This window comes from Mixophyes fleayi, chromosome 1 (genome assembly GCF_038048845.1).
Source record: "Mixophyes fleayi isolate aMixFle1 chromosome 1, aMixFle1.hap1, whole genome shotgun sequence".
NCBI classification, from domain to species: Eukaryota; Metazoa; Chordata; class Amphibia; order Anura; family Limnodynastidae; genus Mixophyes; species Mixophyes fleayi.
Window position 1 is genome coordinate 230,314,281 of NC_134402.1, and position 72,089 is coordinate 230,386,369.

Here is a 72,089-nt window from a genome sequence, read left to right on the forward strand (position 1 = left end):
GTTTCACAACACCTGGAGTGCCACAGGTTAGCCAAGCCTGGTCTAGTGGGACAATCCCGATTTATGGTGACTGTTCTGCCCAATCTAAGGGGCAGGTCAGACTGTGTACTCTTTATACACACACTGCATTCTTTATATACTACACTATGGTGCTAGCTGTACTTCGTGGGCTGACCCCTCCCCCTCTAGCGTCTAGTCTCGCCTCTATAATGACTGGCCACACCCCCTCTGGTGGGCCCCTAGCGTTGCAGTTCCCCGGTGGGCCCTTCATGCCCCAGTCCGACACTGCATGTCAGACAGTCCATATTGTTACTGGCAGGAAAAAAAGGCAGTTTGGAAGCCCCTGTACAAACTGGCTCTATTTTACCTGAGTTGTCCCCCCTCCAGTGTGTACTCGGAAAGAGTTTTTAGTGCAGCGGGGAACCTGGTCAGTGAGCGGCGAAGGAGGTTGCTTCCTCATAACGTTGAAAAAATGATGTTTATAAAAATGAATAATCAATTCCTCAATGAAGTACAGCACTGCCCTCCAGATACTACAGAGGGACCTGTGGTTGTGGAGTCCAGCAGGGACGAATTGATAATGTGTGATGAGGAGGAAGTACACACTGTAGGGGGAGAGGAATCAGAGGTTGAGGATGAGGACGACATCTTGCCTCAGTAGAGCCTGTTTAGTCTGTACAGGGAGAGATGGATAGCTTTTTTGGTGTGGGGGTCCAAACAAACCAATCATTTCAGCCAAAGTTGTTTGGTAGGCCCTGTCGCTGAAATGATTGGTTTGTTAAAGTGTGCATGTCCTATTTCAACAACATAAGGGTGGGTGTGAGGGCCCAAGGACAATTCCATCTTGGAACTTTTTTTTTTGCATTATATGACCAATCAACAGTCGTTTGCCATGTTCAAAAAGTAAAACCAAATTTAAACAAATTCAAGAAATTAAACCAAAAGTAAAATGCCCTGTCATAATTTAAAACAAGAGGTATTGACGTGCTCTAAAACTACTGTATTGTTGTTTATATTTTATAAACACTACACTTGAAAGCTTGAGTCTTTCAATAAAAAAGTAACTGTCCATTGCACGAATATTTGCAACAGGGACAATTTTAGGGTTAAGAAAGTCAACTAATAACACTTCGACGCTGTCTGTCTTTATAAACACTACACTTGGAAGTTGGAGGAGGTATTTACTACCGGGGCCACTCCACTGTGCAGTCCATATTTAGGTGTATCAGATATTAAAACAACGGTGACAGTTGATGCCCAATTTTTTAATTATATTGTGGCCTCGGTACCAAATTGTGTATCGGGGCCACCACACTACGCAGTCCATACCCTTTTTTGGTGGAATTCTGACCCGTGGAGGGTTTTTTAATTATATTGTGGCCTCGGTACCAAATTGTGTACCGGGGCCACCACACTACGCAGTCAAGATAGATAGATGCGTATCATAGATAAAGTACATTCAGTGGTGTGGGGCAAATTGAAAAATATTCAAAATGCACTGACATTATCAAAAACAAGAGGTTGTCACACGCTAAAACTCCAACATGTATATGGTTTTTTATATATTTTATTGTGGTGCCCAGTGCCCACTCCTCTACGCAGTCCAGATACATTTATTGGTGCGAATCATAAAAGTTCAGGGTTTTTAATATATATTGTGGTGACCCACTCCTCTACGCAGTCCAGGTACATTTATTGGTGCGAATCATACAAGTTGATGGTTTTCTTATTATATATATTGTGGTGACCCACTCCTCTACGCAGTCCAGATACATTTATTGGTGCGAATCATAAAAGTTCAGGGTTTTTAATATATATTGTGGTGACCCACTCCTCTACGCAGTCCAGGTACATTTATTGGTGCGAATCATACAAGTTGATGGTTTTCTTATTATATATATTGTGGTGACCCACTCCTCTATGCAGTCCAGATACATTTATTGGTGCGAATCATAAAAGTTCAGGGTTTTTAATATATATTGTGGTGACCCACTCCTCTACGCAGTCCAGGTACATTTATTGGTGCGAATCATACAAGTTCAGGGTTTTTAATATATATTGTGGTGACCCACTCCTCTACGCAGTCCAGGTACATTTATTGGTGCGAATCATACAAGTTGATGGTTTTCTTATTATATATATTGTGGTGACCCACTCCTCTACGCAGTCCAGATACATTTATTGGTGCGAATCATAAAAGTTCAGGGTTTTTAATATATATTGTGGTGACCCACTCCTCTACGCAGTCCAGGTACATTTATTGGTGCGAATCATACAAGTTGATGGTTTTCTTATTATATATATTGTGGTGACCCACTCCTCTACGCAGTCCAGAAAGATACCTCATTGCAACGTTTTGGACTAATAACTATATTGTGAGGTGTTCAGAATACACTGTAAATTAGTGGAAATGCTTGTTATTGAATGTTATTGAGGTTACTAATAGCATAGGAGTGAAAATAAGCCCAAAAACTTGATTTTTAAACTTTTTATGTTTTTTCCAAAAAAAATCCGAATCCAAAACCTTAAATCCGAACCGAGACCTTTCGTCAAGTGTTTTGCGAGACAAATCCGAACCCCAAAAATAATGAAAATCCGGATCCAAAACACAAAACACGAGACTTCAAAAGTCGCCGGTGCACATCCCTAATATTAAACAGATCCTAAAATAGGCTGGGTATTAATCACTTAAACTCCTATCCCCCCAAGTTACATTGGTCATTTTAATACATCAATTGACAGTTGTTTTAGTTGGCTTTCTGCTAAATAAGAAATAATCTTTAACAATGAACTTTTGTATCCTCTCTTCAGAGCACAGAGTAAGCGTCATATTTCCATTAGAATAGTGTTGAACCCGCTTCCTCTTTCTCAATTGCACAATGAAGCTGGTGGCTAAATGTTTTTTAAAACAGGTAGATAACTAAAACAATACATACTATTGGACTACAAAAGATGAATTCATGCTGAGAGCTGTAATTTAATATTGCGTTGTTCTGGTATTTAGTATTTGTGCTTTAATAACTTGAAAGTTTGGTTGCTAAAACTGAAATAAATACAACACTGTCCCACACATGGATCTACGTTAGGAAGGAGAAAATGTAAATGATCTCTCTGAACATCGGAATACGTTTGTATTTTTCCATATTATGTGGAATCAAGTTTTAATGAAATCTCTGTTACCCATAAATCTAACTTTCATTTTTAAGGACCTAGAGAAAGGACTATTTATTTGAAAAGAGTGGGTCTGATTCATTAAGGAATGTAAATCATACTTGCCAACATTTTTTTTTTTTTTTCCGGGAGATGCCGGCTGGGACGTGGGCGTGCAGGGGGCGGGGCTGCGAAATCGCGTCATTTTGGCCCCGCCCCCGTGACGGAATGACGCAAATCGCGTCATTTTACAGTGGGGGGCGGGGCTAAACGCCGCGATTCCGGGTGAATCGCGGCGTTTAAACTAATTTTTTCCCCCTTCGTATCAGGGAGATTGCCACACTCGTCCGGGAGACTCTCGCAAAATGCGGGAGTCTCCCGGACAATCCGGGAGAGTTGGCAAGTATGATGTAAATGCTGATATGTGTCGTATTTTGTGTTTTCATTCTGTGCTTATGTGGAATCGATACATATGCCAAAAAAGAACTCAATTTATGTTCACACGTAAATTACACTTCTGATGATTTTGTCAGCAGACCAGGGAGAGGTGTGGTGGCCAATGTACAGTAAGGGTGTGCCATGCATACAGCAGCGTCCATTTCAAGCTTTGGGCAGCTCTGAAGTAGGTGTTTTTCAGTCGTATCACTTGCACCAGCTACAGGTCGGGTGTAAGTGCCGAGTGATAGTGATTACGGATGTGTATGCATGCTAGGACATGTGTTTGGAATCAGGAGCAACTGTAAACATTCATTTTATATAGAGTAGACATTAGTAACATCCTGATAAATATATTTTATGGAAAATACTATTTTTTTCTCTGTTTTCTGATGGGAATTTATTTTGAACATATGTCTGTACATATCCAGCATATCCAGCATATCCAGTTGTGTCTGTCTCAATACGGCAAGTGCTGTATATGCAGAGCATACTTAGACCCATATTCAACAAGAGACGTTTCTTCAGAACCGTTTGCAGTTGAATACTGATGTGGGTATGCCCAATTTACGTTCGTTTTTTGAAAAAACGCATAATATATTCATTTTGTGCTCCCTGATGAATCAGGCCCATTATGTACACTAATATAAAATGATCTATTAAAATGTGATAAGTGCTCCTTAAAAATCATTTAATTTTAATTTTACTAGAATAAAAAAATAATTCAAATAATCATCATCAGTGCCCCTAACATATCAGGAATGCATTGTGTGATTACATAATACTAGTAAAGCCAATCATGTTTTCATTGATATCCTTATATGCCAATAAATGTGTAACCCTCTAAATAATATTTCATACATCATATTATTCTTCAGAGACTGCTAAGGGTCCTGTTTGCTTCTATAACGATGTTTCCCCTGTATCCCTTTGTACTTTTTTCTTCTGCAGACTTTGAATATTTTCCATGAGTTTATGTAGCTGTTGATGTTGACGCTGTGATATTAGCATAGTCTGATACTCCAGTCTCTGCTGCTGCTCTTGGTACTTCCTACAGGCATTCTGGTATGTAAGAAAGAGATTCCTGCAACAACATAAAAACATACTTTACTGAACAGAGACAAGTGTCTTAAACAGTCTCCTAATAGTTTGTCATCACAATTGGTATCTCCTAGTATCTTCTGCTAATAGACTGTCACTAGGGGACACACATGTCACCTCCTCCTAATGCACAGACAACAGAACATATACCTCTTTATTCATCTTAATACAGAGTTGCAAATCACCTGCTCCAATAAAATAGTCATCAAGAAACATGTCCTTTATCTCCTCCTAATACACAATCATCACACCACTCCTCACCCCCTTATAAACATACATCATGACGTGTACATCTCCCCTTCTCCTTACACACTAGGATAAATATCTATCAGCACTTCATAATAGACAGACCATCAGAACAGTGGCAGAACTTCCATTGGGGCAGCAGGTGCACCGGAGCCCACAGCTAGTTAGTTCTGCCTCTGCATCAGCATACATACCTCTCATCTCATCCTAATACACAGACATGAGGATACATAACTCACACTACCTCCTAATACACAGTCACCATCAGGACATCTATCTTTCATCTCCTCCTAGCACACAGTCACCATTAGAACACATATCATTCATCTCCAATAAATACACAGTCATCATCATGACACGTATCTTTCATCTTTCCTAATACACAGATATCAGGACACATATTACTCATAGTTGCCAACATTTGTAAATAGTTTTCAGGGACACTTTGGTGCTGAGCCAGGACATCTAATCTTGTTGCATGTAATACTGTCCTAGTGGACCTAGCTGTACTACAATAACCATCATGTAATATTGATTGGATTTCACTATAACATGTAACTTTGCATTTTTAATTGCTCCTCTTCAATAAATATTAACTTAAAAAAATCTGGCAAATAAAATTAGATAACAAGAATAACAGCTAACATGCAGAAAAAAAAAAGATTTGTATTGTGTAGTTGGTCAGTGTTGAAAAGTAGGGACATTTCCAGGAACAAATCTTTAAAACATGGGACTGTTCTTGGAATTGCAGACAATTAGCAACCATGGTCACCTGTCACCTGTTCAGATTTCTGTTTATATAAACAAACAATGTCATTGCCATGCATTAGTGTACCTGTGGGCTTTGAAGAAATCTTTGATCATTTGTGCAGATTGGGAATTCTGAGCATGGACTTTACAGGTTAATTTATCCAGTTCTGATGTTAGACCTTCAATTCGTACTTTCATTTCACTGCTCCTGGAATTATAAAATGATTAAAGTACAACTGCATGTAAACTATAATTTGCTTTTAACCCCTCACCCATTAGTCTGTTAAGCTGTTACTTTCTCCCACTGCAGCCCAATTTGGGACATTCTAAAAATGAGGTGCCTGCGTTCATTGTAATGTAACTACTGGATGAGCCAGTAAGCAATGTCTGGATAACCAAAGATCCGCTCTAATTTAATTAAAGACCATCTGTGACCGGCAAGATATGTGGATGTGCCATACATTTCTGTTTGAGCTAATGCATTGACTCTTTACCTTGTGCATAACCAGGAGCACGCTCATATTCCAGTTTTTGGATCTGCTGTAGTAAGAAACTTTGCACAACCTATTGCGGATCTGGCTAGAAATGTGCATAGTGCAAAAAGGTAAAACATTGTTTCAAAGTACTGACTTTATCTTTTTTGCTAGAATACTGGTTAGTTTAGCTTCATTTGTATTTTAATTTACTCATAAGAAGTAGGAGACACCATGATTGGTTTTATTACATGTGTTTATTTTGTGAGTTTGAAAGTTTTTATAACATTAGTACATTTTATGTAGAATCATGCTTTCCCATATAAAATGCACTTAGAATGTACAAAATGCGTCCAATTGAAAATATAAACTGATACATTAGAACTATAAATCTAATTAATGTTACATATTCAATCAAAGGAACACTAACATATTGGTCTACAACACTCACACAGGCGCTCCTATTAGTCAACGTTAGGCAGCTGCCTAGGGCGCCGGGCTCTGGTGGGCACCACAGAGGTTAAATGCATTAAATAATACTGTGCGGCGACCGCTGAGTATACCTTCCACAGCCGCCGCACAGCTGCAGATAGATCCACAGGGAGGGGCTATTGATCGCCACCGCCGCCCTCCCCTCCAACAGCCGATGGGGCGCACCGTCTCTCAGTCTCCTCCCCTCCCTTCCACTCCCCCTCCCCTCTGTTGGGCATGACATCATCATCACGTCCCGACAGTGTCAGTGAGGAGCTCAACAGAGAGGTGCATCTTCATGGAGACAAGTTTTAGGTAAGGAAAGAGAGGGGAGGTAGGGGGTATGCTACAGGGGGGGACATTGGTATGCTACAGGGGGAGGGGGGGACATTGAGATCCAGGGAGGGGTGACTGAGATCCAGGAGGGGGGGTCATTGAGATCTGGGGGGGGGCAGTGTGCTGATGGGGGGACATTGTGATGATTTGGGGGGGGGGTCGGTGTGCTGTAGGGGGGACATTGAGATGGGTGGCAGTGTGCTGGTCAGGAGACAATGTGATTCAGTGGGGTTGGTGTAATGCAGTGGGGGACATTTAGATCTGAGGGGGGCAGTGTGCTTGAGAGGGGACATTGTGATTCAGGGGGGCAGTGGTGTTATACAAGGGGAGCAGTGGTGTGATGCGGAGGGGGAGCGGTGGTGTGATGCAGAGGTGGGGCAGTGGTGTGATGCAGAGGGGGGGGCAGTGGTGTGATGCAGAGGGGGGGCAGTGGAATGATGCAGAGGGGGCGGCAGTGGTGTAATGAAGGGCTATCTACTCAGATTACTTGTCATTTCCATGTGGACCAATAAAGGAAAGAAGATGCCCATTGCCTTTAACAAGTGCATAACTTATAGGCTAATTGTATCAAGCTGTTTGTTCCGAAATCTAACACCTGGATACCTCCCCTCTAGAAATACTGTGTCTGCAGTGGAGTCTGGACAGCGTTCTGCATCAAACATCACTGCATCTGGACCACTGGAGGAGGTAAGGCTCACCTTTTCTTTTTTTTTTTTTTTTAAACACAAAAGCACAAAGTCAAGCATGTGAGGGCCTATAAACTGGGTATTTGGTGTGTTTGTATGGGGGGAGGGGGTGCTTTATTTTCACATTTTGCCTAGGGCGCCGAGAACCCTAACACCGGCCTTGTACCCACAACTTACTGTATATTATGGTGTAGATTCAATTGCCCGCGATGCTTGTTACCATTTTACCATTTATACGGTAATAATTATAAGTAACGCGTACTTTTGCTTGCACCTCTATGGGGCGTGAGCAAAAGTGAGCGGTACTTTCACTAAAAAAAAAAATCGCCGTATATCATCTCATGGCTGTTCTGGACACTAGGCAGCTCTTTATTTAATCTGTACAATTGAATCTAATATATATATATATATATATATATATATATCACGGTAAAACAGTAAAACCAGCTGACTAATATTGTGTAGGTCCATCTCGTGCTGCCAAAATAGAACTGACTCGTTGGGGCATGGAATCCACAAGACCTCTAAAGGTGTCCTGTGGTATCTAGCACCAAGATGTTTGCAGCAGATCCTTTAATTCCTGTAAGTTGCGAGGTGGGTCCAGCACATCCCACAGATGCTCGGTCAGATTGAGATCTGGGGAATTTGGCCAAGTCAACACCTCAAACTCTTTGTTATGCTCCTCAAACAATATCTGAACAATTTTTGCAGAGTGGCAGGGCGCATTATCCTGCTGAGTCCACTGCCACCAGGGAAGACAGTTGCCATAAAAGGCCAGCAACAAGGTCTAGGTAGGCGGTACATGTCGAAGAAACATCCACATGAACGCCTGGACCCAAGGTCTCCCAGCAGAACATTGCAAAAAACATCACACTGCCTCCGTTGTCTTGCCTTCTTCCCATAGTGCATCCTGTGCCCTCTTCACCAGGTAAATGACGTATACCCAGCCATTCACATGATATTAAAAATAAATCAATTCATCAGACCAGGCCACATTCTTCCATTGCCTTATGGTCCAGTTCTGGCACCCATGTGCCCATTGTAGACGCATTCGGTGGTGGACAGGGGCAGCATAGGCACTCTAACCTGTCTGTGCAGCCCCATACACAGCAAGCTGTGATGCAATGTGTATTCTGACACCTTTCTATCACAGCCTTCATTAACTTTTTTTAGAAATTTGTGCTACAGTAACTTTTCTGTGGGATTGGACCAAATGGACTAGCCTTCGGTCCCCACGTGCATCATTGAGCCTTGGGCACCCATGACGTTGTCGCCAGTTCACTGCTTGGCTTCCTTGGACCACTTTTGGTAGGTACTAACCACTGCATACCAGGAGCACCCCACAAGACCTGCCATTTTGGAGATACTCTGACCTAGTCATCTAACCTCCACAATTTGGCCCTTGTCAAAGGCACTCAGATCCTTACGCTTGCCCATTTTTCCTGCTTCTAATACATCAACTTCAAGAACTGACTTCACTTGCTGCCTAATATATCCCATCCCTTGACAGGTGCCATTGTAACATGATAAGTAATGATATTCACTTCACTTGTCAGTGCTTTTAATGTTGTTGCTGATCGGTGTATATAAAAGAATGCAAAATATTATATGTTATCAACAATTGTGGCCTTTAAATAGCTCCTTGCAGTGTTCTCCCATTAACATTGTGGCAGGAAGTCAGATGAGTCAGCGAGAAATAACTGATCTCCTCCAGATTGATGTGAAACAACATTGCTAAGATTCCACCACAGGTCAATGGTGGTATTAGTCCACCGCCACAATATATTTTAAACTGGTAAACTAATCATCATCATCATTTATTTATTTCTGTATGGATTTTGTATGTTCTCCCCGTGTTTGCGAGGGTTTCCTCTGGGTGCTCTGGTTTCCTCCCACACTCCAAAAACATACTGGTAGGTTAATTGGCTGCTATCAAAATTGACCCTAGTCTCTTTCTCTGTCTGTGTGTGTCTGTCTGCGTGTGTATGTTAGGGAATTTAGACTGTAAGCCCCAATGGAGCAGGGACTGATGTGAGTGAGTTCTCTGTACAGCGCTGCAGAATTAGTGGCGCTATATAAATAAATGGTAATAATAATAATAATATTTATATAGCACCACCAATTCCACAGTGCGGGTACAGCTCAAGGGTCAGGACTCACCCATAAGATTGGCTGCATAAATCTTCCTCATTAGTAGTTTACGAATGTAATGACTGTGCTTGGAAAGTTATATACTGCAATTATCTTGAAGCAATTGGCAAAGAAACACTTCTTCTAAAGACAGAAAACTCTTTCCTAGGGCTTCCCACCTCATTATGGTAAAATTTACATGATGGATAAATGTCTGTTATATTACAGCAGTTTAGTATGTCAGACTCAAGCAGCTGTAACAGAGCAAAAAAAACCTACACAGTGAGAGAGATGAAGAGTATACATACTGTTTCAATGAGTCTAGCAATCGCTGCATAATCGGTGCTGAAGCCAGTTTCTTGCTTTGACCACGAGACACTATTTCATGACCTGTGCAATTCTATTTTGGAGTAAAAATGTTTAAATTTGTATTAACTGGTGGAGCCATAAACATGGAATCAGCTTGATCAATGGACATATTTAAAGCTAGATCATCCACTCTTCATTCAGACCTTGCCAATAATAACATAAAAATAGTAATTGGGCATAGAACTTCTATAAGGTTATCTGGAAGATAAACAATTTGAAATGGTTCAAAGTTTCTCATATATTTGAGCAATACAATACAAAGTTTAACATAATCATAAGTCCCCCTTTGTTAAAATCAACTTATCTAAAGTTCGCATTTATACAGGTCATTTCAGAAAGTGCGAGTCCACAGCACAAACATCTAGTTTTGCATTTTAAGGGAAAGGTACTGGATTTGTGGAGCGAGTGGTGGCATCTACAGGCCAACATTTTCTGATAGGAGGAGTTCAGCCAATAGGAGGAGTTCAGCCAACTGGGGAGTTCCATGCGGTACTTCAGTGTGGACTAGATGCACAAAGTCTCCTAGTTATGCTCCTACGTGTAAATATGAGAATTTATGTTGGATGTAATTGTTTGGATGATATTAAAAGGGTGGAAAAAGGGTGTTGTTTTCTGTTTGGAAAGAGCATTCCAGAGCATTTATCTCCCAGTAAAAGAACGTGACTTTTAAATGTCTTTGGAGGTGGTGGAAATCAAACCCACGGCCTTTTGCTTTATCTAGGCATATTTATTTGGGAAAGACCATTTTTAAGTGCACTTCGGCTAATGTAATAAAAACATTTTAGCATACGAAGTGACACATTCAGTGGCACAGAAAGTCCTGATGAACTCTCACTTTTAAAAAGTGTTCTATTTGAAATGATTTATGGGCATTCCTGGCCTACAAACCCAAAAAACAAGGGAAGTTCCAAAACACAGAATGAATGCATGCTTGGGGCATGCAAACAGAAATATATTGCATGTCTGCATCTTTAACATTTCACAAAATTACCTTTAAACAGTGATTTCCAGTATGAATGTATGTATGTGACATGCCTGAGTGATAAATAATTAAGTGTCCCACAGTCTGGAGCGTGACTAAGTGTAGTGGCAGGACCAAAGTATTTAAATACCAACTCCATTGTCCAGGGAAAGAAACAACCTTCTTTTGGTGAGAAAATTCCCTCTCATTGGGTTCCACTTCCAGGCCTTCTGAGTCAGGGAAGCTTAATTTCTAGATGCATGTTACTATTCCCCTTTGACTGTAGTAGGGTTGAGTGACATGGGCTATAGGCAAATGACAGAGTGAAACTGATTTCCATAATCGAGCCTCTAGAAGCCAGCAATACCAAGAGTTGGATGTCGAGAGCCATGCGAGTCTGAGCTCCAAGATGAAGGCTCGAAAACCCTGTGATGGGCAGAGGAGTTAGGGTACCAGACCAGTCAACTCTAGGTGCTGACAGTCCGACTTGTCTGGTATTTCACTGTTAGGAGGGAGGATGTCCACTCTGAGAAGCATCTGGGCAGGTGTGCATGTAAAGACTGTTCATCAAAGAGAACCAAGTGTGCTAGGATAAAAGAGCTAACAAGAAGAGATACCCTCTTCCATTTTTTCAGATTTGAGAGCAGGACAAGTGGAGTGACCCTGGTAGTACAAAGGCAGAATAGTGAAAGACAGAGTGACAGTCCCAATCAAGTAAGTGTCAGATCTGGAGATTATGTTATACTTCTACTCTAAACCTCCTGAGGTAGCTTTCTGGGAGTATGCACCTACAACATACAGATAGGGGCTACATTTAAGTTAAGAAAAGTCTTAGCCGTGTGCTTTAATTTCAAAGATACACTCTTATATTGGTGATTGTATAAAAATGAGAAAAAAGAAAATGTAATAAAGGTGTAAAGATTCTTTGGGCTAAATTTCACTATATCCTATAAAAATTGTGTAAGAGGGGCAATTATTTAAATTAGTTTTTTCCATTATTGCTGCTGGATACAATATCTGTCAGAGACTACAAATTACAAAAAAATAACATTAAGATGACCTCTGGCCAAATAGTGAAAAGTTACTTCAATGTCCAACCTACGTCCACCCTAGGACTATCCCCTTTATTAATTTCAACTTTTCAGTTTTCTCCTAAAATATTGAGAGAGCGGCAGACTATAGGATTGTCTTTATCCCATGTCACTTTTGGGAGTTTGAATGTTTGTATTTATATCTAGAAATGTGTTTTTTGCAGCGTTTATCTGGAAGAAGCAAAGTGCGTCCCCTATTGGGAGGAGAGGTTACAAGGAATTTCAGGCCTTTCGCTGTTAGGAAAAGGCTGTACGACTTTCTGCAAAGTAGGAAACGCTGGTGTACCTCTTTATTTCATTTAAAAAAATCTCATCCCACAAATTAAATCTCTTTTCTGCATTTCAGTGCAAATGTTGACCCACTCACTCATCTGCACATGGAAAGGAACGCCCTTATTCACCCAACTGCTCCCAATGAAGCAAAAAAGTGTGCAAACTTTTTCAGCTCAATGGACGCTGTAACCTTGGCTTGTAGATCCATGCGTTTCCCCTCACAACTCAGCGCACTTGTTGAAAAGTAGGCGCATGAAGCCAAAAATGATAGATTGCACTATGTTATTGCATTCTTGTAGAATTCTAAGTTTCTTATTGCATTTATACCCATTTCTAAGGAAAAGTACTAACTCCAAGACAACTCTCCTTCTATTCTACACTATTGTAATTATCCAACCAAAGGAAACCAGAAACCAAAGGGAACTAGCAAAATCTACCCATTTGAAGCATTGTTACTAGAATAACAGCTGGGAATATTCTTAATATGAAATGTTTTTACTGATTTTCTAATGAATTATTACTGAGTATATTAATGTTTTTTTGCATATTTATGCTATTAAAAAAATAGCTCTAAACAGATTTTCTATTTTTACAATAAACTTAAGTAAAGCGAAACCTATTTTATACCCTGACCATATCGATATGCAGCTAAATATAAAACCCAAGCTATTCACAATTGCTTAATATTATCCGTATCCACATATAACTGTAAGTGGCAAACAGAGCCCAGCATCAACATTTCTCTATCAAAGTACGCACACAACTCATACATGTAGTCATATTGTGCCTGGGTGAAACACCACAATTGGCCTGATGTGCATACCTGCCCATCCTTGTTATTCCCAGAATCTTCTTCTCGCTTTGTCCAGCTATTGTGCTCCAACTGCAGGTGGTCTCTGATGAGCATGTAAGCTTTCTCTTGCTCTTGCTGAGTTAAACACTGCAGCTCCAAAGCTCGTTTATCGGTCTGCAGTAACTGAAGACTGGCCTTGAGTTCAGATAACCTCTTCTGTGGAAGACATACCCAAATAAATTGTCTTTTTATTTCACCGTTCAACAACATGATCAGCAGTGGGGACGTAGTAAACTGATAGCAATATATCGGTGAGATGGGCAGCTTGAACCGTTTCATTTTCTGAACCCTGCAGGATGTGTAGGACTGGAATTGCCAGGTATAAAGTAAATGATAGAAGGGAAATTACTCATTTTCGGAACTTGTTAGATTGCGTTAGGGAGCAGTCCCCATACTATTTTATGGGTACTGCTCAGAAAACAAAATAGAATGCAAAGCAGCAGATATCCAGGATATCTGCTGCAATTATAAATGTGAAGGATCCTTCAAATTGCAGCTAAATCACGGTAAGAATTGTTTGGGAACATTACACTGCTTGATAAATAGGTCATTTTATCCCTTCCATTCAAAAATCGTAACGGAGGAAAAATGAACACGATTAATGCCCATGAGCGCACAGTCTTACTCCATGATCACAAATCTCATTTGTAAGACCCCTACTTAATCAAATCTAACTTTTTCATCAAACTGGAAAGTACACCCTAATTGAATTCCAAAGTTTAATAGAACATTAAGGTGTCAGTCTATACAAAAGAAGTCTACAACATTTGTGAATTATAAATTAGTATTTTTTAAAATAGAAATACAAAGACAAATGTAACACTATTTTAGTACACACACATGTGCCATAATGATCCAAACAAAGATCATTCTCTGGCATTAATCTTGATTTGGGGCCACATACTTGTTGATAAGAAGACAACTTAAAATACTGTCGCCAATATCACCACATGTGTAACCAGGATTACATTGTAAATGCTGGTCCCTTTAAGATATGTGATCTTAAAATGAAAGACAAAATCTTAATCCAATGAGGACTCTACTCTAAAGGACTGCATTATACACCCTAAAACACACACAAAAATATTAGCCAAATCAAATATCTATACAACATTTGTAATACTTATATAAGTCATGCCGAGTTCAAAACACAAAACATCCTGAACATCACTGTGGTTGTTAAACAATGCAGCACATTAAGGAAATGTCACTATTAGTTGGCGTATTGGATATATTCCACTTAATTTGTATTTAAACAAATTACACTATGTCTATGTTTTGCATTTTTGTTTTTTATAATGTGGCTGGCCAATATCATATGATGAAGAACTACAAGATCTATTTTGAGCTCAGCATGACTAATATAAGTATTACAAATGTTGTATAGATATTTGATTAGGCTAACATTTTTATGTGTCCTTTTCATATATTGGGTTGCACAATAGCGCTAGAGATCTTCCTCACTTTTCACTCATATTTATATTTCATATTAGAGTTGTGTAAACTAATTTAGAAGATATTTTAAACTGTGGAGTGCTGATAGTGATTACTCTATTATTTTTCACATCCTAATATACAGTGACATTAGAATGTATAATGTACATACTCAGTGGCACACGCAGGGGGGGTTTCTGAGTCTCTAGAAACCCCCCCCCTGCGCTAACTAAGTGGCCACTGTCCTATACAGCAGCCGCGGCGCTGTCAAAGAAGCGTCCGCGGCGGTGCTGTATTGTATACAGCACCGCCGCAGACGCTTCTTAGACAGCGCCGCGGCTGCTGTATAGGACAGCGCCGGCGAAACGGGCAGCTCTCCTTCGTGTTTTGTTGTTTTTTTTCGGTCGGCGGGGAGAAACCCCCCCCGACAATCCTCCGTGCGCCCCTGATACTACTGTCAATTTTAAAGAATTCAGGTATTGCATGCGTTCTGTGGTTGACACGATAAGGGGAGAGATTATTTTTTTTATGGCATGAGCTTTCAATGCGACTGCAGATATCCTTATCTTCTACAAAATACTGTTATGCACTTATATTTAGTGCAACATACGTTTGTTTTAACAATTCAACAAGGAGCAGATTTGAAGATGCGTACGCTGATGAATTTGAATGTAGGGCTGCTCAGCTATACAGTACTATACAAGACACTGCAGGATACGTCCAATACATATGCGGAATATAAATTTGCAAAAGAACGCAGAAGGAAAAAAAAAAATTGTCACCTGGTAATAATATAGGTAATAATGATAAAACAGTTAAAAAAAAGTTTTTTATATATTTTTTCCATGAAATAAATTTACTAAAATGTTCTTAATGTCTACTGAACACAAAATCAGTTTTTACAGTTGCTCCTGATTCCAAACACATGTTCTAGCATGCATACGAATGTCATCACCAGTACTCAGAACTGTAGATGGAGCAAGAGATACGGCAGAAAGACAAGTGCCTTTGAGATGTCCAAAGCTTGAATTGGACATGGCTATGAGCGCTCAAGTGTACATTGACTACAAATGAATTTCCTCGCCATATTCCCTCCAAGAAATCGTAAGCTGTAGTAAAGGGTGGGGTACTAATTTTCGTTGACGAGAAATCCAACAGGAGGGAGGTAAACAGGAGAATTCAGATGCCTTTGATAGCAACATATAATAAATTTAGACTGACAGGGAAGATTTGTGACACCAGTGAATCCCGGGACTATCTTTCTGCAGACAGCTAAATTCCCGACAGCCAGCTTAGGGATCTGTTTTCTAAACACTATTAAGTTCGGCATTGCTAAAGTTAACAGTGTTTTTAAAACAGACTCCTAAACTTTTTATTTTTACCTTTTGCACTAACAGTTCTACTTTATCCTGCTGCCAGGTCCTGCCATCACCCCATTAAGAGCAGCAAACTGGCTGACAGTCTATATTTATTACATGTCGCTATCATAGACATTGGATTTCTCCTGTCTACCTCCCTCCTGTCGGAATGGTAGTCATCGTAAAGATGACTACCACCGAAAGCAAGAGTCCTTTGCGTACGCAGGTGAATTGAACGTTGCTGCATTTAGTTTCATATGGTCCAGGTTTGGGAATACACAGATCAAATTTGTGGAATTTACACACAAAATCAGCATTTACGTTCCTTGATGAATCAAACCCGTTGTCTCTAAGCCTGTGGAAGGCGGATAACCCTAATTTACAAACATACATTTGGAGTGCAACGCTGGACCCGAACAGCATTCAGGAGCACACTTTTCACATCATTCTGTTTGGTGAGCAACATATCCTAATATGTTCCATATATTACACATGTTGTTCCTAATGCATATCAAATGGATTACACCATTTCTGACTGTGTACACTGATTTTATTTGCAGGAGTACATATTAGCCTCACTTGTGCATTACAAAGTAGTTAATATTCTCCCACCTTAGTATCCATTAGCTCTTGGAGGATCTGGGCTCGGGCAGGTTTTTCTGGCAGGCACGGTAAAGCTTCCGTTGAGACTTTGATGGCATTATCCACTTTTGCCTTGATAATGTCAGCACAATCAGTTACTTCCTTTGCATGGGAAGCACCAACGTCTGAATGCTCCAACAATGTAATGGATGACAAGTCCCACTTCAGAGACTGTATGTAGTCTTTTAGGATTTTCTCCTCTTCTTCACTGAGCCAGGGAGCATAGAGTCTGTAAAAAGGTATATGCTGTATTTGCATCTTCTAATAAAAATAAGTGTTACTATAGCAGCGAAATCCATATTCTGTGTGTGTACGGTCATGATAGAAACAATATAAAATGTCATCCTATTTAACCCTTTACAGGAAGAAACCAAGAAAAGAGGATTTATGTACTTACGTTAAATCCGTTTCTCTGATTCCGTCTGGGGGACACTGCTTTACCATGGGGTTGTGGAGGGGAGCTGGGAGTTGGCACCTAACTAGTTAACTTTAGTGCTGCTGATAGACCCCTCCCCTCTACAATCCCCCTGCCTCTTCCTGTACAATCCAGTTAGTTTTAAAAAAAAAGCCCCAGGAGAAAAAAGGGCAGTCAAACAAGAGCACACAGAAGAATAACAGAAGGGAGGGATCGCAGTGTCCCCCAGACGGAATCAGAGAAACGGATTTAACGTAAGTACATTAATCCTCTTTTCTCTTTCATCCAGTCTGGGGGACACTGCTTTACCATGGGGACGTTCTAAAGCAGCCCCTAAAGGGTGGGACTACTCTGAAAATCCCGCTCGTAAAGCATTACGAGCGAAATTTGCATCTGCTGATGCAAACACATTAAATTGATAAAATTTAGTAAACGTATGGACAGAGGACCAAGTGGCTGCCCTGCAAAGCTGGTCCGCAGAAACACCATTCCTTGCTGCCCAAGACGCCCCAACCGATCTGGTGGAATGGGCTGTGACTCTCTCCGGCACAGGACGGCTAGCCTTTATATAAGCTTGTCTGATGGTAGACGTAATCCATCTTGCAATGGACTGTTTTGAGGCTGGCCAGCCTCTCTTATTAGCGTCATAAAGGACAAATAGAGAGTCTGTACATCTAATCTGGGAAGTTCTCTTAACATAAATGCGGAGAGCCCTAACCACATCTAACTTTTCCATCGATTGCTGATCCGTATGGGAAGAAGATGAGAAAACCGGAACTACGATTTCCTGGTTGAGATGAAAAGCCGACACTACTTTTGGTACGAAAGAAGGGAGAGTTCTTAACACCGCTCTGTCCTCGTGGAAAACCAAATATGGTTCCCTACAGGACAGAGCTCCTAATTCGGAAACTCTACGAGCCGAAGCGATAGCCAAAAGAAAGAGGACCTTCCAGGTCAACCACTTTAAGTCTGCCTTACTCAAAGGTTCAAAGGGGGGGCCCTTGAGCATCTCTAGGACCATGTTGAGATCCCATGGAGCAGTAGGAGGGACATAGGGAGGTTGGATATGTAAAACTCCCTGGAAAAAAGTCCTAATGTCTGGCAATTCTGCTAATTTCTTATGAAAAAATACAGAAAGTGCCGAAACCTGGACCTTTAGGGAACCTAGCCTAAGGCCTGCTTCCAGGCCATTTTGAAGGAAGGCTAATAGACGGGAAAGCTGAAAAGAGGACGAGTGGAACGTCCTATTTTCGCACCATCTAATGTAGGCCTTCCAAATCCGGTGATAGATTCGAGAAGAAACAGGCTTCCTGGCTCGCATCAGAGTCTGAATTACACTGGGCGAAAAACCTCTAGCCTTACAGAGGCTGGCTTCAACAGCCATGCCGTTAAATTGAGCTGAGGTACATTCTGGAAATGGAATGGACCTTGCAGAAGCAGGTCAATTCGATATGGAAGGTGGAACCCCGGCCCTTCCGCCATAGATATGATGTCTGCGTACCACACTCGGCGCGGCCAAGAGGGAGCGACTAGAATTACTGGCAGAAGGCCCTGCCGAACTCGTCTGAGTACTCGAGGAAGCATGGGAATTGGGGGAAACAGGTATCCCAACCTGAATTCCCATGACATCGTCAAAACGTCCACTGCCGCCGCTAAGGAATCCCTTGCCCTTGCGCAAAACTTGTGGACCTTCCGGTTGTGTCTGGAGGCCATGAGGTCTATGTCCGGAAGACCCCACCTGAGAACCAGAGACTGGAAGACATCCGGGTGTAGAGACCACTCCCCCGGCATCAGCTGGTTTCCACTTAAATAGTCCGCCTCCCAGTTTTCTATTCCTGGAATGAAAACCGCCGATATTGCTGGGACATATTGCTCTGCCCAAACAAATATTTGGGCTGCAATCTCCATAGCCGCTGCACTCCTGGTTCCTCCTTGTCTGTTGACATATGCCACGGCCGTGGCATTGTCGGACTGAATTCTGACCGGTTGGCCCTGAAGAAATGACTGGGCTCCACGGAGAGCCAAGAGAATGGCCTTCAATTCCAAAACATTTATCGGTAGAGTTGATTCCTGAGGCGACCAAATTCCCTGGAGTCGGAGGTGAAGGATTACCGCCCCCCAACCCTTCAGGCTGGCGTCTGTCGTGGCTATGATCCATGACCATTGTGCGAAGGATTTTCCCACGCTCATGTTGTGCGGACACATCCACCACTGAAGAGATTCTCTCGCTTTCTGAGATAGAGAGATCTTTTGACTTTTCAGGTGTAGGTGTGACCCTGACCACTTCGATAGCAGATCCCATTGGAAACATCGAGAATGGGCTCGCCCGAAGGGAATGGTCTCGAAAGAGGCCACCATCTTTCCGAGTAGCCTCATGCACAAGTGCATTGAGGGGCTGGGGTAAGACAAAACCTGGGAGGTTACCGACTGAATAGAGGAGATTTTCTCTGCTGGGAGAAACACTCTTTGCCTCCTGGTGTCGATGATGAGTCCCAGGAATACCATGCGCTGACACGGGATCAACTGGGATTTCTTTGAATTTATTAGCCAACCGTGGCCCTCGAGAACTGCCTGGGTGAGGGACAGGTGATAACGCAGGCAACCTTCTGAGGAAGCCTTGACGAGTAGGTCGTCCAAGTAAGGAACGACCTGAACTCCCTGCAGGTGAAGACATGCTGCCATAACTGACATAATCTTCGTGAAGATCCTTGGCGCAGTTGAGAGACCAAAGGGGAGGGCCCGAAACTGATAGTGAGCAGATCCTACCGAGAATCTGAGGAGAGACTGGTGGTGGATACAGATGGGAATGTGGAGATAAGCGTCCTTTATATCTATGGACGCCATGAACTGATTTATCTCTAGGCCGTTTATTACTGACCTCAGAGATTCCATCCGAAATTTTTCCACCCTTAAGTGAACATTGAGGCCCTTTAAGTTTAGGATGGGCCGAAAGGAGCCGTCCGGCTTCTTGACTAGGAACAGGTTTGAATAAAAACCCCTTCCTTTCTGCCCATCTGGCACTCTGCAGATGACCTGCTGGAGTAAAAGAGAAGCAACACAATCCTGTATAGCCCGTCTTTTTAAAAGATCCTGAGGTAGCGGGGTCTGGAAGTAACGCTGTGGAGCCGGGCCCAATAGGTCTATTCTGTACCCCTCTGAAATGATTTTCCGAATCCAAGGATCTTGGGAAGACGCTGTCCACTGTTTCTGAAACAGGGACAGACGTCCTCCCACTGGCGCCCCCTGTAGAACAGGTTGGTCGTCAGGACGCAGGCTTTTCCTGGGTCTTAGCGGCCTGGCGCTTGGAAGTAAACGAGGATCTTCCCCTAGAGGAGGAGCCTCGGGAATTAGATTGCCTTCCTCTGAAGGACTGACCCCTTTGGAAGGAGGTCCCTCGAAAGGGCTGTCGGAAGGAGCTATTCCTCTGAGCGCGGCTTCTGTTAGCGTATACTGGCAAAGAAGTGCTTTTGCCCCCCGTAGCCTGGGAAATGAGGGTATCCAATTCCGGGCCGAATAAGCCCGCTGCAGAAAAGGGGATGGTTTCAACGGACCGCTTTGACTCTGCATCACCTTCCCAGGATTTCAGCCATAGTGTTCTTCTTGCTGAAATGGAGGCCGCCTGAATGGCAGAGGAAACCGCCGCTGAATTCTGGGCCGCCTCATAGAGATACCCCGAAGCTTCCTTTAAATGCAAAGCAAGGGGAAGGAGCTCGGAGTCCTGTAAAGCTTCTGCCAGCTGGTCTGCCCATGCTTCCATGGCTTTTGCTACCCAGGCTGAAGCAAATGTGGGTCTAAAGCCAGAACCCGCAGCCGCAAATATTGATTTGAGCTGGGATTCTACCTTACGGTCATTGGCGTCTGGAAGAGACGCTGAACCCGGGGCTGGGAGTAGAGTATGTTTAGCCAGGCGAGCAATAGGAATGTCTACCTTGGGAATACTCTCCCAGCGAGTCGCCTCTTCCTTCTGAAGAGGATACAAAGAGGTGAACCTTTTGAGAATGAAAAACCTTTTCTCAGGTTGTTTCCAAGCCCCTTCAGCAATCTCTCTGAGTTCTGCAGAAGGAGGGAAACGGTTGGTTTTTCTTTTGGCCTTTTTGAACAGACTTCTGTCCCTGGGGGAAACCTCCTCCGGCTCTGGGAAGTCCAGCGCCTGTCTAACCACTAAAACCAAATCATTAACAAATTGGTTTCTAGGGTACACTTCCTGCTCTGAGGAATGACTATGGTCAGCATCCGAATAGATTTCCCCTTCTTCCTTAGACTCTTCCTCCGAATCTGAAAGGACCACAAGGGGATTTACCTCTCTAAGCCTCCTTCTCTTAGCAGGCGGGGCATTAGAGGAATCTAGCAACTGGTTAAGCTTGTTTAATCCCTTCAAAAAGGCTGTAGACCAAGCCGGGTCTGTATTAGCAGGGGCTGGGTCAGCCTGTGATGTGGAAGTTCCCAGCAAACTCGATCCACTGGCATCTGAGAAAGCCTGGGGGACTGACTGCGTATTAGTATTGCTAGCCACCGAAGTTGCCACAGTTGATAGCAACTGATTTTGAAAAACCATTTGGGCTAGGGAGGTAACCGACTGTGTTAGGGGGGTTACCCAGGCCGGTTCCTCAGACGAAGGGGCTGTAACCTGCTGGCTTTGCACAGAGGGGGCCCCTGCTTCGCATGCAGCGCAGAGCGCCAAAGGGTCCTTCTGCCCACACGGTAATTTAACATGACATTTAGAACATGTGAAATATTTTGCCATAGGGCCCTTTCCCTTATCTGTCATTTTATATAAAGGAAGGCACACCAATCACACAAAATCAATCTAGTTGAATATACAGATAGAGATAAAGGAAGAGAGAGAGAGAGAGAGAGAGTAAAATATTAAAAGAACAGAGTAAATTACAAGTAATCAACTAATGTCTTTGAAAAAGTTGTACTTGAATATTTTAAACACCATAAATATTTTAGGCTAGCAGGAGACTATAATGTAAACCTGCTAAGCCAGTAATAAAACAACAAATATGTGTTTAAATAAGCTTGTACTTAGCCCAAGGGCCACCAAGACAGGGAGAAGTCCAACAGCAGTCTGTGCTCTCCCTCAGCTCTGTTCCTGTTCCCGGGCTTCTGCTTTGGCGCCAGAACCCTGGGACAGTCCATCTCTCTCTTTCTCTGTAGGAAGGGGGGGAACTCTATGTTTTAGCTCCCCCCTCTTCCCTGATGCCGATGTTCCTGCTTGAAAATCCATAGGAAAAAAACGGCTTTTGGTGGCAGATTTGTGGAGACCTCTATTAGTTCCTCTTCCCAGGACAGAGGTCTCCGCAGCGGTACTTTCCGACGCCCCCCTCCTATGTCTGAGGGGGGAATCTTGGTTTAGCCCCCTTCTCCTCGGCGCTGCTGCCGAAATCCAAGATGGCCGCCGCCATTTTCATTATCCGATAACCGGCGCTCTATGCCTGTAATGGCAGCGCCGGTTAACGGGGAGGCTGTGGGAGTGCAGTGGTCCATGAGACCGCTTGTCACTCCCTTCAATCAGGCACTTTGTACTTCAGTCCCTGTCAGTGAGAACCGCTGGCTCTCTGCTGACAGGGGAATGCCTGCGCTGCCAAGCTGTGAGTGTGTTCTCTATATTAGAACACACTCCAGCGCTGCCACCTGAAAAAAATAAAATTTCTTAACATTAAACTAAGCACTAATCAAAAAGGCTGCCCAACTCCAGGGCACCTAAAAAAAAACTGGATTGTACAGGAAGAGGCAGGGGGATTGTAGAGGGGAGGGGTCTTTCAGCAGCACTAAAGTTAACTAGTTAGGTGCCAACTCCCAGCTCCCCTCCACAACCCCATGGTAAAGCAGTGTCCCCCAGACTGGATGAAAGAGAAACATAAAATAATTGTGGAATTGTGCAACTGCCATGTGTGGTACATTGCAAATGGACATCGGATGCTACATTCCTGACATGACTTGCATTTGAAATCCTTACCCTCAGTAAATCAAAATATATCCATATTAAATAAAATTAAATGCTAACTATCGCACATCAAATACAGGAGGGAGGATGTGGGGAGCACTATGTATATTCATCTAGAGCTGATCTTTATATTTACAGAGGCCTATTTAGTGGCTATATATTACCTGTATTTTGCTTGCCCCACCATGTTCCTTTTTTCTGATTCTGAACTTGGCTTTTGTCTTCGAAATGTCTTCTTCACTTCCAACATGAAGAGCTTAGTTTTTATCTCTAAGTCTTTTGGCAGCAGACTCCAACCTTAGTTTGAAAGCAGCATAGAGAAGTGAATTTGCATATAAGGCACACGCTCTTCTAAGAAGTAGAACTATCACAGGGAACATTTTGCTAGAAATTATTATGTATTGTTAAAAACTATGTTAACCAAATACATTAATTATAACGGGTAAATATTCCCACCGTTTGGCTATGCCATGTAATGGAAATCACAGGATTTTTAACATGTCCTTGAAAAAGTAGGATTAAGACACTTGCCGTTCTGGATTTTAAATAAAAATGTGCATATGGATTTAAATATTAATATTTTTTATTTGTATAGTGCCACCATATTATGTAGTGCTTTCCAGAGAATATTGAATCATACACATCAGTCCCAGTTTCACAAGAGCTACTATTCTAAATTCCCTACCATACAACACACACACTAGGGCCCAAAATGTCAGAAGCCAATTAACCTATCAGTACGTTTTGTGGATTGAAGGACAAAAGTGGAGCAACTGGAGAAAACCCATACAAACTCCACACAGATAGTGCCCTATTAATAGAACATATGCTGTGAGCAATGTTAATTTATAACATCCAAATTTAGAATAAACAGCCATCTTTGATGAGCATGTTAAAGTGCTGTGAGTACCTTTTATTGCAAATTGGTTGTGCACCATCAGCTAATAAAGTGATCATTAATTAGTTATTCATGTTTTACACAAGCCTGCACTTTCATATTTATTAAAATATATTATACTTAAGTAGGCAACACTAAAGTAATTGAAAGGAATGGGCAGCAACAGTTTCACATAACCTGGGTACTGGGAAAAAAAAGGTTAAGAATCCCATGGCTATAGCAGACCTCCCAGCTAGAGATAACTGCGGCAGAATTTTGCAGAAATCGAGTTTGAAGGAGGAATAGGCAGGTGCAAAGTTCCATCAATACACATCTTCACGTTCCACTTTTGCTTCCCCATTGTACGAAATTTGTAATTTCGCGTAATTTATATGGGGGAATACAATTGGCCGCGTTACTGCCGAAAGTAACGCGGCCTGCCCATTATTACCATTACTACGGTAATAGTGCGCATAATTACTGTTAGTACGGTAATAGTGTAATAGTGTATAGTGTAATAGTGCGCATAATTACCGTTAGTACGGTAATCTTTAACGCTGGTTTCTGCTTGCGGCTCTGGAAGCCGCGAGCAGAAGTCAGGGTTAAAATGACCATATTAACGGTTATATAATTAACCCCGCGTTGAACATGGCCGAATTTAATTGAATTATCTCCTATGAATAGAGCTGGGACGATGATGGTCAATAAAAAAATCTTAAAGCAAAATACCACCAGTGATGCAAATTTTCACAGCCAAATGCAGAATGCTGTAAACATTCCTTGGAATAGTTTCGGAAATTTCCCTAAATTCTACTCCCAACTCTCTCTATTTTGCGTCTATTATACAGATTTCCTTATACACACATCAGTTTGCCAGCCAAACTTTGATTAGCATAAATGTATTGACCATATGTAGTTAGTGGTGGTAGGCAACTAGAAAAACATACATGAAATGCTAATAACATCAGAACAATTGTACCTGAGCTCAAGAGGTCTCCTGATGTTACCTGACCCAGGAGGATCTCTTCTTTTGCTTCTGCAAGAGCCAGCAACACACTGTACGTCTTCAGACACCTCTCACTGTTAAGTGATAAAGTAAGGAGGATTTGTATGTTGACCTTATATAATTTTATAATATATATATATATTGTTCACAAGATGCTAATGAACTACAACTAAAATAATCTTCAGGCAATCCCATAATATTTATGATTACTAAAACAAAACTGCAGACACATTTTATTTGCTAGATATCATTCTTTAAAATACTTTATAAGTCATCATTTAAATCACAAGTTATACATAGAGTGGTAAGAAGAATTATGTCAAATCAATCATAACAAAACATTTACTGCATTATTAAAGCAAACAGAGGACTTGTTGCTATGAAACAATTCTACTTGCAATTGCCAAGTAATCTCCTATAGCAAGCTAAAGATGAGTGAAATCACACACTGCAAGGACAGTTATATATTTAAAAGATTTGCCTCTTGAAATGTATTTATTTTACAATATTGCCAAACTACACAATACAATTCAACCATTTTTTATTCCCTGGGGTTATTTTAAGTTAGTATTTTGAAAGGAGTATTTCAAATGCAAATAATTATGTTATAACCGAATACAGTAAAAAGTGATTGTAGTTCAGCAAGTTTTTTTTTTAAAAAGTTGGCAACTATGTCATCCTGCAAATCTGAAATGTTGTTACCTGGATTGCAGGGAGAGGCGCAGAGCTGTGCAGGTAGACTCCAGTTTTCCAAGGTGCATGCTTAGTTTTTCAGAGTCAGTCTTGCACTCCTCTAGGGTCACACTGAGCTGGTCATTTAACTGTTTAACATGGTCAAGGTGTCTGGAATAAAAACAATAGCTAACATATGTATGCAGCCTGTACCTTACACAGCTGTAATACAATTATTTATAAATCTGACCCGGCAATACAGGAGTAACATACATTTGAATGCAACTCTTGTGCATAAAACCTGTTATAGTCACCATGCAGCATACCACAAAGAATAAGATTATGACATGAGTAACTTGAGGACAGTATCTGTTCCTACTCACCCTTTTAACAATTTCATCTCAGACTCCATGCTGCTTGGGTGAATCTCCGGAGGACAAGTCAGTAAAGTCTGGGATCCAGGGAGTTGCTGAAGATGTTGAATGAGACTTTGTAGTATTGACAAAGGAGCCTGTTAAAAAAAAAACGCATAACTCATGCAGATATGTATGTAGTGGTCAAAGTGGACATTTAGAAGTGACTGTATGAAAAATGTAATGGGAATGTAATTGATAGTTTTACAATGAAAGCAGTAGGAGAGTATGTACCACACAAATAAATCACGATTTTGCATTTCAAATGAGAAGGTGGCGCATTTCTGCGGCTAGCCTATATTACCCTTGAGATGCCCTGATCTATGTTCATCCAAATCCTCCTATTAAAAAGAGTAAAAAAATACTCTCTTTGCAGTTGGTATCATCTCGCAATGCTAACCCATACTTTTGTCTGTAAAATCCATTGCAGGATGGCAGAAAATAAGAAATTAAGGACTTTTGTTATGCATCTCAATATATGACACAACTTGAATAGCTCATGTAAAGCTGTGAATGTATTTCAAAACCCCCTCCTTTAATTATTTACATTGCTTCAAAAAGCTGATTAACTAGAAATTTTTCTTACATGACAGGTGGGTGAAAGGTTAGGTTCAGAGGTCAGATTACTTGGTTCTTCAGACATAGGACTGGTAGGTGGAGAGGTTGTACTAAGAGAAGAATCTTTGTCCTGCAGAATGTCTTGTAAATTCTTTGCCTGGAATGAGAAATTGAAGGGAAAATGGTGAAAAACATACTAGATTGGGAAATAAAGAAATGATGAGCAAAAAAACCTTTGAGGTGTGATGAACACTAGGCATCACTGTATCACAAAACAGTGCAGTCTGTGTTTAAGTTATGACATGCACAGAGGGAAAACCTGACAACATTTCCTATCTTGGCCTGTCCTTTGTTCTCCCAGGTGGGGTAGGAGTTAACGGCTATGGGAAAGCCAACATAGTTTTAAACAAACCCACAATAACGATTGGTATAACAGCGATAGTAATAAAAAGCCTACTTACTATATGACAGATAATAACTTTGACTGAAGGTTTCAAGGATCGGCGAGTGTTAGATCCGAAAGTCTTAAATAGCTACAGTAGTAAATAACGTCATTTTCCATAGACAGTGAAAATGCCAGTTTGAAAGTGGCAATACTCGGACCCCACATCTGTACTGCTGTCAGGCGCCGTCCCGCACTCCTACCTGGTGCTGGGACGGACGCCTTCTCTGCACTCGTCCCATTGCCTAGCAACGGGACGTCACTTCCGCCCGGCAGACAGGATGTTCGTGCGCCCGAACATTGCGTCTCCAACGGAGATGCTCAGGGCCGCTTCCTGTGGGCGGTCAGACCAGCTGACCGCCGACCCCCACTCCCACCAATGATTGGGGATTTCTGTCTATATAAGCCTGACTCTGGCGCCAGAGTATCTAGTCTGCTAGTCCCTCTCTTGGCTCCATTGTTACACATATATCTTTGATATTCCTATTGCTTCTCCGGATTCTGACCCTTGCCTGCCTGACCACTCTCTCGGATTACCCCTGGTTCCAGTATTGACCTCCCGCATCTGACCCCTGGCTTCCTGACTTCTCTCCTTGGTACCTTCATTGCCCGTACGGAATTGACCCCGGATTGACGACTATGCTTGTTCATCTACCTCGCTGGTAGCTACCTGGGAGGGCCGCGACCGTCACGTCTCAGGGCTAAGACCAAAACTCCTTGCGGGGTTCCCTGGTGAAGACCTGGGGCGTGGTTAGACTCTGCGCCTCCTTGCGTAGCAGCGCATATACCAGCAGGTAAGGCCTTCCGATTACTTTGCTTGTGACAACTGCATTATAAATGCCGTGGGTTGTGGGTATCGCCGCTTTAAAAGCGGGATTTTCACTCTGTTATACCAATCGTTATTGTGGGTTCGTTTAAAACTATGTCAGCTTTCCCATAGCCATAATAATGAGTACCACCGGTTCCCCCCAGCCATTATGTTGCCTGTGGTACTAAGTAGCAATAGCAGAAAAGAGCACAATACTTGGCTCTTCTCTTGTATGGTAATTGAACCTGGGGAGTGGAGGACATATTAAGATCTGAGCCTAATATGAAAAGTAATACATTCCTATCTTCTCATTGTCTCTTTTCCATTTCCAATAGGATGTTTATATATTTTTTCTTATTCATCAAAAGTATTGCAACCCATGAAACAATGACATTTGTACAAAAACCTTAATAAGGTTGAAAAATGACACAGGTCCACTTAGTTCAACATCTCGGATATTGCAATTGTGCTGGTCCAGAGGAAGGTAAAACAAAATGCCCAGTGTAACAGTAAGTTGCTAATTTCGCCTCACAGGGGAAAAAAACATTTCCAAATTCCAAAAATGGTATCCCGCATAATGTCCTCTACTAATTACAGTTCCCCATATTGTCTTCTGTCTAAAAACTTGTTTATAATACTAGTCCAAGACTACTACTTGCAAAACAGCAACAGTGTCTTGCTTAGTAACCTTGACCTTGTCCAATACTACTAAAGTATCTCACTATCATAGACTGGGCACTTTTAGTTAACAACAAACCAAATATTACACAATGAGATACATCTCTTTCATACTAGATATATACAGCAAACTAAATTAAGTACCTTTATTTGCAGTGCCTCCTTTTCATCCATGAAGACCTTGAGTGTGGCTCTTGACTTATCTAGTTCCCTGTCTGTGAGCCTTAGTTTGACTCTCAGTGCTGCATTCTTTTCCTGGTAATGGGTGATCTCAGACGGTAATAATTTTGGATCTTCAATTGAAAACATGTTGGGGAACTTCTGTATGGAACAAAACTTGTATTGCATTGTATAAGACAATATCTGCTTTGGATAAATAACATTAACGTAGACAACATGTAGAAGGAAACACATAACGACTTTCCTACCAGAAAAGAAGACTTGCTGTAGGATTTAACTTACAGAATTAGGATACAAGGGTTGGTCTACTGGAAGTCATTAAATACAGTTACAATCTTGGAAGTATATGATGAAATTATGTTCCTATGTTTTTCTAGTGTGGAATATCGAGAAATGTTCAAATAACAATTTAACAGTGCAAAAATGCTTCAACTTTTGAGCAAGTAAATGAGCACATTTTAAAAGGAATAAACAAGATTATCAAAATGGTGGGAGTTGTGCAGATTCTGTGTACCTTACCTAGTTTTACATCTGCATGATGAAACAAGATTTTGTTTAAAATTGTTTAAATTGTTTCTTTAAATTGTTTAAATCAGCTGGTGGGGGCGAAGAAAGCTCATTTAGCGATGCAGTCCCAGTTTTACGTGTGGCAAGTTGCATGCTAGTATGTTGGTCTCTGAATTTACATTTACGCCCTTTCCATACTGTGCATTTAAAAAAGGAGACACATGTCACTTTTTACAGGAGCAGTTTCAAGGTCTGGCAAATGTGCTGCACAGGCAGGTAGGTGCACTTGCATTTAGTGAATGACCCTTAGCATACCTTCTAAATAGAGCTGGTGCTACCAGTAAGCAAACCTAGGAGGTTATTGAGGGTACCAGGGAGTACATGGTGCCTAAAATACTGAATGAGTGACATAACCTGAGCCAATGTCTTGATTGTCACCCCAGTGCCCCCATGGAGGGGCATCATTTGGCAACTTCTTGCTTGCGAAGCTGTCGGCTGCTGCACCTCTATCCTTGTAATGGGCTAGTGGTGGGCTATGATGTCACAGCCCAGTGCCACACTCCCTAGAAGATGTTGTCCCACCCCCACTCCACACTAGGTGAGAAAACAGGACCATTGGATGGTATTTAGGGTCATTTGCGCCATAGTCGGATTAAGGGGGGGCACAGGGGGCACGTGCCCCGGGCCCCCCACTCGCTGAGGGCCCCCTGCTGCCTGGGAGGAGAGAAGCTGCTGCATGTTTTTATTAATTTTCTTTTTCACCACCCCTCCCCCGCTCGCAGCACCCCATACCCCCCACGAGCGGGGAAGGGGTGGTGAAAAGGAAAGTTAATGAAAACATCATTGGTGGTCAGTGGCAGCAACAGGCAGCCAATCGTGAGGCTGCCTGTTGCTGATTGGCCTCAGACAGGAAGTGCTCATTTCACTTCCTGTCTGAGCAGCGCAGAGTGATGCACAGCAGAGAGCAAGGTAAGTGTAAGTGTGTGTGTGTGTGTGTGTGTTTTGACACGGGGGCTTGTGGCAGTCTAATGTGTGTGAGGGCAGCAGGGGGCTTGTGGCCGTCTACTGTGTGTGAGAGCAGCAGGGGGCTTGTGGCAGTATAATGTGTGTGAGGGCAGCAGGGGGCTTGTGGCAGTATGATGTGTGTGAGGGCAGCAGGGGGCTTGTGGCAGTATGATGTGTGTGAGGGCAGCAGGGGGCTTGTGGCAGTATGATGTGTGTGAGGGCAGCAGGGGGCTTGTGGCAGTATAATGTGTATGAGGGCAGCAGGGGGCTTGTGGCAGTATAATGTGTGTGAGGGCAGCAGGGGGCTTGTGGCAGTATAATGTGTGTGAGGGCTGCAGGGGGCTTGTGGCAATGTAGTGTGTGTGAGGGCACAAGGGGCTTGTGGCAATGTAGTGTGTGTGAGGACACAAGGGGCTTGTGGCAATGTATTGTGTGAGGTAGGTAGTGGCTAATTAATGGGTGTTATTTTGTTTGTGGGGTGATGGTGGGGCAATTTTATTTAATAGTGGGGTTGGTGCAGACTTATCAATGTAGGGTGGGATGATTAATTTAATGTTGAGGTGGTTTGGGTGCTATTAATTAAATATGTGGCAGAGTTTTGGGAAAAGGATTGCTATTTCTTAAAAGTGAATGCAAGTTATTTAATGTATGGTAGGAAATTGGTTTATTTAATAAATGTGATTACTATTAATTTAATTTTGGGGTTGTTTGGGGTCAATGGGTCTTTTTATTAAAGATGAATAAAATTATTTTACAGTCGGGCTGGTTACAGGAAAGGGGCATTAATAATAAAACATGAATTGTTTTGATTTAATGTCGGACTGCATAGAGGCAGGGAGGCCTACTGTGTTCACTCATTGCTGATATTTCTATATGTCATGTACCTATTCTATTTCCAAACAGGGAACCCACATTCCAGAATCCAGACAAGCACAACTGAGCTTAGGATCCAAGCTGCAGCAAGTATTGAAAGCGGGAAGAACAGGTAGGAGAGAGCAGGACATTCTGCCAACTGTCCTGATTCTGGTGGGGGCAGTCCTGAGTTTGGGGACTGACCCACTCAGTCAGGACATTGTCCCCAACTACAGGGACAGTTGGGAGGTATGTCCCACTTCACACTGCTCTACTCATAAAGGGGGAGCTGCCGGCACCTAACAGTAGTGCACACAGTAATGTCTGTGTATTTGTCTAAAATTATAGCCATAGTACACTTTTGGGGCCCCCCTGTCTAAAGTGCTCCGGGCCCCCCAGAGCCTTAATCCAGCTAGAGATGAGCGCACTCGGATTTATGAAATCCGAGCCCACCCGAACGTTGCCGATCCGAGTCGGATCCGAGACAGATCCGGGTATTGGCGCCAAATGCAAATCTGAAACCGAGGCTCTGACTCATAATCCCGTTGTCGGATCTCGCGATACTCGGATCCTATAAATTCCCCGCTAGTCGCCGCCATCTTCACTCGGGCATTGATCAGGGTAGAGGGAGGGTGTGTTAGGTGGTCCTCTGTCCTGCTATATCTCGTGCTGTTCAGTTCAGTGCTGTGCTGTGCTGTGCTCAGTCCAGTGGTGCTGTGTCCTGTGCTCTGTCCTTCTGAGGTCAGTGGTGCTGCTGGGTCCTGTGCTGTGTCCTGTTCAGTCCAGTGGTGCTGTGTCCTGTGCTCTGTGCTTCTAAGGGCATAGTTATTTCCCCAATATTCCCCTGTGTTTAAAAAAATAAAAAAAAGTTATTTAAAAAAATACCAAAAACTAATTTAATTTTTTTTTAATTACCACAAAATTTGCACAACCAATCCTGCAGTATAAGCCCATTGGCACTGCAATATTACCAAGTTCACACATTCAGCAGTAAAAGTCCAGTGGTACTGCAATATTACAAAGTTCACACATTCTGCAGTATCAGTCCAGTGGTGCTGTGTCCTGTGCTCTGTCCTGCTGAGTTCCGTAGTGCTGCTGGGTCCTGTGCTGTGTCCTGTTCAGTCCAGTGGTGCTGTGTCCTGTGCTCTGTGCTTCTAAGGGCATAGTTATTTCCCCATTATTCCCAAGTTTTTAAAAAATTAAAAAAGTTATAAAAAAAATAAAAATAAATTTTTTTAAAAAAAAATATAATTATAACCAAATTTACAAAACCAATCCAGCAGTATAAGCCCATTGGTACTGCAATATTACCAAGTTCACACATTCAGCAGTAAAAGTCCAGTGGTGCTGTGTCCTGTGCTCTGTCCTGCTGAGTTCCGTATTGCTGCTGGGTCCTGTTCAGTCCAGTGGTGCTGTGTCCTGTGCTCTGTCCTGCTGAGTTCCGTAGTGCTGCTGGGTCCTGTGCTGTGTCCTGTTCAGTCCAGTGGTGCTGTGTCCTGTGCTCTGTGCTTCTAAGGGCATAGTTATTTCCCCATTATTCCCAAGTTTTTAAAAAATTAAAAAAGTTATAAAAAAAATAAAAATAATTTTTTTTAAAAAAAAATATAATTATAACCAAATTTACAAAACCAATCCAGCAGTATAAGCCCATTGGTACTGCAATATTACCAAGTTCACACATTCAGCAGTAAAAGTCCAGTGGTGCTGTGTCCTGTGCTCTGTCCTGCTGAGTTCCGTATTGCTGCTGGGTCCTGTTCAGTCCAGTGGTGCTGTGTCCTGTGCTCTGTGCTTCTAAGGGCATAGTTATTTCCCCATTATTACCAAGTTTTTAAAAAATAAAAAAAAAGTTATAAAAAATATTAAAATAAAAAATTTAAAAAAAAAAGTAATTATAACCAAATTTGCAAAACCAATCCAGCAGTATAAGTCCATTGGTACTGCAATATTACCAAGTTCACACATTCTGCAGTATCTTGTGCTACATATAATGGAGACCAAAAATTTGGAGGATAAAGTAGGGAAAGATCAAGACCCACTTCCTCCTAATGCTGAAGCTGCTGCCACTAGTCATGACATAGACGATGAAATGCCATCAACGTCGTCTTCCAAGCCCGATGCCCAATCTCGTAGTACCGGGCATGTAAAATCCAAAAAGCCCAAGTTAAGAAAAAGTAGCAAAAAGTGAAACTTAAAATCATCTGAGGAGAAACGTAAAGTTGCCAATATGCCATTTACAACACGGAGTGGCAAGGAACGGCTTAGGCCCTGGCCCGTGTTCATGACTAGTGGTTCAGCTTCACCCACGGATCTTATCCCTCCTCCTCCTCCCCCCCCCCTACAAAAAATTGAAGAGAGTTATGCTGTCAGCAACAAAACAGCAAACAACTCTGCCTTCTAAAGAGAAATTATCACAAATCCTCAAGGCGAGTCCAAGGGTGTTGGTGGTTGTCAAGCCTGACCTGGCGCTGTGGAGGAACTTGATGATGAGGATGGTGATGTGGTTATTGTAAATGAGGCACCAGGGGGGGAAACAGCTGATGTCCATGGGATGAAAAAGCCCATCGTCATGCCTGGTCAGAAGACCAAAAAATGCACCTCTTCGGTCTGGAGTTATTTTTATCCAAATCCAGACAACCAATGTATGGCCATATGTAGCTTATGTAAAGCTCAAATAAGCAGGGGTAAGGATCTTGCCCACCTAGGAACATCCTCCCTTATACGTCACCTGAATAACCTTCATAGTTCAGTGGTTAGTTCAGGAACTGGGGGTAGGACCCTCATCGGTACAGGGACACCTAAATCCCGTGGTCCAGTTGGATACACACCAGTAACACCCTCCTCGTCAACTTCCTCCACAATCTCCATCAGATTCAGTCCTGCAGCCCAAGTCAGCAGCCAGACTGAGTCCTGCTCAATACGGGATTCATCCGAGGAATCCTGCAGCGGTACGCCTACTACTGCCACTGCTGCTGTTGCTGCTGTTAGTCGGTCATCTTCCCAGAGGGGAAGTCGTAAGACCGCTAAGTCTTTCACAAAACAATTGACCGTCCAACAGTCGTTTGCCATGACCACAAAATACGATAGTAGTCACCCTATTGCAAAGCGTATAACTGCGGCTGTAACTGCAATGTTGGTGTTAGACGTGCGCCCGGTGTCCGCCATCAGTGGAGTGGGATTTAGAGGGTTGATGGAGGTATTGTGTCCCCGGTACCAAATCCCATCGAGATTCCACTTCACTAGGCAGGCGATACCAAAAATGTACAGAGAAGTACGATCAAGTGTCCTCAGTGCTCTTAAAAATGCGGTTGTACCCACTGTCCACTTAACCACGGATATGTGGACAAGTGGTTCTAGGCAAACGAAGGACTATATGACTGTGACAGCCCACTAGGTAGATGCATCCCCTTCTGCAGCAACAGCAACAGCTGCATCAGTAGCAGCATCTACAAAATGGCTGCTCGTACCAAAGGCAGGCAACATTGTGTATTACAGGCTTTAATAAGAGTCACAACGCTGACAACATATTAGAGAAACTGAGGGAAATTATCTCCCAGTGGCTTACCCCACTTAGACTCTCATGGGGATTTGTGGTGTCAGACAATGCCAGTAACATTGTGCGGGCATTAAATATGGGCAATTTCCAGCACGTCCCATGTTTTGCCCACACCATTAATTTGGTGGTGCAGCATTACCTCAAGAGTGATAGGGGTGTGCAGGAGATGCTTGCAGTGGCGCGCAAAATTGCTGGACACTTTCGGCATTCAGCCAGTGCCTACCGCAGACTAGAGGCACATCAAAAAAGCATGAACCTGCCCTGCCATCACCTCAAACAAGAGGTTGTGACGCGCTGGAACTCCACCCTCTATATGCTGCAGAGGATGGAGGAGCAGCAAAAGGCCATTCAGGCCTACACAGCCACCTACAACATAGGCAAAGGAGTGGGGATGCGCCTCAGTCAAGCGCAGTGGAGACTGATTTCCGTGTTGTGCAAGGTTCTGCAGCCATTTGAACTTGCCAAACGAGAAGTCAGTTCCGACACTGCCAGCTTGAGTCAGGTCATTCCCCTGATCAGGCTGTTGCAGAAGCAGCTGAAGAAAGAGAGGGAGGAGCTGGTAAGCCATTGCGATTACACCAAGCATGTAGCTCTTGTGGATGTAGCCCTTTGTACGCTTTGCCAGGATCAGAGGGTGGTCACTCTTTTAAAGTCAGAGGAATACATTCTGGCCACCGTGCTCGATCCTCGGTTTAAAGCGTATGTTGTGTCTCTGTTTCCGGCGGACACAAGTCTACAGCGGTGCAAAGACCTGCTGGTCAGGAGATTGTCCTCTGAAGAGGACCGTGACATGCCAACAGCTCCACCCTCATTTTCTTCCATCTAGGGCTGCGAGGAAAAAGCTCAGTTTTCCCAAAAGAGGCGCTGGCGGGGATGCTGATAACATCTGGTCCGGACTGAAGGACCTGCCAACCATTGCAGACATGTCTACTCTTGCTGCATTGGATGCTGTCACAATAGAAAAAATTGTGGATGATTACTTTGCTGACACCATCCAAGTAGACATGTCAGACAGTCCATATTGTTACTGGCAGGAAAAAAAGGCAGTTTGGAAGCCCCTGTACAAACTGGCTCTATTTTACCTGAGTTGTCCCCCCTCCAGTGTGTACTCGGAAAGAGTTTTTAGTGCAGCGGGGAACCTGGTCAGTGAGCGGCGAAGGAGGTTGCTTCCTCATAACGTTAAAAAAATGATGTTTATAAAAATGAATAATCAATTCCTCAATGAAGTACAGCACTGCCCTCCAGATAGTACAGAGGGACCTGTGGTTGTGGAGTCCAGCGGGGACGAATTGATAATATGTGATGAGAAGGAAGTACACACTGTAGGGGGAGAGGAATCAGAGGTTGAGGATGAGGACGACATCTTGCCTCAGTAGAGCCTGTTTAGTCTGTACAGGGAGAGATGAATAGCTTTTTTGGTGTGGGGGCCCCAAACAAACCAATCATTTCAGCCAAAGTTGTTTGGTAGGCCCTGTCGCTGAAATGATTGGTTTGTTAAAGTGTGCATGTCCTATTTCAACAACATAAGGGTGGGTGTGAGGGCCCAAGGACAATTCCATCTTGGAACTTTTTTTTTTTGCATTATATGACCAATCAACAGTCGTTTGCCATGTTCAAAAAGTAAAACCAAATTTAAACAAATTCAAGAAATTAAACCAAAAGTAAAATGCCCTGTCATAATTTAAAACAAGAGGTATTGACATGCTCTAAAACTACTGTATTGTTGTTTATATTTTATAAACACTACACTTGAAAGCTTGAGTCTTTCAATGAAAAAGTAACTGTCCATTGCACGAATATTTGCAACAGGGACAATTTTAGGGTTGAGAAAGTCAACTAATAACACTTCGACGCTGTCTGTCTTTATAAACACTACACTTGGAAGTTGGAGGAGGTATTGTGGCCCCGGCACCAAATTTACTACTGGGGCCACTCCACTGTGCAGTCCATATTTAGGTGTATCAGATATTAAACAACGGTGACAGTTGATGCCCAATTTTTTAATTATATTGTTGGCGCTGTAAAAAATTGTGTTCTGGTCACACCACACTACGCAGTCCATACCCTTTTTTGGTGGAATTCTGACCCGTGGAGGGTTTTTTAATTATATTGTGGCCTCGGTACCAAATTGTGTACCGGGGCCACCACACTACGCAGTCAAGATAGATAGATGCGTATCATAGATAAAGTACATTCAGTGGTGTGGGGCAAATTGAAAAATATTCAAAATGCACTGACATTATCAAAAACAAGAGGTTTTCACACGCTGAAACTCCAACATGTATATGATGGAGAGGATGGAGGAGCAGCCGTATGTGCAGTGTAATGCAGACCTGTTGAAGGTTTTTTATATATTTTATTGTGGTGCCCAGTGCCCACTACTCTACGCAGTCCAGATACTATTTTTGGGTGTAATTCTGACCTGTTGAAGGTTTTCTATATATTATATTGTGGTGGCCAGTGGCCAGTCCTCTACGCAGTCCAGATACTATTTTTGGGTGTAATTCAGACCTGTTGAAGGTTTTCTATATATTTTTTATTGTGGTGCCCAGTGCCCACTACTCTACGCAGTCCAGATACTATTTTTGGGTGTAATTCAGACCTGTTGAAGGTTTTCTATATATTTTTTATTGTGGTGCCCAGTGCCCACTACTCTACGCAGTCCAGATACTATTTTTGGGTGTAATTCTGACCTGTTGAAGGTTTTCTATATATTTTTTATTGTGGTGCCCAGTGCCCACTACTCTACGCAGTCCAGATACTATTTTTGGGTGTAATTCTGACCTGTTGAAGGTTTTCTATATATTATATTGTGGTGGCCAGTGGCCAGTCCTCTACGCAGTCCAGATACTATTTTTGGGTGTAATTCAGACCTGTTGAAGGTTTTCTATATATTTTTTATTGTGGTGCCCAGTGCCCACTACTCTACGCAGTCCAGATACTATTTTTGGGTGTAATTCTGACCTGTTGAAGGTTTTCTATATATTATATTTGTCAGGCGCCGTCCGCACGGCCGCCTGACTGCCTGACCGCGCGTCTGGTTGCTATGCAACCAGACGCGTCACTTCCGGATCCCCCCCTGCCATCCATCTCCTAGCAGTATGACGCGCCCCGTTGCTAGGCAACGGGACGCTATGTGATTCCCGGCGGCAGGCATGACAGCGCTGCAGCGCTGATGCTGATTGGATCCCCACACTATTTAAACCTCTTCCTGTCCTCTAATCAGTGCCAGAGTATCAGGTCTTCCTGTCTCCAGCGTTTGTGTGTACCAGTTGCTATATTGTTCCTGACATTCCTCGTGCTGCTTGTGACCCTTTTGACCCGGACCGTTTGACCACCCCTATCTGGATTCTGCCTTTGTACTGCGCTCCCTGAAAGTTACCGACTCGGCTTGCCTCACCATTCTTCTGGATTTCCCTTTGTACCTCCTCTACCTGAACGTTGCTGAACCGGCCTGTCTGACACCCCCTTGTATCTCGCTGTGGACTCTAGGAAGGACCGCGACCTGCGTGTCCCTGCAGCGGAGTCCATACTTCCTTGCGGGGGTTCCTGGTGAATACCAGGGGCACGTTAGACTCCGCGCCTTCCTCTGAGTTGCGCCAACAACAGCAGGTACCCACTATCAGTCATACACCCACTATCAGTCGTGACAGTATACTCTGGCCATGACAACGGAGGGGTCTGGTGAACCGTCTGCTCGTGACCTACTCCTGCATTTGGCTCAACGAGTGGAGCAACAAGAAGCAGCCCAAGCGCATCTTCTACAATGTGTCCAAGGGATTGCTACCCGCTTCGATACATTTCAGAATGCTGCACCCGCTACACCAGCCATAACCTCTGCGGCATCCACAGCATCCAGTGTGGTTACGGTCTCTACAGCGGCCTCCGGTGTACGCATCCCGACACCCGAAAAGTTTGACGGTGATCCCAAGAAGTGCAGGGGCTTTCTGAACCAATGTGCCATCCAATTTGAGTGCAAACTAGGGGCCTTTTCTTCAGAACGCACCAAAGTAGCTTTTCTCATCTCCCTCCTCAGTGGTCAAGCCCTTGCCTGGGCCTCACCTTTATGGGAACAAGGGGGTCCACTTCTTAATAACTCCAACTCTTTCATTGAAGCTTTCAGGAAAGTCTTCGATGATCCCGGAAGAGTTGCTTCTGCAGCTACCAGCTTGTTAAACCTCCGCCAAGGTGACCTGTCCGTGGGGCAATACGCAGTTCAATTTCGAACCCTGGCTTCCGAGTTAAAATGGAATAACGAAGCACTGGTGGCAACCTTTTGGCAAGGTCTGGTGGACCGGATTAAGGATGAGTTAATTTCCAGAGAACTCCCGGCTGAGTTAGATTCTCTCATCTCCATGTGCATCAAGGTGGATTTGCGCTACCAAGAGCGCACGCAGGAACGCTCTCCTGGCAAACGGTTCATACCACGGCTAGCACCCCAGTTCCAAAATCCCATCCTGCCAGTGGACGAACCAATGCAAGTAGGACGCTCTAAATTATCCCTTGAAGAGAGGGAGAGACGCTTCAAACAACGCCTGTGTCTGTATTGTGGAGATCCGGGACACCTGCTAAGAGTTTGTCCCAAGAAACCGGGAAACTCTTCCTCCTAAACGGTGGCGGGGAGGCCGTTTTAGGAGAATCCACAGTTGCTCCCTATTCTAAAGAAAATTCCCCAGAATTTCAGATGGCTGTCATCCTGAGCACCCCCAAGGGTACCTTTTCCACCACGGCCTTTGTGGACTCCGGCTCCTCCGGGAACTTCATTTCGGCGGATCTAGCTTCGCAGCTCCAAATACCTCTAAACCCATTGCCCCAACCGTTATCTCTGACGGCAGTCGACGGAAGTCGTGTCACTCACGGCTCCATCTCCTCCGTGACTTCTCCTGTTCGGTTGAGGGTAGGAGTACTTCATAGCGAAATGATCCAACTTTTGGTGTTGCCGAGGTCCATTAATCCCCTCATCTTGGGGCTACCGTGGCTGAGAAAACATTCTCCTCGGATGGATTGGGACCACGCTCAAGTTATGTCGTGGGGTTTAGGATGTCGCTTTGAATGTCTGTCTAGAGTCTTGCCTCCAAAATGTCAAGTAATGGCTCATTCCGAGCTAACCCACCTTCCTGAGGCCTATATGGAATTCCAAGATGTATTCAGTAAAGTGGAAGCGGAGATCTTGCCTCCTCATCGTCCCTGGGATTGCGCTATTGTTTTATCTCCTGACCAACCCATCCCCAAAGGGAGGACCTACCCTTTATCTCGTCCAGAGACGTCAGCCATGTCTCAATATATTTCAGAAAACCTGAAACGGGGATTTATCCGCAAATCTACTTCCCCAGCGGGTGCAGGGTTTTTTTTTGTTAAGAAGAAGGATGGGTCTATTCGGCCTTGTATTGATTATCGTCCTCTCAACCGCATCACTGTCAAAAATCGATATCCACTACCTCTCATCTCCGACCTCTTTGACAAACTCAGTGGATCTCAAATCTTTTCCAAACTAGATCTCCGTGGGGCCTATAATTTGATTCGCATCAAAGAAGGAGACGAATGGAAAACGGCCTTTAACACCAGAGATGGACATTTCGAGTACCTGGTGATGCCCTTCGGCCTCTGCCACGCCCCAGCCATCTTCCAAACCTTTGTTAACGATATCTTTCATGACCTGTTATACACTTCTGTGGTAGTGTATTTAGACGATATATTAATATTTTCTAAAGATCTGAAGACTCATCGGGAACAAGTAAAAGAGGTCTTACGTAGACTCCGGAAACATCACCTCTACTGCAAGCTGGAAAAATGTGTGTTTGAGATTAGCCAGGTACCTTTTCTTGGTTTCATCGTGTCGGGTCAAGGTCTTTGTATGGATCCCACCAAGGTGTCAGCTATTCTGGACTGGCCTCAGCCACAAGGCCTTAAAGCTATTCAAAGGTTCATCGGCTTTGCAAACTATTATCGCCAATTTATTCAGGGATTCTCCACCATTATAGCCCCCATTACAGCTTTAACCAGGAAGACTGCCAACCCCAGGGTTTGGTCCTCTGAGGCCATGTCTGCCTTCATAACGTTAAAGAAAGCATTTTCTTCAGCCCCAGTTCTGTCCCAGCCAGATCAAGAACGACCTTTCTTCTTAGAGGTAGATGCATCCTCGGTAGGCATTGGGGCGGTGCTTTTTCAAGAGTCTCCGGCTGGCTCACACAACCCGTGTGGGTTTTTCTCCAGACGATTTCTTCCAAGTGAATGTAATTATGGAATAGGGGACAAGGAGTTACTGGCCATCAAGGCGGCTCTGGAGGAGTGGCGACATCTGTTGGAGGGGGCTATATTTCCTGTTACTGTGTTTACCGACCATCGGAACCTAGTGTTCATTCAAGAGGCTCGTTGCCTTAATCCTCGGCAAGCCCGCTGGGCATCCTTCTTTGCTCGATTTAACATGAAGCTCACATTCTGCCCGGGAGCCAAGAATGGACGTGCCGATGCATTATCTCGCTCATTTGACGATTCCGATCGTTTAAGACCGTTGGTTCCTCAGCATATTATTGATCCTTCTAATATCGTAGCCCTTACTAGGACCAAAACGTCCTCTCCTCCTCCAGGCCGGTCATTCGTGGAACCCCATCTCCGGTTCAAGACCCTGCAGTGGGCTCATTCATCCCGCATTGCCGGCCATGCGGGAATAAAGAAGACAACATCGCTGCTTTGCCGGCGCTTCTGGTGGCCTAATGTACGTGCCGATGTTGAGAGATTTATTGCTTCCTGCACTACTTGTGCTCAACACAAAACTTGTAGAAGAGTTCCGGCAGGCCTTCTTCGTCCACTCCCTATCCCCGATGCTCCTTGGGAAAGTGTGGCCATGGATTTTATCACAGACCTACCCCTCAGTGCAGGGTTTACCATTACCACTATCTGGGTGGTTATTGATCGATTTTCGAAGATGGCACATTTTATTCCTCTAACTGGACTGCCCACGGCCAGTCGTCTGGCAGATATCTTTATCAAGGAGATATTCAGACTACATGGTTGCCCGAAGGAGATCATTTCGGACCGCGGAGTCCAATTCACATCCCAGTTTTGGAGAACCTTTTGTAAGAGATTGAACATAGAATTGAAATTCTCTTCGGGATACCATCCGCAAACCAACGGACAGACGGAGCGAATCAATCAGGATCTCGAGACATTCCTCCGCTGTTTTACCTCCGACAACCAGAATAAATGGTCTCAATTCCTTCCTTGGGCGGAGTTCTCCTAAAATCAACACATTCATGAGTCTACCGGATTCTTCCCTTTCTTTATTGTATACGGAAGTCATCCTGTGTTTCCGGATCCTTTTCCAGTGTCCTCTTCTCCGGTTCCAGCCGTAGATACTCTTTATCGGGAGTTTTCTCTCATTTGGGCTAAGACTAAGACGGCTTTACTCAAGGCTACTCAGCATCACAAAATCTTTGCAGATCGTCATCGGAGGGCCACTCCTCTCTTAAAGGTGGGAGACCAAGTATGGCTATCCACCCGGGACCTAAGACTAAAGGTTCCTTCTATGAAGATGGCTCCTCGATTTATTGGCCCGTACACCATCATGCAAGTCATTAATCCTGTATGCTTTAAATTGAGACTTCCTCCTTCTCTGAGATGTCATAATACTTTTCATGTCTCATTACGACCAGTGGTACTCAATAAATTCTATCGACCTCCCGGTCGTCCCCCACCAATACAAACCTCTTCTGGAACTGAATTCGAAGTCAGTCGGATCTTGGCCTCTCGCATTCTTCGTGGCAAACAGCAATTTCTTGTCCATTGGAAAGGATTTGGCCCAGAGGAGAGATCATGGGTGGACAAGCAGGACCTTCACGCTCCTAGAATTCTCAAAAAGTTCCTTCAAACAGGAGGAAGAAGAGGAGGGTATACTGTCAGGCGCCGTCCGCACGGCCGCCTGACTGCCTGACCGCGCGTCTGGTTGCTATGCAACCAGACGCGTCACTTCCGGATCCCCCCCTGCCATCCATCTCCTAGCAGTATGACGCGCCCCGTTGCTAGGCAACGGGACGCTATGTGATTCCCGGCGGCAGGCATGACAGCGCTGCAGCGCTGATGCTGATTGGATCCCCACACTATTTAAACCTCTTCCTGTCCTCTAATCAGTGCCAGAGTATCAGGTCTTCCTGTCTCCAGCGTTTGTGTGTACCAGTTGCTGTATTGTTCCTGACATTCCTCGTGCTGCTTGTGACCCTTTTGACCCGGACCGTTTGACCACCCCTATCTGGATTCTGCCTTTGTACTGCGCTCCCTGAAAGTTACCGACTCGGCTTGCCTCACCATTCTTCTGGATTTCCCTTTGTACCTCCTCTACCTGAACGTTGCTGAACCGGCCTGTCTGACACCCCCTTGTATCTCGCTGTGGACTCTAGGAAGGACCGCGACCTGCGTGTCCCTGCAGCGGAGTCCATACTTCCTTGCGGGGGTTCCTGGTGAATACCAGGGGCACGTTAGACTCCGCGCCTTCCTCTGAGTTGCGCCAACAATAGCAGGTACCCACTATCAGTCATACACCCACTATCAGTCGTGACAATATTGTGGTGGCCAGTGGCCAGTCCTCTACGCAGTCCAGATATATTTTTGGGTGTAATTCAGACCTGTTGAAGGTTTTCTATATATTTTTTATTGTGGTGCCCAGTGCCCACTACTCTACGCAGTCCAGATACTATTTTTGGGAGTAATTCTGACCTGTTGAAGGTTTTCTATATATTATATTGTGGTGGCCAGTGGCCAGTCCTCTATGCAGTCCAGATACTATTTTTGGGTGTAATTCAGACCTGTTGAAGGTTTTCAATATATTTTTTATTGTAGTGCCCAGTGCCCACTACTCTACGCAGTCCAGATACTATTTTTGGGTGTAATTCTGACCTGTTGAAGGTTTTCTATATATTATATTGTGGTGGCCAGTGGCCAGTCCTCTACGCAGTCCAGATACTATTTTTGGGTGTAATTCAGACCTGTTGAAGGTTTTCTATATATTTTTTATTGTGGTGCCCAGTGCCCACTACTCTATGCAGTCCAGATACTATTTTTGGGTGTAATCCAGACCAGTTGATGGGTTTTTAATTGTATTGTGGGGAACACTCCTCTACGCAGTCCAGAAAGATACCTCGTTGCAACGTTTTGTACTAAAAAAAATAATTATTGTGAGGTGTTAGGTGTTCAGAATAGCCTTTAAATTAGTGGAAATTATTGTTATTGAATGTTATTGAGGTTAATAATAGCGTAGGAGTGAAAATAAGCCCAAAAACTTGATTTTTACACTTTTTAGTTTTTTTTCAAAAAAAATCCGAATCCAAAACCTTAAATCCGAACCAAAACGTTTCGGCAGGTGTTTTGCAAAACAAATCCGAACCCAAAACATCGAGAAAATCCGGATCCAAAACACAAAACACGAGACCTCAAAAGTCGCTGGTGCACATCCCTAGTTTAAACATGCCCAAAACACTAAATGAATGACAAAAGATCACTCTGTGTGATTTTCCCACAGTGCCCCCAGACGAAGTGCTAGCTGCTGACATGGAGCACCTCTCAGCTGCCTTTTAAAAATGGTGAGCTTTACTGCTTTTACAGAAATGGCGGAGCACTGGGATAAACAGCTCAATGTAGCAGCCTGTGGGACTCTGCCCAGGGGGAGGGGGCACTTTATTTTCCAGCTAGTAGTACAGCTTTAATGTGTGATATATAAACTGATCTAAGATAGCGATGTAAGTTAGATCACAGATTTAGTCCTGTTAAGGTAGTTATGGGAAATGTTTTTGGGGTGTGTTATGTATGATTAATACCATACTTGCCAACTCTCCCGGAATGTCCGGGAGACTTCCGCATTTTGCGAGAGTCTCCCAGACTCCCGGTGAGTGTGGCAATCTCCCGAATTCTGCCTACTTCACTAGGAAGTGCCCCACTTCCTAGTGAAGTGGGCAGAATTAGCTCCCAAACGCCACGATTCCCAGTGAATCGCAGCATTTGGCCCCGCCCCCACTGTCAAATGACGCAGGACCAAAATGGCGCAATTCTGCCCGCCCCGCCCCCCTCACGCCCACCTCCACTGGCTGGCTCCCGGAAGAGAGCCGAAGACAGTAGGTAAGTATGATTAATACATATTACATATACTAAGCCACATTACAAATAATCTAAGAAAAAGTAGTGAAAGATTGTAAATATAATAAAACACTTTAACAGTTCCTATATACCTGGTTAAACTGGTGCATTACTGCAGAAGGCACCGCACCAGTACACAGAGGTGTATTCTGAAGGGTTGTCGCACTTTCTCCCCCAGACCTTTCTTCAGGTGGACTCTTCCAAGAGAAGACACATGTTTCCAGGGAAGAGATCACGTCCTGTAGCTGCAGGAACAGATCATTTTTATATCCTGAAAGGGAATATAAAACAACAAAGGTGAGATAACAGAGTGTAGCTCTGGTGCAAGTGACAACCTTGGGCCTGATTCATTAAGGAACGTAAATGCTGATATGTGCTGTATTTTATGTAAAATCACTCTGTGCATGCGCAGAACCGGACTATACGCCTGCAACATCAAATTCACCTTTGAGCGCAAAGGACACTTACGATAGCCTACTATTTTAGGTGTGGAACGGGGAGGGGACTGGACATATGCACGTAGTCAATTTACAGTAAGGGCGTGCCAAGCTCAAGCACACGCAGCAGCATGCGATTCAAGCTTTGGGCGTCTCTAAAGTACATGCTTATCAGTCGTATCACCTGCAGCAGCTACAGGTCTGGTGTAAGTGCTAATTACTAGTGATGATAAGCTAGAACATGTGTTTGCAATCAGGAGCAACAATAAAAAAATATTTATATACTGTAGACATTAAGAATATCCTAATAAATGTATTTTCTGAAAAAAATACATTAATGTTTTGTCGTTAATGATTACATTATTAACATGTGACATTAATTGATTTGTGACTTAATATTTCACATATGTATTGGACGTATCCTGCAGTGTCTTGTCTGTTAGAGCAGAGCGGTCGGATGTTAGTTAGCTGTCCAGTGCTATCTATATGCTATCTATATTGTTAGCCATAGTGATACAGATAAGCAAGAGAGGAAGCTGAATAAAAACATACTAGTGTTATTTAAAATATACTTGATAAACAGCACTTACATCCTGTTTCAGACCAGTAGCAATATTAATAAATGCTTTATGCCCATCATAAGGCAGCAGAAAACATAAAAGCATTGGTTTGCAAATCTTTCTTTTAGTTGGCTGTATAAATTTAAAATGTGCATGAAATTCTCTTTGATTTGCAAGAATATTTACACAATACTTCCGTTACCAGAATTTGACAATGATGGCTGTGCTTCATGGTCTGATTTTGAACATTCCTCCATATCTTAATACAATGATTCTCCTTTTTTAGTCCATATTCTTCCACTTTTCTGAAGTAAATAGAAAAAGTTGAGAGAATGGTTGTTGTGCACCATGTACAAGCAGGGCCGGATTAAGGGAATGGAGGCCCCTGGGCTAAGGGGACCTCCATTCCCCCATGAGGCCCCCTCTGTGAGCCGCCCGCCCCTCCCCCCCAAGCACTTACCTCCTCCTGTCACTGTAGTCCTTCTCCGGCGCACTGTAATCTCCTTACTGAGGAGATCTCGTGAGAGTGAGACTCATAGTCTCACTCTCACAAGAACTCCTCAGTAAGGATATTACTGAGCACCAGTGAAGGATTACAGTCAGCCTCGGACTGGCCTGCAGGGCAGCAGGACTATCCACCGGTAGGCCCCGACACCTGATAGCCCCACCCACTTCCTTGGGGGGGCGGAGCAAAGTAAAGATGGTCCTGATCGATTTTCATAAAAACAGAAAGCTCAGACTATCTACTATGATAGCTGTCCACCGCTTCTCTCTGCTCCCCAGCCTCCCAGCTGCTGCTGTAAGCCTCACAATGACAGGCAGCAGCTGTGACATGAGATCGAGGTGAACTGCAGGGGAATGACTCGTTATCATGTGATCGTGACTCTGCTTCCTAGTTCATCAACTTCCTGCTGCTGCTGCTGTGAGAAGAAGGAGGCTCTACTGTTAAGAGAGGCTGTGTACGTACAGTATTTCTATTTCTCTCATCTTCCAATTATTTGTCCTGTTTACATGCATACCTCATATTCATGCTGCTATTACTATTTATTTACATCTTGTGATACCATTTAGCACAGGCACTTGTTACCCACTTGTTGTCCTTTTTCCATCTCCCTTTTTGTGCCTGATCCCTATTTCTCTTTTTCATAATTATTTGTCCTACTTTATGGAAGTGGAAGTAGAGGATATATCATGAAAATACTGGCACCTGAATATTATTCAGTGTGTGTACTGCAGTGCTCACCAACATCTGGTATTGTGTATTTGTATAGATGTACATATTTATATATATATATATATATATATATATATATATATATATGTATAGCTCAGTGGTTCCCAAGGCATGTGCCGTGGCTCCCTGGGGTGCCTCGGTGATCTCACAGGGGTGCCTCGTGGCCAGTGTTAAGCAAGGCGGGGGACTACTTGGTAATTATTTTGGCTTAATGGTGCCTTGAAAAAATTATGGAGGCCCTAAGGGTGCCTTGAACTGAAAAAGAGGATAGGGTAGGGGGGTTAGTTTTGGACAATATAAAAGCACTACTTGTAAACATAAAATTATACTGTTAATGGGGAGGCTGTTAAACTAAATGAAAAAATGTCCATAACTGTATGTTACAACCATTGATGGTTAATTTATGTGCTTTCATTTAAAAGCTGCTGTTTAATTTTCTATTTCTAATGTATAGTTTTGTATTTAATCATACATTTGTTTATCAGTATAAATAAAGGTTATTTATTGATTGATACACATTTCATCTCTATTTTCTTTACGTAATACATGTGAAATTGACCTGATTTGCAAGGTCCGCTTTTTCTTTATAGACTACACTTGGTGCTATACGTTGTCCTCTGTGGACAGACCACACCCCTTTAATGACTGGCCACACCCCCTCTTGCAGTTGGCCACACCCCAATGTAATGGGCCCCTATCACCGCATTTTCCCGGTGGGCCCTTTATGTCCCAGTCCGACACTGATTACAGTGACAGGCTCAGCAGCATTGATTGGGCTAGGGGTGGCCCCACACCGATCAATGCTGCTGCTGAGCACTTTCAAGGGCCCCCTGGATGTCCGAGGCCCCTGGGCTGTAGCCCAGTTAGACCTCGGATTAATCCGGCCTTGTGTACAAGATGTACATTGTTACAAGATCACATATGTTTCTTATATCCTATACCCTACCAGAACCTAGCAGAGATATGGGAAAAAGTATTTGCATGTGCTGTATAGAAATATGCAAACTATTCTTCTCTGTTATCAGCCACTTTAGACTCAGAGAGGATCACTGATTCCGTCAATAAACTGAAAGGATTTCTCCACTTAAACTTAAATGTATAGCAAGTGACCCATCTAACACCAGCTTAGAACACTATACAAAACTGACATTATAGTGAGGATATTGTTAGAAACAAAGTGACATATAATCAATTAACACATTGTATTGTGATTTTTGTACAACCTGGTGGAAATTGAGGGTGGCATAATAATAGGAGGTGTTATAAAGAGGGAGCACTGGTGTGTACTGGCTGCTGGCAATACATAGTAAAATGGTAGTGCAGACCACCACTACTTCCATAGTGTGAGAAAATGCCTGTGCTTGTTTGACACATCCGGCGCTTGTGCTCTCCCTGAAACTTACAATATGGAAGCAAGCACAGCAAGGTACAGTTTGAACTACAATTTGTCATTCTGTCCCACTACACACGGCTTGTACAGAGGGTAGTTCAACTCGCTATGAGTATGCACACAAAGAGGTATAAAGAGAGAGAACACAGGCACAGGATTGCAAAGAGGCACCTGCTGGGGAAGCAGAGGTGAGTAAACCCATTTTTACTATATACTGTCATGGAATATACTTTGTATTGTATGGTGGGAAAATCTTCCATGATCACAACTTTTGATTCTGTCAAACTCTTAAAGTTTTGCATATATTTGTGACTATTATCAGTAGCTCTTTTCTAAAGCCATGAGGGCCATGACCAGGAGCCGACCACTCACACATAGTAGCAGAGGTTTCAAGGGAGCGGTTTAAAAATGCAAAAAACAGGAAACTCAGTGTATCCTGCTCTGCAATAATACAATGACCCAGTACTTAGAAATGCCAGTGAATCTCTAAAAAAGAACTTCAAAATAACGACACTAATAAACACAGCTCCACACTTAAGAAACTACACAATCTGCACAGATAGTTTATTGTGTATGTTGTAAAGGCAAACTTTAATGTGTATTGAAAATATGAGATTCCTATAAAATTTATTTTCCTCTTTTTCTGTATTTAGTTACAATTTATTAATTTGTGTATAGCTAAACAACCCATTTTGGAGGGTAACTTATACTAAGAAACTAAGAAGAGTTGTATTGAAAGTTCTAACAGAACAACAGGTAAAGTTACTAGAATGTGTGTACATGGTAATAGGAGGTCATGTATGATGGCCAATCAAAGAAGCTTAGAGAGATAAGGTAAATGAAGATTAAATAGAGGCTATATAGAGAAATAAAAAATACAAACAAGTATTGTCAGGTAATATAACAGAACTATAGGAAGATGGATATGTAGGGCAGTAAAAGATACAATACAGTATACAGTTCCATAGCCACACAGTGTAACAAGGAATAATAAGTGAACATTATAAGAAGAAACTCATTTGTATGGGACCTGTACAGATAATATGTCACTAACAGTAAGATATATGTACGTTCTCACTTACCACTTATGTCCAAGCCGTCCATCGTGCTAAAAAGCATATAAGAGACTGGAAGCAAGAGAAGGAAACAGGACGTGATCTGGAGACACGGACATTTGTCTGATGGGAAGTAGCTTCCTGAGAAGAGAATACAGTGTGTAATCCATATACACACTTGCACTTTAAAATACTATATAGTCAGAAAATATATTCTTTATTAACCACTACTTGGCACATATATACATAGATGCATAGATATACACTACGCAGTTCTACCTCTGTGTACCTAAATAAAGGGAACACTGACAATGTATTTTATTAGGGCTTTGGATGTCTACAGCATCTATCTCTGGGACGTTCTTGACAGATTGTTCCTGGTGACACAGTCTGCTCATGCCTGAGACAAATAAAGTATTTGCAATCACCTGATACAGAGATGGGTGTCTGTTTTGTCTTGCATGAAGAACCAGCGCAAGAATGTCACAACTGAGAAGCATGTATTTTTGTACACAGTTGCCCAATTTGATAATATCTTTGCTTCAGATTTCAATGATTATGATATGGGAAATGTTATTTATCTCAGAATATAAATTTAGGAAGAGGAAGATAGGTGTTTCCTACTCAATAAAAAAAAACTAAATTCAGGGAATATTAGCATTATGGAATGAAAGAAGAGAGGCATGTGAAATCTTGGATACTTGAAAGGAGGAAAAGTTTAGACATTGCTACCAGATAACGATTAATATTGAAGTAATTGCAAAACTATTGTCTGTAGCTACAGACATGTCATGCTGTTTTATTAATCAGTGTACAAATAATACAGCTGAATTCTTGTTACACAAATGTGTCCATCTGTTCTCATTTACAAAGAAGCTCAACTTCAGTATTCCTTTTAATCACCATTGACCAAAGTGTGCAGGGATCACAGAAGACTCAGTGCTTGAAGGGTTAGAGCTTCTATGCATGTAAATAACTAGAAGTGAATGTGTCTGAGTGAAAGCTGTACATGATTGGACAGGTTCAGTGGCCATCAAACCAGGTTTCACTTTCGGTCACACTCCTATCCCAATCTGTTTGAATTTTCTGGATTCACATATTATTTAGTTGTCAGGGACTGGCAGTGATTATTAAAATGACAGTGGTAGCACAAGGGGTGCTAGCTGGTGATGATTAATAAATGTCATGAATAACCTCCTATGCACGCCAAACTGCTCCTAGCTATAATTAGTGACTTATAATTAGAGATGGGCGGGTCCGGTTCCCCGAGAACCGAACCCACCCGAACTTTGGGTATCAGAGTATCCGAATCCAAATCGAGGCCGAACGTCATCGTGACGTCGTCGGATCTCGTGGCTCGGTTCTCGCGATACTTCAAGATTATAAATACCTGCCTCCACAGCAATCCATCGCCATTTGACAGAGGGAGAGAGCAGGGTGTAGTCACAGGCTAATTAGAGCAGGGACAGAGAATACAATATTCTTATTCCAATTGCTGTAACAAAAATCGCTAGAGAAGAGAGGAGGATAGAGGTTTATTTTATTTTTGTAATATTTGGCACTCCCCAGTGCTTTTGGGATGTTACCCATAATTGTACATAAATATTTCTGGCTGTCAAAAGTCATATCTGTCAGCAGTATCTACCAAATAATTTTTAGCACTCCTCAGTGCTTTTGGGGTGTCCCTCCTAATTGTGCATAAATATTTCTGGCTGTCAAAAGTCATATTTGTCAGCACTATCTTACCAAATAATTTTTACCACTACAAGTGCTTTGCGCTCAGAATGGATTCAAAGCAGTCCACATATGATCAGAATGAGCAACCAGGTTCTGTCATCATTCCTGATGTTAGTGTTCCCAGTACGTCATCTGGGCAAGGCGATGTCAAACTACAGAGTGTTTCGAAATCAGTCCAAGAAACAAAATCAAATTTTTTTTTTATTGTGTTGAAGCTAAACAGAAGTGTTACTGAGCAAAAGTTAAGTGCCGATAAAAGAAAAATTGCCAACATGCCATTCTACACACGCAGTGGCAAAGAGAGAATGAGGCCTTCACCTTTGGCTATTAGTGGCAGATCCCAAAAAGTTACCGAGCCTACAGTTGGTGCACAACTACTGTTACGCGTCAAAGCCGAGCTGCAAGATAACAGTAAGGTATTAGAGGATAATGTTTGCTCTAATTCACAAATGACACCAATCCCTGTGGAGAGTCCATCCAACAGTGGGATGTCTAATCGTGAGCATTCTGCTGATGTGTGCCTTAATAGCCCGAGTGTAGCCGGTGATACACAAATTGAGGATGCCACTTTGGAATTAGAAGAGGATGAGGGGGAGATTTGTGTAGGCGACGAGGGTGCTAATGAGGATGTTGATGAGGATGAGGTTGTTTGTGTAAGTCCTGCACCAGTGGCAGCAGTTCTGGCACGTGACAAGAAAAAGGCCATTGTCATGCCTGGGCATAAAACAAAAAAATCCACTTATGTGTGGAATTATTTCTACCCAAATCCAGACAACAATTGTATAGCCATTTGTAGTGTATGTCAAGCCACAGTCAGTCGAGGGAGGGACCTTAACCATCTTGAAACCTCGTCTATGTTACGCCATTTAACGAGAGTTCATGGCAAAGTGTTGGGAAAAGCTGAAAGTTCTTCCCAAAAAATTACAAGCACTCCATCATCATAAGACCCTCCGCTCACCGACATCCCGACGGCTACAAAATAGACCCACCACACCATCCTCATCAATATCTTCAGTAGCGCTCGGAGTTAGCCCGGCATCCCACTTATTAAGGCTGGATGACTCCTGCACTATTATTGATTCCTCTGAAGAAAGCGTTAGTCCCACTGATGCTGCTGTTGCTGCTGCTGGGGGTGAATCGTCAACCCAGAGGCAGGTCAAGAAAATGAGCAGTCCTACATTTCAGCAATTAACTGTGAAACAATCATTTGCGAGGGGAAGCAAATATGACAGCAGTCACCCAGTCGCCAAGCGAATCACAGACGCCATGGCTGCAATGTTAGTGTTAGATCTGCGTCCAATCTCCACAATAAACGCAGCTGGTTTTTCACAGTTAATTGAGGTTTTGTGTCCGCGTTACAGAATTCCATCGCAACACCATTTCTCCTGTAAAGAAATTCCACAACTATACCAAAAAGTGTGTAAAAATGTAGAGATTGCGCTGAAAAATGCCATTCTGCCCACTGTCCACTTAACCACAGATATGTGGACAAGTGGAAGTGGCCAAACCAAAGACTATATGACTGTGACAGCCCACTGGGTTGGTCATTCACCTTCACCAGCAGGAACAGCAGCAGCATGTACACCACTACGTAACATTTGTCACAGGCAGCCCACTCTTTGTATCACCGGCTTCACTAACAGGCATACAGCTGACAATTTGTTACGCAAACTGAGAGATCTGATTGATGCATGGCTTATACCACTTGGACTCTCCCCAGGGTATGTCATTTCTGATAACGCCAACAATATAGTGTGAGCATTACAGCTGGGTGATTTCCAACACATTCAATGTTTTGCTCACACCATCAACTTGGTGGTGCAGAGCTTCCTACGAAATAACCGTGAGGTGCAGGAGATGCTTTCGGTGGCACGTAAAATTTCAGGCCATTTCAGGCATTCAGCCACAGCATGTAGGAGATTACAGCAGCTCCAACAGCAGTTTAACTTGCCCTGCCACCAACTTAAGCAAGAGGTGGTAACTAGGTGGAATTCCACCCCGTACATGCTTCAGAGGATGGAGGAACAGTGCAAAGCCATCCACGCATATTGCACAAGCCATGACATTGGGAAAGGAGGGGGGATGTATTTCACTATTGCACAGTGGGGAATCCTTTCAGTGCTGTGCAAGGTGCTGAAACCATTTGAAGTTGTGAGGTGAGTGCAGACTCTGCTAGTTTGAGCCAAGTCATTCCTTTAATTAGACTATTGGAAAAGAAGCTTGAGAAAATGAAGGAGGAGCTGAAAGCAAGCAATTCAGCAAAGTATGTTGGCCTTGTCGATCAAGTACTTAATTCGCTTCACAATGATCCTCGAGTTGTTAAGATCTTGAATTCGGATCAGTACGCTTTGGCCACTGTGCTTGATCCAAGGTTTAAGACCTACATTGAGTCTTTACTTGTAAATGAGCGAGATGTGAACTGTTGCAAAGAGCTATTGCTCAGCAAGTTGGCCGCTGAACTGGGCCTTGGCTTGACTACGTGTCCTCCTTCACTTTCTCAAGCTGCTGCTGCTAGTAAAAAATTTAATTTCCCAAAAAGAAGCAGGGAAGACGCAGGGGGCAGACCATAACAATTTAACATCTGGGCTGGTTTGAAGGATTTTTCAAAAAAATGTGTCACTTTGCCCATAACTCCATCCAATACGAGTATAAACATGTAAAGGATGGTGGAGGATTACTTTCAAGAGGTAGTTGATATGGAAATGTCAGACAGTCCCTTTCCTTACTGGGAAGAAAAGCAGGCCATTTGGAAACCCATGTACAAACTTGCTTTGCAATACTTAAGCTGCCCACCCTCCAGTGTGTACTCTGAACGAGTATTCAGCACAGCAGGGAACTTAGTCAGTGATCGCCGTAGAAGGTTGCTTCCCAAAAATGTGGAGAAAATGATGTTTATAAAAACTAACTACATCTTCCACGAGGAAGGCCTTCACCATCCAAGCACTGACTGTTCTCTAATGGCGGATTCAAGCTGCAATGAATTGATAGTCTGTGATGATGACGAACACACTGATGAGGGTGAGGATGAAGCTGAAGATGATGACGATAACATCTTTTTAAAACTTTCTATGTTTCTATGTAAGTGTAGGGTGCAATCTACCCCCAAAGAGGAAAGGGACTTGTGGCATTTCCATATCACGTACCGTCTTGAAAGGCTGCTGTTTGGGCAATTTATCCTTAAGGGTAGGGTGTCATAGACAGAGTGATCCCAAACTGGCTTTGTCCATTTCTCTTAATATTGTACAGTCTATAATGGCTGAATTTTTTTGTATTTTCGACAAGTGGAGGGGGGCCTAGAGAGCCAGAAACCAAACTGGCTTTGTCCATTTCAATTAATATTGTACAGTCTATAACGGCTGAATTTTTTTGTATTTTTGACAAGTGGAGGGGGGCCTAGAGAGCCAGAAACCAAACTGGCTTTGTCCATTTCAATTAATATTGTACAGTCTATAACGGCTGAATTTTTTTGTATTTTTGACAAGTGGAGGGGGGCCTAGAGAGCCAAAAACGAAAATGGCTTTGTTCATTTCAAATAATATTGTACAGTCTATAACGGCTGAATTTTTGTTTTTTTAAACAAGTGGAGGGGGGCCTAGAGAGCCAGAAACCAAACTGGCTTTGTCCATTTCAATTAATATTGTACTGTCTATAACGGCTGAATTTTTTGTTTTTTTAAACAAGTGGAGGGGGGCATATAGAGACAGAAAGCAAACTGCCTTTTTCCATTTCTTTACATATTGAACTATAAGTGTAGGGTGTAATATACATCCAAAGACAATGGCTGCATTGCCAATATGCATAGATGAAGAGGAAGACAATCTGTTTTGTGTGTACAATAAATGAAGGCCTACCTACCAGGAATTAAACTGTTTTTTGGATGATTTATTACCTCTACAATTAGATTACTTATCTATGAAACAGTTGGAGCACTAAATGGGGTTATTTTAGGCCCAAAAACATTGAATTTCCAACAAAATAGCAAAACAAAACCAAACAAAACCAAAACCAAAACACGCAATGGCGGTTTTGCAAAACCAAAACCAAAACACGACGGTAATCCAGATCCAAAACCGAATCCAAAACCAAAACACAGGGGTCAGTGACCATCTCTACTTATAATGTACGATGCAATTCTTTCAGTTTGCATTGTCTATGTTATGAAAACAAGGTAAGCTATAGACTTTTATTCTGCTTAAAAATAATTATTTTAAAATTGTCCCAGTTACTTGTACAAATTGTCCTTTTAAGGTAATGAAGGGAAAAGCCTTTGAGGGTAATGAAGGGAAAAGCAACAAAACACTTCTGTGCCAGCATGGCTGACAGTAACATTTTGTCTTGTCCCTAGTCAGGCTAACAACTATGTTTAAACTAACCCTATAGTATCCTTTATACTATTCTTACATGTGATATAAATATATGTTTGCATGGCTTATCATACTACATGTTAAAGCTAGTTCACACCAATCAGCATTAGAGCCACTAAAGTCTGAAAATCACAATAAAAGATGGTTTCTTATCTGCTTGTTCCCACCATTGTGTTCTAAAATATGTGTTTAATATTTTAGAATGTTTCATGACCTATTCATACACGTGCTATCAATACAATAAATTGTATTGGTAAAAGGGTAACATGTGGAAAGTGTCTGGATAATGCCTTAAAAATCGATGTCTAAAATGCATCTAAAGTGCGCATTAGTTTTCATGCATTTTATGGATTTTCCCACTGCATATGTGTGACGGAGCCACTAGTGTTATGTTTAACAATATATAGCAAAACATAAACAGGAGGCACTCCCAGGTCTTATCAAGATCAAACAAATAGTCTACCCACCACTCTTAAATACCCCTAGAGATAGTGAATTAAATGAAGTCCTTGCACCTGATACCTACATCCAGAACATGGGTGCAATGATATACAGAGAGGGTATCCAATTAGAACAACCCAGAGTAAATTACAGAAAGTATCCCAAAACTGTACTATGCAAACACACATAAAAATGTTTGCATAGCTTGGTGCCATGTTCGAGCGCATAGTAGTACCTACAGTTATGGCCAAAAGTTTTGAGAATGACACAAGTATTGGTTTTCACAAAGTTTTTTGCTTCAGTGTTTTTAGACCTTTTTGTCAGATGTTGCTATGGTATACTGAAGTGAAATTACAAGCATTTCATAAGTTTCAAAGGCTCTTATTAACAATTACATTAAGTTTATGCAAAGAATCAATATTTGCAGTATTGACCCTTCCTTTTGAAGAACTCTGCAATTTGCCCTCGCAGGCTGTCAATCAACTTCTGGGCCACATACTGATTGATGACCACCCATTCTTGCCTAATCAATTCTTGGAGTTTGTCAGAATTTGTGGGTTTTTGTTTGTCCACCCGCCTCTTGAGGATTGACCACAAGTCTCAATGGGATTAAGGTCTGGAGAGTTTCCTGGCCATGAAGCCACAATTTTGATGTTTTGATCCTTATCATTTTTGCCTTATGGCAAGGTGCTCCATCATGCTGGAAAATGCATTGTTCGTCACCAAACTGTTTTTGGATGGTTGGGAGAAGTTGGTCTTGGAGGATGTTTTGGTACCATTCTTTGTTCATGGCTGTGTTCTTAGCAAAATTGAGCCCACTCCCTTGGCTGAGAAGCAACCCCACACATGAATAGTCTTAGGATGCTTTACTGTTGGCATGACCCAGGACTGATGGACCCTTTCCTTCTCTGGACAAGTGTTTTTTCCAGATGTCCCAAACATTCTGAAAGGGGATTCATCAGAGAAAATGAATTTACCCCAGTCCTCAGCAGTCCAATCCCTACACCTTTTGCAGAATAGCAGTCTGTCCCTGGTGTTTTTCCTGGAGAGAAGTGGCTTCTTTGCTGGCCTTCTTAACATCAGGCCATCCTCCAAAAGTCTTTGCCTCACTGTGCAGATGCACTTACACCTGCCTGCTGCCATTCTTGAGCAAGCTCTGCACTGGTGGTGCTCCGATCCTGCAGCTGAATCAACTTTAGGAGACGGTCCTGGCGCTTGCTGGACGTTCTTGGGCGCCCTGAAGCATTCTTCACAACTATTGAACCTCTCTCCTTGAAGTTCTTGATGATCTGATAAATGGTTGATTTAGGTGCAATCTTACTAGCAGCTATATCACTTGCCTGTGAAGGTCTTTTTGTGCAAAGCAATGATGACTGCATGTGTTTCCATGCAGATAACCATGGTTAACAGAGGAAGAACAATGATTTTAAGCACTACCCTCCTTTTAAAGCTTCCAGTGTGTTATTCTAAATCAATCCGCATGACAGAGTGATCTCCAGCCTTGTCCTCGTCAGCTGTGTTAACGAGAGAATCACCGACCTGATGTCAGCTGGTCCTTTTATGGCAGGACTGAAATTCATTGGAAATGTTGTTTTTGGGATAAAGTTCATTGTCATGGCAAAGAGGGACTTTGAAATTAATTGTAATTCATCTGATCACTCTTCATGATATTCTGGAGCATATGCAAATTGCCATCATAAAAACTGAGGCAGCAGACTTTGTGAAAAATGATATTTGTGTCATTCTCAAAACTTTTGCCCATGACTGTACTACTTATAGAAAGTTATTTCACTAAAGTGAGGAGTATATGATTTTCTACTGCAAACAAATGTCTTTGTAATTATATCACTAAAGTATAGGAATTTCTCTCAATACCATCTGATTAGTATCAAAATTGGTGTGACGGATGCTTGGAGGAAAGCATATATATAAAGTGAGTGGGAAGTATACAAACTGTTGTCTGGAAATTATTTGCTACCTTAGTGTTACGAGCCGCGGCAGTGCCACATGCAGCGAATCGCCCTGCCGGATCAATGCATCCCGGCCATCACCATGACAACCGGGACGTCATTTCCTCTTCAGTCCCGACCGTTGTCTTGGCAACGGCGCTGCATCCCGGCATGATCTGCACCCGGGCGCATACAAGTAATCATTTTTATAATGTTAATGTTTATTATGTTCTGTGGCGCTGATTGGGGAGTGCAGGGATGTGATCTATTCCTGGTGGAATCCTGCCATTTTTAAGGTTGGTTGTGCATTTCTTTATACATATTTCATGGTATGCCTATGATCCTGCTAGCCCTAAGTTGTAATTAATTAGTAGCCTCCTGAGGCTGATTTTCAATCTGTGCTCTCTCTTTCCTGATTGGCCCATCATAGTATTTAAGGCAATGGGGGCTTAGCCTCCCTAACAGTTACAGCATTTCGATTCCTCGCTGCTGACCTGCTACTGTGCAGTGTTCCTGTATGATCTCTGGCTTGTTTTTTGGACTGTGATTTATTGCTGGTGACCATGACCTCTGCCTGTGACTCAGATATCCTGTCTTTCTGCCAGCCCTGACCTTTTGCCTGGACCTCCCCTCGCTGCCAGATTTTGCCCTGTAAGCCTGTTCTTGACTTCGCTTATATCCTGCCATCTTTCCCTTGCCCGTGCTATGGTTATATCCATTAGCTTGTACTATGCTGAGTTTAAAACCTGGGGGTATCTGAGAACCTGTGAGCGCGACAAGCTCTACAGGAAAGGTGGATGCTATAGGTGAAGACCTCTACCACCTGTTCTACAAGCTTATAACAATAGCCGTTAGCCGTGACATTATAACCGGTCACTGAAGAATTTGGAAGAACTCACTTCCATGGATAAAAGCGGGACAATTCCTTCTCCAGCCCAGGTTCTGGCTAGTCAAATTCAAACCTTATCCCAGATGGTCGAAGGTCTGTCGCACCAGTTGTCTGCGCAAGAAGAAGCCTCTAGAACCTCGCAAGCTCAGCAAGTTCCTTCAGGCTCCGCAGTGAAGCCCAAATTGAATTTACCCGAGCATTTCTCTGGTGATAGAGCCTTATTCTGCAATTTTAAAGAGAGTTGTAAGCTCTATTTTCGCTTAAGACCACGTTCTTTAGGTTCTGAGCAGTAAAAAATCTGCATCATAATATCTCTGCTACAAGGAGACCCTCAGTCCTGGATGTTCAGTCTTCCTCCTACAAGTCCCACTCTGCAATCAGTTGACGCTTTCTTTAATACCTTGGGTCTGCTCTATTACTATCCGGACAGGGGGGAGTCTCATCTCAGGGCCTTGAAACAAGGGCAACGCACCGCCGAAGAATATTGCACAGAGTTTAGGCTGATGGCCCACTGATTGTGAGTGGAACGACTCAGCACTTCAGAGTCAATTCCGCCTAGGTCTCTCTGAGCAAATCAAAGATTCTTTAGTGCAGTACCCTATACCAACTTCCCTGGAAAACCTCATGCAGTTGGCAATCAAGATTGATCGTAGGATTAAGGAAAGGAAAGCGAAGACAGAGACGTCCGTCTCCTATGGCTCCCGACCAACATCCTACCCTGCACTGTTGGATATTCTGAAGCCCATGCAGTTAGGTGCCTACCTTCTCTCTTCAGAAGAACGATCCAGATGATGTTCCCTGGGCCTTTGCATGTATTCTGGCAACAAGGGCCATCTACTACATGCTTGTCCTAACAAGATGGGAAAAGGCCAGGCCTAGGTGTTGGAGAAGAGGTGCACCTATGTCTTCAAATAATCTCTTCAGAAAATTCTGTGTTGATTCCTGCACATCTTGTCTATGATGCTCAGTCCACTAATGTTGCAGCCTTTCTCGACAGTGGGGCGGCAGGTAATTTCCCTGACCTCAAGTTGGCCCAGACTCTTGGTATTCCTTCGATTAAGTTGGATTCAGGTATCACCGTCTGTGGATTGGATGGTAACCCGTTGATTGAAGGCAGGATTCTTGCCAGGACTCCACCCGTTCAGTTATCTGTCGGTGTCCTCCATTCTGAGATTCTCTTATTCTATTTGATCTTGTGCCTTTCCACTCCGCTGGTTCTGGGGCATTCTTGGCTTCAGGTCCATAATCCCCACATCGATTTGAAGAAAGGAGAGATCATTCGCTGGAGTTCTGAGTGTTCATCCACCTGCCTGACCTCACTGCTTCGAGTCCTTCGGCCAACTCTGGAATTTCTTCCTGCTCCCTACCAGGAATTTCATGATGTCTTTTCAAAGAAAAAAGCGAACTCACTTCCCCCTCATCTGGAATATGATTGTGCATTCGATCTTATTCCTGGATCTAAGCTGTCCAATGAATATTAATATTCTCTGTCCATTCCTGAGACCCAGGCAATAGAGCAGTATATGAAAGAGAAACTTCAATAAGGATTAATTTGGCCTTCCAAGTCTCTGGTGGGAGCAGAGTGTTTCTTTTTTGCCAAGAAAGAGGGCAGCTTGAGGCCTTGCATTGACTCCAACTGAACTCGGCCACTATCTTCTCTAAGATTGACCTCCGAGGTGCCTACAACCTGATTCGAATAAGAGAAAGAGACGAGTGGAAATCAGCCTTTAATACTAAGTATTACGAGTATTTGGTTATGCGGTTCGATCTCTGCAACGCTCCTGCAGTGTTTCAAGATTTCATTAATGATGTTTTACTGAAATTCTTGGGCAAATTCATTGTAATCCACATGGACGATATCTTAATCTATTCGCAGTCTTTGGCTCTGCCTCGCCAGCATGTCGTGAAGTGCTCCTTAAACTTCGTTGGCATCACCTGTATGCTAAGCTCGAAAAATGTGAATTTAAGGTCACCTGTGTTACATTCTTAGGTTATGTCATCTCTTCAAGCGGGTTCCAGACAAGGTGCGAGCAGTCCAGTAGTGGGTGCTTACCACTAATTTGAAAGCCATTCAGAAATTTCTTGGCATTGCCAATACTATCGGAGGTTCATCCGTTCATTCTCAGCACTTGTGGCACCTATTACTGCTCTTACGCGTAAAGGTGCCGATACAGCTAACTGGTCACCGGCAGCTTTAACATCTTTTTCTGCCCTTAAAGATGCTTTTACATCTGCACCAGTCCTCAAGAATCCAAACCCGGAACTTCCGTTTATAGTCGAAGTGGATGCTTCAGACGTGGGGGCTGGTGCTATTCTTTCTCAGAGGGATCCACGGAACCAATGGTTGCATCCTTGTGCATATTTGTCTCGAAAATTCTCAGCCGCAGAGATCAATCATGATGTGGGTAACAAATAATTATTAGCCATCAAATGGGCTCTGGAAGAGTGGTAACGCTGGTTGAAAGTAGCTGCCTTGCATTCAGGCTGCCAAAACCTTGAATTCTAGGTGAGCCCGATGGGCCCTCATTTTACTTGTTACAAGTTCTTAATTACATTTCAACCAGGCTCTAAAAACTTCAAGTTTGATTCAATCTCTTGGAGCTTCATGTCCTGTCGTGCTCTGCCTCTGGATCCACGTTCCATCATTCCGTCCTCCATGATTCATGCTGGTTTGATCCAAGACCTTGGATTTATTGTAAGGAACTTACCTCTCTTCGTTCTTGTTCTCGATCACAGCCGATGCTCTGTTCTTCCGGGAGGTGTGCGGCTGCAGCCATGTGACATGCAGACAAGAAATTTGAAATCCCTTCCCCTATATCTTGCTCGCTCTGACATACTGCCTGTGTCAAAGCAACAAGTTACAGCTTGGCGTCTGGCTCTCTCCCTTTGTGTATCCTGTGCTGACTCCTGGTGTTTCCTCCATGTATGACCTCTGCCTTGTTTGACCACTGCTTCTGGATTATCCTGCTGACATTCTGTGTATCCGACTAGGCTATTCACACTGACTACTCTGCTGCCTGTGCCCTTGTGTATCTGACCCGGCTGACATTCTGTGTATCCGGTCCGGCTATTCACATTGACTTCTCAGCTGCCCATGCTCCATTGTATCCAACCCGGCTGTGCTCCTGAGTATCCGACCCTGCAACTCTCCTACTGTGGTATTGCTTCAGTGTATCCGACCCGGTGCTCCACTGAAACGTGTCAGGAATCTACAGTCAGTGCTGATCCATTTCAGCTAATTATCCTGCCCTGCTTACCGCTTCAGAGTCTGCTGCGGATCTCTCATCTACTAACCTTTCACATATTACATCAGGGTGCTAACCTAGGGGCTGCGACCTCCGGCAGAAAAACCCACCCCGGTTCTTGGTGAAGCCCAGGAGGTCCGTTAGATTCCGTGCCCTGGGAAGGCCTGTATCAACTCTAATAGGAGTTTCCCGTGAGACGTAACAATTATGCTTTGTCAATTTCAAATAATTGCCCCTGCTGAAACCCCTAAGGGCAGGCTGTTCGTTCCAGTTCATCTTAGGAAATCGGTACTGCCAAATGCCATGAAAACAAATCTGCTGGGCATCCAGGAATAGATAAATATAGAAATAGACAGGTTCTGGGCGCTTGTAAAAGAGATATGTAACAATTTAATATTTATAAGACTTAGTATACGATGCGTTCCGGCCGGAACAAAACAACATAGGTTGATGTTGTAAAAACAATAAATATACAAACATATAATTGCAGTGCCAAAAAACAAATAATAAATAATAAATCTGACTCCAACTGATTGCACATGAGTCTATGGTTCGCTTGGGAGCCGGTGGAGTATGCAGTGCAACAATGGATGTATCAACGGATTGCGCAAAAAATATATATATATTGTCGAAGTCAGCAAATTGGATAAAGTCATTTCAATTAAAGTCTAGCAAACTTGGTTGTCTTTGTCTGAAAAGATGCGTACGGTACGCTATGACGTACAAGGGCACGCTACGGCGTGAAAGGGCGTACGCATCCACTACACGTGGCAGCAACAGTAATCGGTCTTTTACCATACATTCGCACAAACACGCATACTTATAAAATAGTACACATTAATGGTAATTGCAACACATAGTCAGTTATGTCGAAATATAGTAGTATTTATATGTTATATCAGAGTTACATGCATATTAGTGAAATACACGGAATGGGTTAAAGGAATAACATCATGAGTGGTATCATAATGAACCTTGTTACATATCCTACTGTTTGGTTCACTCTGCGAGGGAATCGCAGAGTGCATACGCAAGTTATGAATGATAGGGAATTATGAACTACTTAAGACTAAGGAATCCTGGCGGGAAGAGCAGAGCATACCCCCTGCAGAGATGACCCCCTCCTTTGGATTCCTTAGGATGAACCAGCCAATGATTGACGACCCCTTGAACATTCCTGAGACCCGGACCAATAGATGCAAGCCATACCATCTTCATTGTATCACTGTATTTGATTGTGTATATAAGCAGCAGCTTGTGAACCAGAGTGCAGACATCTTGTCCCCAGACTTCAGGATTGAATGACTGCACTGGATCCAGAGCGCCTGCGATAAGTAACGGCTGTATTTACTATTACTTCGCTTGAGCATATTCTTCCACTTATTGCGAATAAATCTTTGTGCTTTGGAAACACAAATCGAGGTTCGACAATCGTTATTGGTTAGCGACAATACGCACATAACAATTGGGGGCTCGTGAGCTTTGGAGGTTTCGTTGCCGATGATACGCAAGACCAACGGATTTCGGTTCCTCAACAAAGGGTGGAGACGCGTCATAAACGGGTAAGAACGCATGGTGTTCAAAACCTGAATTTTACTCTGTGTTGTGAAACCGAATGTCCGTTTTGCATTATCTAGGGCACGCTAACTAGAACCTAGGGACAAAAGAGAAAACTGTTTCTTTTTTCTGTCATTGTGCGTTTTAACTGTATTGCATTGCTTAGCGTATGTGTACTTCCTGCTGTGCGTACGCGAACTTCCGGTAAACTTGCCACGTGGTTAAACAATCGTTTTCATAGTTATTATACATGCATAGTATAATTACTTGTGAAAGCCTCTGAGACATTATTACTATTGTTGGGAACTTTTGATTTTCTGCGCAGAAAAGGTGTATAGTGTGTGATGTTGTAACGTAGATACACTGTTTTATTGTTGAGGTGCTCAGTTGCTGTCTGACGAGGCGGATTGCCCAACTGAAGGACGGTATACAGGGCAGGTATACCGAATGCGAAAACTGGGTTTTCGCAAAGCGCTACCAATAGATCGCAAGGTTTGCTAATAATTAGTATTAGTAGGCAGTGTGATCCGGTCGCACCGTTAGTGCGAATTGGTGAAGCAGCTAGGAGGAATTATACTGGAAAGGCAGGTTGATTGTATCGACTTTGCGCTCCCAGCGATAATAAACTCAGCAGATTTTTGTGGTTGAGCCAGGGTATCGAGGAGCTGATAGCCCTTGGGGCCCACAGTGATATTTCTGTATTAGGGACCCTCGCCAGGGGCGAGAAAAGCGAGTGAACGCGGCTAAAGGAAATACGTTCACCGAGCATTATAGATCTCTAGCGGTGAGTATAGCAACAGAGTTGAAATTATTAGGTGGAAAGAACAGAGCATTGCGGTGTGTCTGTGTTTCACATTTGGCCGGAAGGAACAGAGCATTGCGGTGTGTCTGTGTTCCGGGTAGAAGGTATATTGTTCAACATGGGTGCTAAGCATACGCTAGAGATGGTCAGTGTACTGCCTAAGGAAGGCCCTATTGGTTCAGCGAGGTTTCTCATGTGTAAGAAATATGGTGCATATGCAACTGTGTATTGTGACACGTGGGTCGGGATGACCAAAGCTTGTGATAGGCCTTTCCCAACAATAGGGAGTTTTAATGCAGAGGTACTAAATACTGTAAAAGATAAAATATGGTTGATCAAGTCAACGAAAAAGAGAAATAGACATAATGATTGTTTAAAATTGTGGCAAATGAAAAGTAACACGTGGCAGAGCAGCGAATGCAAACCGGAAGTAGGCGTGACGAAAAGCACGCGCAAGGCGGATGTAACCGTTGCGAAGCGTGGCGAACCCAGCGCAAGCGCGCCCCCGCCACCTTATGTGGCGGGAGCAGGGCTGCCAAGAAGAATTCAGGGCCCGGGTACAACAAATCCATGGGGCCCCCCTCATAGTGAAGTAAGCCCCAAAATTTTTTTGCGCCGCCTTACGGCGGCGCAAAAAACTTAAGTGTATGGTCATATATTCAGGGGCGTGGCTAGGCAAAAAATTTTGGGGGAGGTGTGGTCATGCATTTGGGGGCGTGGCAAACGTGCCATTGGGGCGTGGCTAACATAAAAACCACTAGGCTCTCAATTCGCCAGAGCGTCACATATGTTCAAGCACTCCTGACTTTCAGGACATCTACCACCACAGGGTAGTATACAAACAATGCAGTGTGTACACAAACAGTTCAGTCTTGGCCTACACCTTACATTGGACACAACATTCACCAAAAATTGGTATTGTCTGTCACTCACCGGACTGTGAGTGCTTCTTCCCGGACATTTAGGAACCGTGGCCGTCCTCCATCCTGAGGGACTGCGCATGCGCAGCCCTTGCTATACCTCCAGTGTATGTTCCTTTAACTTAATTGGCAGATCAGGCAACCTCCCTATATTAAGCACCTGTGGTCAACACCACGTCGCCTGATCTTGGAGTCTCATTCCCCATGAGTCTCTGAAGGTGTTCCTGTGTTTCCTTGTTTATTCAGCCCTGCTGATTCCTGTGGTTTCCAAACCACTTCTACCTCTGTGGTTTCCAAACCACTTCTGCTACTGTGGTTCCCATACCACTTCTACCATCTACTGTATCATCGTGACTGTTAGCTGATGCCTATCCGCTGCCTCCGTGCATTACAGGCTTCAACCACATCCACTCACCTGTTCATGATTGTGACTGCCAGCTGATTCCTATCCGCTGCCTCCGTGCACTACAGGCTCCAACCTGCAACTCGTCTGTGTTTCATCATCGTGACTGTTTGGCTGATTCCTATCCGCTGCCTCCGTGCACTACAGTCTTCAACCTGCAACTCGTCTGTGTTTCATCATCGTGACTGCTAGCTGATTCCTACCCGCTGCCTCCGTGCACTACAGTCTTCAACCTGCAACCCGTCTGTGTTTCATCGTGACTGTTTAGCTGATTCCTATCCGCTGCCTCTGTGCGCTTCAGTCTTCAGTCCTTGTCTACTCTACCGTGTTTCCTTGAGTCTGCTGCCACTATTGCTACCCGCTACTCTCCGTGATCATCTGTTCCAGTTCAACTCTGCTCCGGTGTCCCATCGTTACTGCACCTGCTGGTTGCTATTGGTTACCTCCGTGTTCCCGCAGAGACCCGCTGCTGTTACTTCTCAGCGCTACTCATCCATCTACTGCTGATCCGCTCTCCACGCCTTCCTGTGTTCCCTGCTGGTCTACCTACCTGTGCGCTGCACCTGCTAGACCCCTGCTTCACCCATCCAGGGACTTGTATCCTGCTGGCCTCCTGCCCTTCAGGTATCTCTGCACTCCTGTCTGACTGCCTTCTCCTGAACCACGGTATGCATACTTCCCATTGACTGTGCTGTGTATTGCATACCTTGCTGGACTGTGTTGGTTCTCCTCTGGAGTGTACTATCCGCTGAGTCTATTGCCATCATTGACTGTGTTGGTTCTCCTCTGGAGTGTACTATCTGCTGACTCTACTGCCATCATTGACTGTGTTATCTCATGCCGGATTACTTCAAGAGACTTTCTATATTGGCAGTGTTGTTCAGTCATTTATACATTTATATTGTGCATATTACTGTGGATCAAAGTCAAGGTGCCCGTGTATTTATTGTGTTGCAGTCTCTCCCCGTGCACCTCCTCACATATATATTCAGTAGTACAACTTGCTAGTGGCAGACCACTGACTCCTGTTTACTGTTTCACCTGTTCCAGTATCCTCTCACATAGCAGTGGTACAACTTGCTAACGCAGACCACTGACTCCCCGGATACCTCCACTTGGATTCCATTCCTTCACTCAGACAGCGGTACAACTTGCTATCCGCAGACCGCTGACTCTCATCACCTCCTCGTTTCTGTTGGACATTCCTCCTCACTATAGCAGTGGTACAACTTGCTACCGCAGACCACTGACTACCTTCACGTGTCCTTTGTCCATACAGTTCCTCGTGTATTACTACCTCCATATTGCCAGTGCTGCTAGTCATAGACTTTCCTGAGCATCTCATCATCTGCTATTTCCTGTTCCGTGATCACCCTGCTACCAGAGTACCATATTACCACCTATACTGCTCTGGTAAGCCTATCACCTGGTGATCCCTGGGTAAAGACTCCTAGTGCCCGTGACAGTAAGATCAGGCCATGACAGACCCAGATACGGAACCTACTGCTAAAGAGATGCTGCAGCATCTGGTCAGCCGTGTGGAGCAACAGGATGCTCGCCAACAGCTGTTACTTCAATGTTACCAATCGTTAACCTCCCAAGGAACATCTGGACAGACTGTTACAGCTAGTATTGAAGCTCCTGTGCTTTCCTCCGTTTCCCCAGTGCCATCCCAGGTGTCTACAGCTCCTACGCTTCACCTGCCTACTCCGTCAAAATATGACGGGGACCCCAAAACTTGTAGAGGTTTCCTTAACCAATGTTCAGTCCATTTTGAACTCCAACCTCAAAATTTTTCTACCCATCGTTCCAGAGTGGCCTATCTTATCTCATTGTTTTCTGGACAAGCCCTGGCTTGGGCCTCCCCTCTGTGGGAAAGAAACGATCCAATTCTACAAGATAGTGCCAAATTCATTTCCACGTTCCGAAGTGTGTTCGATGAACCAGGTCGTGTGACCTCCGCTGCTTCCAGCATTCTTCGTTTGCGACAAGGCTCCCATACAGTAGGACAGTATGTCATTCAATTTAGGATCTTAGCCTCTGAACTTCAGTGGAACACTGAAGCATTAGTTGCCGCCTTCTGGCAGGGGCTCTCCGATAAAATTAAAGATGCACTGACTACCCAAGAGCTTCCTTTGTCACTAGAAGATTTGATCTCTCTTTGCCATCGTGTAGACATGAGATTTCGTGAAAGAGAATCTGAGAAAACAACTTCTGCTAAAGCACCTCTTCGTTTAAACCCTCAATTTCGTCCAGTTTCACCTTCTGTGATTCCCATGGAGATAGGACGTTCCAAATTAACTTTAGAAGAGAGGAAACGAAGAGTAAAGAATAGACTCTGTATCTATTGTGCTGATTCCACACATATGCTCAGTTCTTGCCCTAAGAAATCGGGAAATGCCAGGCCCTAACTAGTTCTGGAGAGGTGAAGTTAGGGTCCCTGGAGTCCTCTCCATTGTCTATGAAATCTAAAGTCTGCGCTTTCGATGTTACGATTTCCTTTGCTACCAAATCCTTTGAGTCACAGGCATTGATTGATTCCGGAGCAGCAGGAAATTTCATTTCTAAATCACTAGTGAATCAATGGTCCCTACCAGTGATCACTTTAAAAACACCCATTACTGTGACGGCTATAGATGGATCACGTCTCATCAATGGTCTCATCACCCAGAGTACGTCTCCAGTAACCCTTCAGATTGGTGTACTACACCATGAAGAAATTTCGTTTTTAATTCTTCCTGTTACGACAAGTCCGATTGTCTTAGGCCTTCCATGGCTTCAATGTCACTCTCCCCAGATTGACTGGCGTACCCCTCAAGTTACGTCTTGGGGGCCTGAATGTCACCATCGTTGTCTCTCTCAAGTTATTCCTCTTAAAGTACAGCAATCTTCCATCTCATCTTCCTCCCCGGGACTCCCTCCTCAGTATGCTTCATTTGCCGATGTGTTTGATAAAGCTCAGTCTGAACGTCTTCCTCCTCATCGTTCTTGGGATTGTCCGATCGACCTTCTACCTGGCAAGACTCCTCCCAGGGGTCGGGTCTATCCTCTCTCGTTACCTGAAACTCAAGCCACATCTGAGTACATACAGGAGAATCTCCAGCGTGGGTTCATTCGACCTTCCACCTCTCCCGCTGGAGCTGGGTTCTTCTTCGTCAAAAAGAAGGATGGATCATTACGCCCTTGTATAGATTTTCGTGGACTCAACGCCATTACTATCAAGAATCGGTATCCCATTCCGCTGATCACTGAGCTATTTGATCGCATCAAGGGAGCTCGGATATTTACTAAGTTGGATCTTCGTGGTGCCTACAATTTAATTAGAATCCGTTCCGGTGACGAATGGAAGACCGCGTTTAACACCAGAGATGGGCATTACGAATATTTAGTAATGCCCTTCGGGCTGTGTAATGCCCCCGCGGTTTTCCAGGGTTTCATCAATGAGATCTTTCGGGACTTATTATATGTATGTGTCGTTGTCTACCTGGACGACATATTGATCTTCTCACAGGACCTGCCTTCTCATCACCAACATGTGGCAGAGGTCCTCTCCAGACTACGGAAAAACTCATTGTTCTGTAAATTGGAAAAATGTTCATTCGAGTTACCCCAGATTCCATTCTTGGGGTATATAGTTTCCGGAGTTGGCCTGAAGATGGATCCAGACAAAGTAAATGCTGTACTACATTGGCCTCAGCCAACTACTCTTCGTGCCATCCAGCGTTTTTTAGGTTTTGCCAATTACTATAGACGCTTCATTCAAGACTTCTCATCCATTGCATCTCCCATTGTGGCCTTAACTCGGAAAGGGGCTAATACTAAGCAATGGTCATCTGAGGCTCTCCAAGCCTTTCAAATCCTCAAAGAGTCCTTCTCGTCTGCTCCCATTCTGCGACAACCTGATGTGACACTCCCCTTCTTCCTAGAAGTAGATGCCTCTAATGTGGGCTTAGGAGCTATTCTCTCCCAACGCTCGGAGCAACAAAAATTACATCCTTGTGCCTTCTACTCTCGGGGTCTTCTGCCCGCAGAGAAAAACTATACTATCGGGGACAAGGAGTTGCTGGCCATCAAAGCTGCATTAGAGGAATGGAGATACTTGTTGGAAGGAGCTCGCCATCCGGTGACGATCTTCACGGATCATAAGAACTTGTCATATTTGCAATCTGCTCAATGCTTGAACCCTCGTCAAGCAAGATGGTCTCTTTTCTTTTCCCGTTTTGAATTAATTATAACCTTCAAACCAGCTGCTAAGAACAAGAAAGCTGACGCTCTATCTCGAGCTTTTGTGACGTCCTCTGATGTAGAAGAGGTTCCCAACCATGCTATTCTAGACCCCAAATGTATTTCTCTGGCTGCTTCATCCACCAAAATGCTACCATTTGGGAAGACCCTCGTGCCTCCTACTCTGAGGAGGAAAATCCTTTCGTGGTTCCATGCCTCTCGTTTTTCTGGACACGCCGGTGAACATAAGACCTTTGAGATTCTCTCTCGTAGTTACTGGTGGCCTTCAATGAGGAGAGACGTCAAAGAGTTTATTGCTTCCTGTGATTTATGTTCTCAGTTCAAATCCTCCCGCAGAACTCCAGCAGGGTTGCTGCGACCACTACCCATTCCGTCCAAGCCTTGGACCCATATTAGTATGGATTTCGTTACTGATTTGCCACCAAGTAAGAATCACAATACTATTTGGGTAGTGGTAGACAGATTTTCGAAGATGGCTCATTTCGTCCCTCTGTCCGGTTTACCTTCCTCGTCTACTCTGGCTGAACATTTCATTAAAGAAATCTTCCGCATCCATGGATGTCCGTCTGAGATTGTGTCAGATAGAGGAGTACAATTCGTTTCCAGATTCTGGCGGGCCCTTTGTAAAACCTTGGGCATACGATTAGCACTCTCATCGTCTTACCATCCGCAATCTAACGGACAAACGGAACGAGTCAATCAAGATCTTGAGACTTTTATTAGGATGTTCTCTTCAGCCAACCAAGACAACTGGGTAGAATTGCTCCCTTGGGCTGAATTCGCCCATAACAACATGTACCATGAGTCATCATCCAAAACTCCATTCTTTGTGGTCTACGGTCACCATCCGTCGTTTCCGGAATTTCCTGCCCTCCCGCCCACCCAAGTTCCTGCTGTGGAGACTGCTTGTCAGACCTTCAAAAATATCTGGTCTCAGGTCAAAACCTGTTTAAAGAAGACATCTAACAAATATAAGTCTTTCGCAGATAAGAAGAGGCGGGCTATTCCACCACTAAAAATTGGAGATCGTGTCTGGTTATCTACCAAAAATATTCGTTTGAAGGTTCCATCTATGAAATTCGCCCCTCGTTTTATTGGTCCATATAGGATCATTCAAGTTATCAATCCAGTATGTGTTAAACTTCTTCTTCCTAAGAATCTTCGGATCTCCAATGCCTTCCATGTGTCCTTGCTCAAACCTCTCATCATCAACCGTTTCTCGACTCCTTCCTCAGCACCGCAGCCAGTTCAAGTTCATCAGGAGGAGGATTTCGAGATTACTGAGGTATTGGATGCAAAAATTTCGCGAGGAGTCCTCCGTTTCCTCGTTCATTGGAAGGGCTTTGGTCCTGAAGAGCGTTCATGGATCAAAGCTGAAGATCTTAATGCTCCTGCCCTTCTGAAGAAGTTTTATTCCAAAAATCCGGACAAGCCCGGTTCCAGGCGTTCTGTGCCCACCTTTAAAAGGGGGGGTACTGTCACTCACCGGACTGTGAGTGCTTCTTCCCGGACATTTAGGAACCGTGGCCGTCCTCCATCCTGAGGGACTGCGCATGCGCAGCCCTTGCTATACCTCCAGTGTATGTTCCTTTAACTTAATTGGCAGATCAGGCAACCTCCCTATATTAAGCACCTGTGGTCAACACCACGTCGCCTGATCTTGGAGTCTCATTCCCCATGAGTCTCTGAAGGTGTTCCTGTGTTTCCTTGTTTATTCAGCCCTGCTGATTCCTGTGGTTTCCAAACCACTTCTACCTCTGTGGTTTCCAAACCACTTCTGCTACTGTGGTTCCCATACCACTTCTACCATCTACTGTATCATCGTGACTGTTAGCTGATGCCTATCCGCTGCCTCCGTGCATTACAGGCTTCAACCACATCCACTCACCTGTTCATGATTGTGACTGCCAGCTGATTCCTATCCGCTGCCTCCGTGCACTACAGGCTCCAACCTGCAACTCGTCTGTGTTTCATCATCGTGACTGTTTGGCTGATTCCTATCCGCTGCCTCCGTGCACTACAGTCTTCAACCTGCAACTCGTCTGTGTTTCATCATCGTGACTG

The 72,089-nt window shown here is 43.5% G+C and overlaps 1 protein-coding gene across 2 annotated transcripts; it reads right to left on the reverse strand.

Moving 5' to 3' along the window:
* Positions 1-3,564: 3,564 nt before the first annotated feature.
* On the reverse strand, positions 3,565-49,580 carry USHBP1 (USH1 protein network component harmonin binding protein 1). Of its 2 annotated transcripts, none has more exons than XM_075206925.1 (14): positions 49,501-49,580; positions 45,997-46,099; positions 44,890-45,068; positions 28,723-28,899; positions 26,679-26,807; positions 26,063-26,148; positions 25,710-25,850; positions 24,981-25,081; positions 23,289-23,421; positions 16,730-16,988; positions 13,296-13,481; positions 10,087-10,178; positions 5,768-5,890; positions 3,565-4,669 (listed from the first exon to the last, which is right to left on the reverse strand). In XM_075206925.1, exons 2-14 carry the CDS (start codon positions 46,049-46,051, stop codon positions 4,489-4,491), a joined length of 1,842 nt encoding a protein of 613 aa, XP_075063026.1. In that variant the 5' UTR covers positions 46,052-46,099; positions 49,501-49,580; the 3' UTR covers positions 3,565-4,488. The 2 variants fall into 2 exon arrangements, with proteins under 2 accessions (XP_075063026.1, XP_075063016.1); XM_075206915.1 differs by having other exon boundaries at positions 26,063-26,190.
* Positions 49,581-72,089: the final 22,509 nt, after the last annotated feature.

Excerpts from the sequence above, each read along its gene's own strand:
- USHBP1 (XM_075206915.1), bottom strand. The coding sequence starts at position 46,051 with ATGGAGGAATGTTCAAAATCAGACCATGAAGCACAGCCATCATTGTCA. Across the intron at positions 45,069-45,996 it reads GCCATCATTGTCAAATTCTG|GATATAAAAATGATCTGTTC; the intron begins GTAACGGAAGTA and ends ATTCCCTTTCAG. Across the intron at positions 25,082-25,709 it reads CGCCTCTCCCTGCAATCCAG|TGAGAGGTGTCTGAAGACGT; the intron begins GTAACAACATTT and ends ATCACTTAACAG.